The following is a 71,093-nucleotide window of genomic DNA, read 5'->3' as shown; positions in this document are numbered from 1 at the left end:
GTCCAAGGGCCCTCTAGCAGACAAGGGCCAGAGGCAGAACTGGAGACAGGACTCAAAAGTGGGCCTGTCTGGAAGCAAGGTCAGAGATACATATGCCCACAGCATAGTTTAGAGCTGAAACGGAGCTCTTGGGCCCATGGACAGAGCATTTAGGAGAAGCTGGTCAGGGCCAATAAGACATCCTAGTATCCACAGGACCCTGACAGCCAGAGCCTTTAGAGGAAAGCTCAGGCAGGGTCCTGATCTTATGAAAATCAAATAAAATGATGTCACTGACTTCTTTGAGGTCAAGATCCACTGCACATCTTTCTTTCCCATATCCTGTAGCAAGCACCTCAAACACCTTTGGTTGCATATCAAATAAATAAAGTGATGAAAGTTAACCTAAGTCATGCAACAGTCAAAGCACTACAGATAATCACAGCTGTTAAGAATATTAGCACTGTATCAGCTGCAAACAAAATAAAAACTGCTATTGTGTTTCTGGCCAGTACTAAAAGGTCTTGAAGCTTTTTTCTTAGGCTAGCTGCCAACAGTACCTTGGGAGCGCTAACACTCCACCATTTCATTTCAAGGCTAATACTGAAATATAGTAAAAAATCTGCATTTTTACAGACCTATAAAGGCCAAAGCAAGGATTCCTCTTGCTTTCAGCAAGTATTGGATCAAGTAGTGTATGCATCATTTTTATGTGTGAGAGTGTTGTTGCCCTCTGGTGGGTAACCCACAGCCAGAGCAAAGCACTTGCTCTTGAAAGTCTCAGCAGATGCAAGAAGAAGCTATTTTTCAATACTGGAATATTTGCAAATGCCAGGTGATTTAGCTTTGCTGCACCCCGAGGAGGCAGGAGTGCCTCTTTTTACAAGTGAAGAGAGGGGAAGTACAGGAAGGATGCAGTTTCAGTCCGCTTCTATTTGAAGAATGCAGCCCATTGACTTCCAGGGCAGAATAATCCCCATTCAAGGTCACACAGAATATCTGCAGGAAAATAAAATAAAATAAGATAAAAAAATAAAAGCTCAGTGTTTTCATGACTCTCAATTTTAACAAGATGGAAAGAAAAAACAATCCTTCAAATACTTACATTAGTCCTTAAAAAACTCTAGACACTTCTTATATTCTCCATACGTTTACATTAATTCTCACCTATATTCATTTATTTGGTTGGCCTTCTTTCATGGAATCTGATTTAATTTTTCTTAAGTAACAGATAAATTACCAGTGTCTATATTATCAGCACCCTATTAAGAACAGGAATCCAGCTCGATGCCACTGGGACGTTGTAACATTCCTATCTCATCAGCGATCAGACTGAGGTCTAGGGAGTGAAATTTATCAAATCCTATAGTACAGTGTATCTGGAAGGATGATAAACATGATTAAAATTCATTTCACCAGCACAGTTCCTCATATGTATTTGATGTCCTTTTTCCTTGGAATGGTTAGACAAATTGCACAGTTTCCTGAAATGAAATTCAGTCTTGGATTTTATACAACATGCCCTGATAATACAAATCAATATTTTGACAAAACACATTTTTGCCTGAAGATGAAGTATAATGTGTAATGAAATACATTTAAGTACTTTATAATTTATCCTGAGAACACAATGCTATGACCAAATGTCATACATCATTTCATAGAAAACAAGGTGAAATATATAATCTATACTTCTTCTATGATTCTAAGAAGCAACTGTAGTGAGGGTGCTTACTTGAGCACAATTAAGCACTCAAGAAAACATTTCAAATTAAGGATCTGTGCGTAACCTCTGAAAGATATGCATTGTTCTACACGATTTAACTTCAAGATCTTTTTTCTTTCTCAAATGCAGTATTGTGTTCTGTAATTACTCTCATTTTCAAGATAGTATGTCATCTTCTGTGTGTCAGCTTGCTTTTGCCATAGACTTCACAATGCTTGCTTACATTTGTAGCATGAGGAGCAAAAGAAAAGTTTCTCTGGACCATTCACTCTCTGTGTGACTGTTGCCTGATATCTTTAACAAATGAGATTGTTTCCTCTGAAATTTCCATGGCTATTCATCCTCCAAGAGCTCTCTCCCCGTGAAACACATGGCAAAAATTTCACAGGCGGCAGTGATGTAGAGGGAAATTTAAAATTTGCTAACTTAACTTATGCCAGTTCCAAAATTCAGTGAGGCCCAGATGAAGCAGCAAGAACATTCAGGAGCCTGAATCTTCTTCGCTTCACAAGGAGGTAAGACAACTTATGTATCTTAATGGGTCTCAGCATCATGTATGATCTGCAAGTTGAGGTAAATACATGAGCAGGAATTTAACCTTTGACTGAAACATGAGCGAGAAGAGGTAGTGTTCAAAGGGAAGCTTCAGCAACTCACCGGACAAGACTCTGATACACACAATAGAGCAGGACATGTATTTTGCTTATTAAAGTTTGTTCCACATAATAACATGTCTTATTGAAGTCTCACTTACTGCTCTCTCTTGAACAAAACAGCCTACCCTGAAGTCTGTCCAAGGAGCTTATCAAAATTCAAGACCTAAGTGCCTGGACTACAACCATTATATGTGAATTGTTTTCACTCAGGCCAAGACATAAGCATGTTCAGGTGGTACACAGAGATCTGTTACTAAAACATTTCCCACTTGAAATGTAATTGTTCTCCAGTTAGGAAGTAATCATTGAAAAGTAAAACCCTACAGATGACACACCGAGTTTATGTTCACAGAAGGTTAATAATTTTTCCATCCACAGTGGAACTGTTTGTAATTTACAGGCAAAAATTCAGCCCTGGTGTAAGCAAGTGCAATTCTTATTGATCTCAATAGGAGATGCACTCATTTATAGCAGGGCTGTTTTTGGCTTCATGTCTGTTTAACACTAGAATGAATACTATTACAAGACAGGGCATAGGTTCAGTACATGTTGAAAGCTTTTGAATGTGAATATTAAAATAGGCTGTCTCCACAATAGCAACTATTTTGGGCTGAAGAACACAACGTGCCAATCTGAGTTGCATAATGCTTTACATATCTCGGGGTTCGGTACTCTGAATAGTTCTCTACTGAATGGCTTCTTAATCTCTCCAGTACAGTTACTGTATAGATCCTCTATCTAACAGAGCAATGCAGCGCTTTGCTCAATAGATGTGCCCTGTATTCACTCTCAAAAGCACAAGCCAGCCTGTGGGAGAGACTGAGGCAGATCTTCACTTCAAGAACCCTATGGCTTACGCTATTTTGGTATGAGAGTTTAAAAAAAAAAAAAAAAAAAAAAAAAAAAACGCATTTTTTTACACATTTGGTTCTCATTTGTTTGAAACAGTTTTGTAGCCTAATAAAAAGACCTACAGTTTCATAAAAGGAAGTTAACTGGTTGTCTTTGGGCAGTAGGAGACTTTTTCATTTATTACTGGGTTATTTTAAGGGCATTAACTGCAGTCATCCTGTGAGCTCTGTTACAGAACTGATTTGATTTAGAGTCTTTTTTAATTACACTGTGCTTTATTAAAAAAACAAATGTCAGCGTGGAAGTGCTGGATTCGTGGCCTTTCTTATTATGCTGCTCTAGCCTGGAAGGCAGAGCTCTACTTGTAGCCCATTACACTGTCCACTGTCCATCTACCTGCTGGCTGGCAGCAAGCATGCCCAACAGAAACACAGGATCGGGGTGCTGGTGTTCCCATTCAAGCACTCCTTCCAGCAGCAGGAATGTATCTAATTTACCAATATAGTTTCACCTTCCAACAGAAAGTAATCTGACAGCCTGATCTCACCTTCCAGCACTTACACCCAAGGGGAAGGCAATTTGCCTGTCTAACCTTGTGTTTTGGCAGGAGGACAAGAAAAGTAACTTTTCCACTACTGCCTTCCCACGAATAACATACAGACCTCAGGATGGCCATAACTTACCCAATTAGCCACAGTGCCTGCCATCCTCAAAATATACTCAAAAGACTTTTCCAAAACGGATGATCGCAGCACACAGCTCTGAAATAAAACACATGCATATTTCTAGCTCAAGGAAACACACATCCTGTGCTTTAAGCATGCTTACCTTAGCGTCTTCTTCAATACAGTACGAACAAGTACTGTGTAAGCACAAAACACTGGCAGCTAGCATTCACCACATGGAGATTAGACAGGGTAACAATTTCACTGAAAGCTTAATTTCCAAGAACCCAGATGATTCCTTAATTTTAATTAGATTTTTCCATATAACGTATACCATATTAATAAATTTCACTTTATAGCTATGACTAGAACGGCTATCCAGTGCTGGGTGGTATTAATTCAAATGTACAACAAGGGACAAATTAGAGTGAGGACATAGTCCAGATAGCTAGGGTAACAACTCTGGGAAGGTATATGAAAAGCTGCATGCTTTGCTCAAACTCATGCTGGGAAAAATAAAAAAAAAAAAAAAAAGGAAGAGAAAAAGGAGGAAGAACAAAGTTGTTCAGGGCCTCTGTAAAATAGAGTTTAGCCACTGAATCCACAGTCATGGTTCCTCTTGTTCCTGCCTAATCACCTCCTAGTGCTGTTTCCTCCAATCCTGTCCTATTGGGCAGTATCACCATCACATCTTCTCTCAGGAGCATTCAAGAGAAAGCTAAAGGGATTTACTCCTAAGCAAAATTCGTGCCTTAGAGTCACACTGGAATCAAGTCTGCAGGAGCACTGCAGTAACATGAGAGAATTACACAAACCCTGGAGCTACTCTCAGCTATACCTAGATGTTTACAAAATAAGCCCCAAAGGGATTTTGACATCTAGAATTTACCTTGGACTATGGGAGGCACTGGAAAAGGACAGAAGGGACTGAAAACATATTTGAGATGAGAAAGCGAGGGCCTGTTTGCCTTAGCTTTTGTCTGAGGATTATTTTTTTTATTATTATTAGAAGATACTTTAGCTAAGTGAAAGGGCAGGAAGCATATGAACCTCATACCCCAAATACGAGACTCTCATCAAGTGGGAAAATAAATAAAAAAGCAACAACAGTAACCACAAAACTAGAAACAACCGGTGACAGAGGACTCTTTATTGGTTACCAGATGGATGGACCCAAAACATTCTCTAACTTTTCCAGTACACCCAGGGTGACAGTACAAGCAGTAAACCCTACAGTTATCCAAATGAGTATCAGTCCAGTGCCAAAATTTCATCAGCTGGAAATTGATGCAACTAAGGTAATAAGCACTTCTGGACTTTTGGGGCTGCATGGGTAGGTTAAATAAGCACAGAACACTTTACAAATAGCACACACTATCCAAAAAGGTCATTTGGCTGCACAATTTTATAGATTGGTCTTGCTCAGAGCTAATACTTGCGCTGTGGATCTGAAGGAGATTCCTGCAATAAACACAGTGTGTTATCCTAAAGGGCCCGCTCCTTCCATCAAACTTCCCTGGCTTCAGCCAAGCAGGAATAAGGCTGATGACTGCAGGCTTCCTTAAAGCAAAGGAAAGCTTTGCACTGAGTCAAAGTCAGGGCTTGGTTTACAATAAACAGAGCATGGGACAAAAAGATGTTTTGCCTCGCAGGATAATGGAAGCCCTTCTTTTATAGGGACCAAGTTCCAGATCTGATATGTCCAGCCAGAGCTTTAAAAAATCTCACACATGCATGTCAGCTATTGAATGATATTGTTTAAAGCTAGGAACTGTGAGCTGTTAGTCTTTAAATAATAGGCAGACAGGCTAGAAATTCCATTGAGTGATTTATAAGCAGGTGGAAGAGAAAGTGGAAACTTCTGTGAATCTTGGTCATGATCCAGATCAGAGCCTTATTTTGATGGAGGGCTCCCTCTTCTGGATTTTGATTGAAGCGTATTTCCCGAAGTCTAAACTGTTTTGTTTTTTTCCAGTGCAGTTGGAAGGTGTTTTCAGATAGAAAGACTGAGCAGAGAGGAAGCCTCTACGTGCTCTCACAGTCCAGCGGTCCTGCTACCACATACACTGTGGGGACCTGGGCTTTGGGCAGCATGACCCAACAGCATCTGCCCCTCAGACCTGCTACAGCTAATGGGAGCTGAACTGTGTCCTCACTTTTTAATTTGCATATTTAAGTTAATGGATGTGCCAAGCACAGGGGTAAGTGAGGGTTTACTCTAGCTTATGATTGTTCATTCTTCTTGCTTTCTATATGCAAGTTTGGGAAAGTTACACCATTAAGAAATAGCCTTAGTGGTGACAATTCCTGGGAACTCTACTTCGGGACAAGAATGCCTTCAAGTTAAGCAGCCCCAAAAGAAAAATATCTGTTCAGCTGGAAGTTCTCCAGTGACATGAAAAATATCCTGTTAGTCCCTTATACAAATCAAAATAGTCTTATACAAAAAAAAATCCTCCCTAATCTGTGGGGAATTTCCTCCCCCCTAGGAATTCCTTCTGAAAACAGACACTTCCTGAATGGCAGGTGGGACTGCTAGAAACTGAAACTGCATCTTTGAATAATTCACATTTCTTAAGGAGAATAATCTTTTCAGGCAGAAACCTGTTTCAACGAAGATTTCCCATTAATATAGACAATTTAATACCCCAGTGCAAATGCATCTGTAAGACTATGGCTACAGATTGTTGTCATGGCCAGAGAGAAATTCATTAGTTCACAATAGGACAGGAATGCAAGAAAAACTCAGTTTTGCTGAAAATAAAATAATAGTAATAATAATCCATACTGCTTTGTGGCCTGAAAAGGAGTCAGATTTTTGAGGGTTTGGCTTTGGAGAATGAAAGCAATTGTGCCTTTTGTTTAAATGGAAAAATAATCCAATTTAAAGTAAACAGTTTAAATTTAGCAACTACAGACACTATAATGAAGGATCTGACAAAAGCTGTACATGCCAGATCAGAAAATCATACACTGTTCTTTCAGATGTAATAGTCCAAGTCTTTGCCTTCTAATGCTGTTACTGCTCACAGGACAGCATTCACCTAGACCAGCTTTCTCTGGCTTTTTTCCTGCCATTTAGCAAATAGCAATCAGCCCTGTCAACATTTGAGGATTTTGACATGGGGCCAAGGAGATCTGCAGACTGTCTACAGTGAGCTCCCAGACTCACTTGCAGGCCCTCATACCTCAGTTTGGGAATCAGTGACCCAAAAAGCCCCAGCTGAAACCAGATGCCTCCTTGCCCTTGGCGCTCTGCAGTCACATCGAAAGAAACAGGGCTGGTCCCAGCAGAATCGGCATATGAAGAGACAGATGCATAAAGGGTATGAGGAGAAACAGAAGGTAAGTGAGCTGCTTAATGCCGAGCAGCAGAACAGACAGAAAGCTAGGAAGAGGGGGCAGACTTCCTGGGAACAAGATCAGTGCTCTCTGCAGACAACCACAGCCCTTCAGTTGTGACCATAGTCACGGAAGGGGGCATAAAAAGGCATCCACTGGAACAGTTCCTCCAGGCTTATGCAGAAATCATTGTTTGGGGTAAGACGTCCCCACAGTTTCCAGCACTAGAAAAAATACAGAAAAGGAACTACAAGACAAGTTCCTAACTAATGTTTTTACTGTAAATAGTAATTCTGCTGGCTCATTTCTCCCCCTCTCTGCTGGACTACATGGCTATAGCTCTGGAAGGAATTGCCCTGTAAACTTTTTTTATTTTTTTTTAATTATTATTTTTTTTATTGCTTGTTTGTTTTTAATTGTTAATTGCTTATAATCTGGTAGAAGTAGTTAGATTTGCCAGTAAAAAGATCATGGTAAATTTGACCAGTGTTTATATGCAACATGGTTCTTGATTCAGAATGGTTTGGGTTGGAAGTGAGCCTTAAAGACCATCCTGTTCCACCCCCCCACCATGGGGGAGGACACCTTCCACCAGACCAGGTTGCCCAAAGCAAACCTGGCCCTGAATGCTTCCAGGGATGGGGCACCCACAGCTCCTTTGTGCAACCAGTGCCAGTGCCTCACCAACCTCTGAGTGAAGAATTTATTTCTTATATCTAATCTAAATCTCCCCCCTTTTAGTTTAAAACCATTCCCCCTTGTCTTATCACTGCACTCCCTGACAGAGTCCCTCCCAGCATTCCTGTAGACCCCCTTTAGGAACTGGCAGACTGCTCTAAGGCCTCCCTGGGGCCTTCTCTTTGACAGGCTGAACAACCCCAACTCCCTCAGCCTGTCTTCATCAGAGGGGTGCTCCAGCCCTCTGATCATCTTTGTGGCCCTCCTCTGGACTCACTACACCAGGTCCATGCTCTTCTTGTGCTGGGGGCCCCAGAGCTGAATGCAGTGCTCCAGATGGGGTCTCACAAGGCTGGGGTAGAGAGGAGGAATCACCTCCCTTGAACTGCTGGCCCACACTTCTTTTGATGTGGCCCAGCATACAGAGGGTTTTCTGGGCTGCAAGCACATATTGCCAGCTCAAGTTGAGTTTCTCATTAACCAGTATCCCCAAGTCCTTCTCCTCAGAGCTGCTCTCAATCCATTCTTGACCCAGCCTGTATTCATGGGGTTCACATGGGCCCACCTCTCCAACCTGCCAAGATCCCTCTGGGTGGCATCCTTGCCCTTCAGCTTGTCAACCTCACCACTGAACTTGATTATTATTCTGAGGGATTAATCAAACAAATAAAAAGCCCTGCTGTTTCTCTTATTGCAAAGTTTGTAATATACTAGGAAAAAAAAATAGTTCATTTTCAGACTCATATAACTTGGTGGCATTACAATAGTCAGTGTTTTTGAGCAACCAAAAAAGTTTTTAGTTCCTTCCTAATTTTTTTCCCAACACTGATTTATCTTTACTAAGCCTCTGTGTTCATGTTTTCTTGGAACAGAATTGCACAACTCTCCCACCCTTCACCAGGGCTTTGGGCTAAAATCCTCAAGCATTGTGCATGCCTGCCTGTGATGCAGACCCAAATGCAGTTGGCTCCCTACAAAGCAATGACATCTTTAACCATTTGACAACCGCCATGACACAGTGTTTTAAAAGAAAATTCCTATTCAAAACAATAGAACAAAGTAAATGAGCATGAGTCAACTGTCCCACAGAGAAAATTTGAAAGGACTATTTGCAGTAGCTCTCTCTCAGGACATCTGCTGTTATCTGTGTCCCAGGTCCACCCATTTGCTGTTAGTGCTTGAAATTCACATCTTATGATAGGAATCACAGCAATACTTACTGTTCAGGCATCCTTTCTGCTGGTAACTCCTACCTCTGACTAAACCAGGTTTGTGATAAGAAACAAGGAAACAAGGTTTTCAAAAGTAATAGCCATCCCACATCACCTCTCTGGGAAGCTAATGTGCTACATTCCTTCATGGCCCTTCCCCACAAATGGCATGGCACTGACACAGGAAAATCCCATACCATATTCATTAAATTGTTTTCACTCAGGAGTTTATTATCATTGCTCCTGAGAGATACAAATGCATTCCATTCTGTCACATCCAGAAATACCCAATTCAATACAGCAAGAGGTTTTTGCTGGAGAGAAAAAAAAAAAAAAAAAAAAAAAAAAGGAAAAATGTTTGCTTTCCCTTTCAGAGTCCCTGTTAGCTGTAAGAAGAGCTCTTAAGCTGTACCTTATTCCTTGCATGGTTCCCACTAGCTGTGAAAACACATGTCAGGGGATAGGTTTTTAGTCCTTCCTAATCTCTTCATATCCTCCTATTTCCATATGGCTAATGGTGATGTCCATTCCCACATCTGCCCTGGGTGGGCTCTCACTTACTCCCCTGTTGTCCTCATCACACTCACTTTATTAATTCCTGCTGTTGTACTTCCAAAATCATTACCAACACATCTCTTGGTACCCACTGGTCTGTTGCTATAATGTCCTCTTCATTGGTTAGACTCCTCATTCCTTGTTGACTTTAGCTGGGTAGAGCAGGACACTGGGACAACAGAAAGCTGGATATCTGCTGATGGATACAAAAGACATATCAGTGCATCTCTGACTTGATAATAAAATTCATCTGGTTCACATTACTTAGTTTTTCCAAAATATCCATGAGATGGTCTTTCAAAAAGAGTCTAACATCAAGAGTAAAGAGTGGGATTTGGGCACCTTCAGGAGATCAAAACAGGGAGTGAACTGGAGACTCAGAAAAAAAAAGAGACAAAACAGTTTCACATCAACCTGAAAGGGAAAGGGCTGAAAGTCCCCAATACTTTGGATAAATCCTTAGCTTATAACATCAGATAATAACTACAAATGTCCCAGCATATCACCAGAGCATTTTTCCTTTATATTTCCCTTTACATTAATTACAGAATTTGCTTCCAGAATGCCACTAAAAACCGTGTTTTTCTAGATGCAAGGCCTCTGATCCACAAGGATCTAGAGCAGTGGTTTTTAATGGGCAACTTTATATGAACAACACATCTATGGTGTTGAAAGCAAATCAACAAGAGCAAGAAAACCATCTTATCCTGAAACCTACCCGTTGGTTATATTTGCTTGATGGAGCATGCAATTTGACTGCAGCTACAGCAACTTCATGGCTGGCAGCTGCCCTGTCCGGCAGTTACTGTCTCCACGTCTGACCCATGTGCTCTCTGCTGGCACTGGCAGTCTTACCTGTTCAGTTCCCTGAATTATCTAGACAGAAGATCAGATGGCTTTGTTCTAAGGAAGGTTTAGAAAATGCCTTTGATGGTGGGAAATGGGAAGCAGGACTGCTCCTTTTGGGAGCACTTGCATCTGCTTACAAATGTACTATCAGACCAAACCCTGAGTTTCATGACAGTGTCTGTGTTCAGGACACACTTCATGAAACCAATAATGTGGGATTATTTCAAAGTACACTTTATGGAGATTTAAATCAGACTTTTAGAGCTCTAAAACCACCCCAAAAGGACTGTATCTAAACCTTCAGTTCCAATTCCAGAATGGTTTCCATGGTTGGCATCTCTAGAGGTCAGCACAGTATCAGAAATCAGAAGAAAAATCTTCATTGGACTGTTACAGGTATATGGCAGACTTCACTCTGGAATGCTGAAAAAACCTTATTGTAGGTATATTGTCACAGAAAAAAAATCATTAAAAAAAAAATAATAATAATAATAAAAAATACTGAAGGAATGGTGTCATAAGTCCCACCACACGATATTGTAGAAAATGTGACATTTATAAAGCACTTGTTGTTAGATAAGAAATAATACTGCCTAATCTGTCCTGTTTGCCCAAGACAAATGTCTATTTCTGTTCAAATATTGGTGCCATTAACACATACCTGTGACTTGTCAAGGAGTCAGATCCTGAAGTCCTTATGACCCTTTGTTTTTTTCTTGTTTTGGGATATTTCCCAATGAATGTCTCAAGTTTCAAGAATTTTCTTTGATCATAATTTTGGAAAATTATGTGACAAATTTCCCTCTAGCCATGCTAAGAACAGATTCAGTAAAACTAGAATGGTATCCATGCTTTTGGCCCAAAAAGCACAGGTTCACATATAGACAAGAAAGTCTTTCTAGGGAGCTGCAAGAAAATATATATATATATATATCTAAGAGTTAAACCAATTTGTATGACAAACCTAACTTCATGGGGGATTCCAGTACTCTCACCAACGTCCATGAACTAGGTGAAGCAGCTACGTTGGGGCCCTCTACAAGTCAATGCTGCAAGCAGCTTTTGCTTCAGTACTCTCTTGCTCTATAAAATTGCTGAAAACTGTCTGGGATGTTGTGTATCCTCTGGTAATTCTGGGGAAGAAAAAATGGATTCATAACTTTTCAACGTGGACAGGATTCATAGGATTTTAAGTATGTTAAGCTACTGATACTTTCCAAAAAAAAAATATGCAGAAATAGGGAAAATCTACAGAACTACATTCCACGTCTGAGAATGTTATAGCTATCTATAGTGCTTAATGCCTGATGGAGAGCTTGCTAAGAAGTCCTAACAGACGTAGCCAGGACTGCCCAGTTTGAACCCAAATGTCAGGGCTGAGCCGTGACACATTGACTCAACGCGTTACCTAAAGAATCATCCTTGTAAAAGGCTTTAGACCATCTTTTATGTATGTGACCAAGTGGAACACAGTGTCAGTACGGCAAATGCAAACAACACAGTATTCCATTAAAGCAATTGAATACCCAGACACAAAACCTAGGACTCAGAGACCTCATGTGAATCTGAAAGTCCCTGGGGAATTTGAGTTTGATGAGAAATACATATAAATATTATAATTTTTGACAGATATAATCTTGCTCCAATATTTTCCACTTTATTTAAGAGAAAAGCTACCTATTTTGTTCAGCCCCACCGTCTGGAAGTTCCAAAGATAAAAGGACCTCTCAGCATGAGCAAACTGCAAAACGTATTTGAAAATAAATTCGTAATGACAATTGGCATTAAAGAATTTATTTTCAAATACATTTCACAGCCTGTTCACGCTGAGGGGTGCTTTTATCTTTTGAACTAGGTGCTGCTAGGCTGAGCAGAGATGAAGACAGTTTCCTCTTAACTCTTTCAGCACCACACACACAGCAGTATCCATATGGATTTTCTTATAAAGAACTTATACCTACATTAGACAAATGCCTCATTACTGGGACGCAATTTCTAGACCCAAGAAAAGGAGCAGGTAACCACAGCTTTCCTATTCAATCATCTGACACCTACTTTTAAGTCAAAGAATATTTCTTCTGTAATGCTTAATGGCCTTTAATGCTTTTTCTCAACAGAAATCCCGATTCTGGGGCTAACAATGCCTCTCTGGTTAGCCACAGATCACAACAGCTGTAAAGTAGCAGGCGCACTGCATGGGGCTGGAGTTTCCTGTCTCCTGGTAAGAGTCAGCACCTTGAGTTACAAATAGCTCCCTTGCTGACAAGGGAAAGGTGAACCCTTCCTCCATTTCTGTCATCCCTTCTGCTTTGCCTGCCTCGATCTTCATCGCAGCTCAGTCGCTTTTAAGGTCATGAGACAAACCCAGATTGCTGCTAACAGCATAGCCCAGCCTTCTCCACACCTCTGCCTTCCTACAGTCATTCCTATCCTTTCCCTTTGGGCATTCACACAGCTGCACAACAAGCCAGGATGGAAAACATCCAGCAGAAAACAACCTTTATGGTTTGAGTTGCTTTTCAGCAAGCTAGTTCCCTGGCTGGTCTGACTGCATAGCCACACAAATGTCACAAAGGCAAAAGTTACAGGGTGGGAACAAGCAGTCAGGCAAGGATCGTGCAGGAGACCTCTTTGCAGCACTGTGGATTTATGTTGGATTTAAAAAGTACATGCTTAACCACGGCCTAAAATACGTGTATAAGAGAAGCTTCCGTAGAGCCTAAAGAAAGCTGGGATCTGGAGGAATATACATTACCTAGGAGTATTAACCACCTAGAGAGAGGTTATGCTGCACATTATTTCTATTCCTGGCCTTGCATTGTTAAGTACAAAAACTAGATGCAACCAATGGAGAACAAGAAGAGCCTGAGAGAGACAAACCCTTTCCTGGTGTCACTGGAGTTTAAATCAGGCTGTAAAATGTTATCCTGCCTCCGTGAAAACTCCATTTCTCTTCCTCTGTGGGCAGAATGAGGACAAAGGGAAATCATCTGAACGCAGGACATAAGTAGTAAAAATTGCAAGAAGCAGTAGTTCTGAAATATTCATTTTTCCCCAACCCACTATGTCTCCGGAGTGAAATAAAAAATAATCCCAAGAGATATACCTAGAAGAGATTTTTCTGGATGATTGCATCCAGCCCCCGGTTATCCCAATCAGACCACATAATCCCCTTCATACACCTATCACATTCCATCTTAAAAACCATTTGTTCTCTTGGATCACTACTCCCCCTTGAAAGCTCTTGCTAATTCTCCTCCTTTTCTCTTTTCCATGTCTAAATGTACTCAAAGCTTTTTGTCCTTGTGTCAACACCTAAAGTAGCTCTTCTCCAAGTGTGGCAATTATACCCACCCTGATGTGTTCATGAGTGGCAAACAGGTCATCTCCTGGTCTTTACCTGCTAGGTTGAACAAGCCAGCCTCTCCTAGGCCTCACAAACAGGGCTGTTTCTTTAGCCCCAGGATTTGTCAGGACAATCAGGAACTCGGGGAGTTGGTCCAGGGAGGCTGTAAGTCAGCAGCGGGTTATCTGTTTGTTTAGGCAGGGAGGCCTTTCCAGGGAGCCCAAGGCCTGCAGGCTGGTAGGAAACCACGTGGGCTGCACAGCCTCCCTCCCTGGTTTCTGTCAAATGTTTTGCCAGAGTAACACAACGTTTGAATATTTCAGTGCTGGCAAATTAATATTTGCCAGTGGGAAAGTGTTCCACCTGAAAACTCAACTGGCTCCACAAAAAATAAAAATAATAAAAATTAAAAAAAAATCTCTTAATCCCGAAAGAAAGCCAGATAAAAGGGAGTGGAATTTATGACCACTACAATCCACCTCGTTAGTGACTGTGGGCAAGCAGTAACAAAAGGCATTTACAGAATCAAGACTGACATAACCAATACTTACTTTTAAAACACGAACAAGCAACAGCAATCCCATTGAAAGCCTTATGATAACCTAGACCAAATACAGGATTAAATAGGTAGAGCTCAGCACTGTTGCTACCTTAGCATGGCCACTTTGGTAAACTTCCCAAAATAGATACCATTGACTTCTTTATTGAAATGTCCTCCATCCCCTTGCTTGATCTGACAGCTGCTGTGCTCAGTGGCTGTTGTCTTGGAAAACTTACCAACAGCGATACCAACAACGAAGCTGGAACAAAGGCACGTGCCAAAACAATATCCACAGGGAACCAAAAATGCTGAAAGAACCCATACCCAGTGTGATACGTACCTCAACAGGAATGTTCCAGAAAGGGAGGAAGGTGACCTCTTTGCTCTTTAAGATTAAAAAGTGCAGGAAATATGAGCTCTGGCATTTCTCACAGCTCCTCTTATTGAAGTTGATATGGCTTCTATGAACTACAGTAATATTGAATCCTAAAGGAAACGGGAAAGCAATACCTAATAAAGTACAACTTCTCTTGTACAAGATTTGTGAATATATGAACATGTATATGAAATCTGTGACTTTATTATCCTACTCACAAGCCATTTTAAAATCATACAGAGGATTTTGAGCAACATTTCTGTTTGTTCTCCTTGTAAACAAAAGTGATATATTCACAGGCAATGTTGCTGTGCTGTATTTATATTGTCACTTATTTTCTCAGACAAAATGATGAATAGTTAGAGAAACTTGAAGCATTTTGAAAAAGCAAGAGAAGATAATTAGAAAACCATTTTGCATCTTCCACGTTTGCTGGAGTGAGAGATGTGTTCTCCATGACTCTGCTGAAGATCTGAGGTGCCTCTGCAGCGTGTTTTCCCATTTTCTCAGAACCCGCTGAAATTAAGATACTGTACTGAAATATCTTTTACAGAGTAGGCAAGCTCTGGTACCTGTGCTACAATGGCACCTGCTTCTCTGTATATACATCCCTACAGCATACACTCTGTTTCAGAAAGGCTCCCAGAGGCCATGGGAAGCCATGACATTACAGGGTCAAATATGCTGCTTGGTAAGCAGAAGATCTAAAAGGTTGAGTAGGGGCACTTTATCTCTGAGTAGGCATCTTTGCCCTCTGGCAGAAAGCTGACAGCCTGAAGTTTTATAGATAAAATATTTCTATCCACTCTATCCTGGCAAAGTTCAGGTCAGCACCCTCGCTCCTGACTTCTTTTAGACAAGTCTCAGTGGAAAGGAGACTAAAGCTGTCCTTTGTCACTAAAGTGACAAATGCACATTTATTAAACAGTAATGGGGGGAAATACACACACATGGGAAAAGCAGAAAGGACGTGATGGTGTTGGAACAAGAACACAGAGATAAGCATGGAAATTATCACATTGATAAATGCAGGAAAGATACCCTGCTACTAAACGCGCTGCCAAATCGATGGTAATCCTATTTGTCTGTCTTTCCCAAGCAGGATACCACTGCAAACTTCATGTCTGTTTGCTGGCTTATACCTTCCTGCCAGCTCTTGCTGGTTTGGCATGACAGTTTCCACTAAAACTATGAGGCTTAGGGGGAAAGCTCAAAGTGCACCTCTGAGCTGTAAACCTGCAATCCACAACTGTCTGGTGCTGCCAAACCCACTACTGCCAAACCCCACACAGGGGCTCTTCTGAGACAGCATTATTCTGTCTGGCCTAAAACTGCCACTATGACTGCCATTTGGACTAACTACTGCCAATTTGTCCTTATGCAGCCAAAAAAAAAGAGAATTGTATTTTGGGGTGACATCAAGCAGTTTGAGCAATTTTTCTGTTTTCTTAGGTAAGCTAACTGAATGATGTTTTATTATTTTTACACAGGCTTATTCCAAGGAACTCTCAATTTAATCTAATTTAACCTTTATCAAACAACACTTCTCACAATGAAACAGGAGCATCAGTAAAGACTTTTATATCAGTTCTGCTATAAGAATTCAAATTGATATTCTAAATACAATGTATATAAAAATTAATTTGCTTAAATAGTCAAAACTGGAGTACCCCCAATAAAAAGTATCACAAGCGAAGAATCAGGTGCTTGGTCTTCTGTTTTTTGTTCACTCTTTCAGCTTGTGTTATAATAAACACGAAATCCAAAGTGTAGTGATTAAGAAAAAGGTGGAAGCCTTCTACAGAGCAATCAAAGGCTACACAGCTTCATACTGCTTCCACTTTACCACATTTTTATTTATCTCTACTTGTTATTTTTTTCGTATTATTGAACCATGCAGTTTTGCTTCCATGTTTTCTATGATTTCCCCTCCCCCCCCTTTTTTTAAAGGTCTTTTAAGTATCTCATTGCTCCTTATTAGGGTAGCTGTTTGCTGTACTTTTATTATGCTCCCTTTTAATAACTGCAGTTCTTCTGAATATCTTTATCCCTGAGGCTATCTTTCCATGAAGTTTCTAACACTTTGCTACAGCATTTTTAATGAGGTTTGTTTCCCTTACTTTGTATTTATTTTATAGGTAAAATTATTATATTTAAATTATATATTATATATATTAAATTTGTATTTATATTTGTATTATATAAATTATATATTAAACTTCTTGTATTTATAGGTAAATCCTATAACATCTGTTCAGGCTTTCTTTTAGGATGATATTCGGTTTCTAGCTTTCCAGATCTTTTCCCTGTTGGACAATGCATTAAAGACAGGACGAAGTGGCTTTTGACTGACTGCATGAGCCAGCAGCATGCCCTTGCCACAAAGAGGGCTACTGGTATCTTGGGTGCATCGGGAGGATGGCTGACATCAGGTTAAGGGAGACCCTTCCCCTCTGTTCAGCACTGATGAGGTTACACCTGGAGTGCCCAGTAGCCCTGGGCAACCTGCTTTAGGTGGCCGTACTTGAGAAGGGGGGTTGGAACTGATGACCTCCAGAGGTGCCTTCCAACCTCAGCCTTTCTGTGATTCTGTGAGAGGCTAAGCAGAAAAGGCAAGGTATAAACCCTTTTCTCTATTCTCACAGGTTTATTGAAGCTGCCCCTTATTTAAATATAGTATATTTTTGTACATTCACCTTGTAACACTACATTACATGAGGGTATGTTACCTAATGACAAGGTGTTACAGTACCTCGTTATTAAATAGATAGCATACAATTCTCTTTGGAAGTTGCAAAAACCACCCTTCGGAGATGATCACTGAAATACATCAGAATCAGATTAGTCTCTTCTACACAATGAAGTGGCTTAAAGCTGCCTTGTTTGAACAGCTGGATATTCTCCTTACACAGTGGACTTCTGGCTTTATATGTCTGGTATTGCTCATTTCCTCTCATAACACAATGCTTGCTTTAAGTGGAATATGACCGCATCTGTATTGGAGGAAAAAAAAAAAAAAAAGGAAAAAAAAAGAAAAGAAAACTTGTCTCAAAACATTTATATCTAACTCCTACAGAGAAAGGGTCACCAGTCCTCAAGAAGCATGATCTGCAAACAAAGCTAAAGCTCCCATTTTTGCTTTGCATAAACAACAATCCTTGGGCCCTACGCCAAGGGCAACTTAAATACACTCAAGGATACAGCTGCTAATTCCACTGGGTGCTGACATCAAAGTCAGCCCTAAGTATCTTTGGAAGTGAAGACACATAAGATGGGTGGCTTCTGACAGCTCTTCTGCAAAGATCAACTCTCAGCCTTGCTGCTGGCCATGCATCGTGGGTTAATGTCTCAATCACTTCATTCATTTTTCCGTTATGAGCTCATGCCAATCCCTGTCATCAGGTCTCACCAGGGCTGAAAATGTAAACAGATTCCCAAAGCAGTTAACAATATTGGAGAGAATGAGACAACCCAAATAATGCCTATAATAACCAGAAACAAACATGGGACTTGGGCCTTCTCAAATGAGGGCTGGAAGAAAGAGTTGTCAGTGAATAAATTATACAATAATAGAATTTCTTTACCCTCCCTGTCATAAAAGAGAGCCTCAAATTTGCTTAGGGCTCAAGTGAGGACAGCAGAACCTGTTTCAACTTTGCCATTCCTGAGTGATTCTACATTGAAACGTACATGTGGCCTACAAAGAGAACACACCCAAAAGACTAATTCCTTCTGACCTACCACAGGTATCTTAACTTTCCATAACATCTCATCTTTCTCTCTCATGACCTCCTTCACCTTCTCTTTTTGGCTTTTTTTTTTTCTAAATATTTATTGGAAAAAATTACTTTCTGTAGAGACACTTATTTAGAGAAATGAGAAGCAGCAAGATATCATTCATTCAGTCTTGCCTATGCCTCAGCATCCCCATCTGTGAAGTGCGATAAACTTACCTTCATAAATTGTACTGGCCTTCTGGAGAAAAGCAGTTGAGACCCAAATAGTGCTGAAACTCTGGCGTGAAGCACAGCATATACAACATTATTCCAAACAGTTGTATTTAGAGCTTCAGATTTGTAGCTCAGCCTATCCTTACCTAAATGCAAAAAACCCGACTTTATTTTTTTCCTAGATTCTCCAGAAAAGGCCAAAATCTGCCTTATTGACAAACCAAAGCAAAAACAAATTAGTTTACAAAATACATTTTCCTTCTTGGGGAATTAAAGTAAAGAAATTGAATCTTTGATTTCCTTTTCTCCCAAGTTAAACTCCATGAAAAAGAAAACCTATTTGCAAAATGCAAATAAAGTACCTGAAGGGCCACTACCACATATCATTTTCCCAGATCATAAATAGCAATATCTGACACAAGATGCCCTAGGGCCCTTACAACTCTCAGCTCACCAGAAAAGAATGAAATACTCCTAGCATCTTTCACCTTTCCAGAAAATCTGGTCCTTGCTGCTAACAAAACAGCTTGTTTTTAAAAGAGCAGTTTCTATCTTGCATTGTGCAACCTCACAGGTCTTTAGCATTGAGTCTACTGCTGTAAATTAGTCAGCTTCCCAGATGGTCTCCTTTAGTAAGATCCCAAAATACTAAAAAGTAGGTTTTACGCCTAAAATATATTCTGCAACACCTTAAAAATAATAATAATCAGAGTTTGCCTATTATTCACATAGTAATGAAAATACCATGTACATTTGGTTTTAAATGCTATGCAGCAGTTTCAGATACCCAAATTAGGACCAACATTTTCCCCTTCTATGTTAGTTCAGCAACAGATACCAGTAAATATATGGTGATCCACCCAGCCTAGCGTCCCATTTGCTAAGGTGGCCCATAAACTGCTGTCCATGGAAAGTACGAGGAAGTCTTCATGTTATATGCCCATAAACACACATAAGTCACCAGCCTCCAACCAAGACAATGTAGCCAGGCTTGACAGTGGTAACCGGTGGGAAGAAAAGAGACAACAGGCACAAACTAAAATGTGGCAGACTCAGACCAAATATAGGGAAGTTTTCACCACTTTTTTTCAACATGAGGTCAGTCTCGCATTGGAACAGGATGCCCAGAAAGTCTGTGCAGACTCTGTCCTTGCAGGCTTTCAAGACCAGACTGAATAAAGCCATGAGTAAACTGGTGTGAGCTAGGTGACCCTGCTTTGAGCAGGAGATTGGACTAGAGACCTCCTGAGGTCCCTTGCAATCTTAACTATCCTATGATAATATTTTTTCAACTGAAGATCTCTTCCATCTGCTCCACACAAGCGGGCTGAATATAGCGTCTGAACTGTTTGTGCAAATGGGCCTGGTATGCTCTGATCTTCAGCATTTTAAGACTGAGACCAAACATCTCCCATCATCCCACAGAGGAAGGTGGTGATCCATCTTCAAAGTATTAAATCATGTTTGCTTCTTTCTAGGAGGCCAATAGCAATGCATAACCTGGACAGCTGAGACTCAAAAGACTGCAAGGCACCACTGGATAATCAAACCTGTGGTGTTTTTTTTTTTTTTAAAAAAAAAAATTCATCAGGCTGTTAAGTATCACCTGTTTGCTCCTTATTAAGTCCAGCAACCGTTGCCTAAATCCTTAAGATTTGGTTTGGCATCAAGCCTCAGTCTCTGGCTATGCTTTTATCCATGGCATTAGTGACTGCTTTAGGACTTAGCACTTCTCTCGCATGGAACTCCAAACCATAAATCACTCCTCTATCTTTCTTTTTGGTAAACAGATAGGGTTTGTGGAAGGTTTCTCCCTTCATAGGGAAGGATTTTTTCCAGCAATAAACTAACATTTAGAGTTTAGTTCTTTACCCTAACTTGATCATACTCTATAACATGTATTAATAATTGGACTAAGGGCTGCACTCTGATATTTGGGGAAGGAAAAAGTTGGAGAAAGACTTCTAGGATGCATCCTTCACTCTAAGCATGGCTTTCATTCCTTTACCCTAACGGATATGGGCATTTGGAAGAAAAACAGCTAAATGCAATATGCCTCTAAGTTGTGTCCTCAACATTATTTGTTCTTAAGAGATCTCATCTCATTTGTAGATTCTTTCAGTAACATTAACTGCATTTACTTTCACACAGTTGAAGATGTTGAATGGTGACAAGCCCCATATTAGTCCTCAGAGAAAAAAAAAAAAAAAAAAAAAAAACAGCAAGAAATCCTACTCAAAATTTACCCTTTGATTACTACTTTTTGTAATTCCTGCTAAATGAGTTGTAACAACATGACTGGCAGTAGCGAGCAACCAGTGAATTGAACTCTGTCTACAGACAAACGACTAACTGCAACCCTGTCTAAAAATGCTTAAAATCACCTCCTTCAATTTTTTAGAAGCTGTAATAATTAAGCAGTAAAGATCTGAGAAGAGCAAAATGGGAACCTTTGCTAAATGAACCTTGGGAAAGTAGCCTGCCTTTTTCCTTAAGCATTTGATTTCACTCACCATAAGAAAAATAGTTTTAAAACTATTTTGAAGTCTGCTGTGGCAATAACATGACAATTCCTCTTTCCTTGCACAGTGATAATTCAGTAGGAATAAAAGAATGTGTGTCACATTTGCTTTTCCTCCACAAATAGCATGTCCACCAGCTCTTCAAGACAACTCTGTTAGAAAAGCATTTGGTGGGGTGGGTGGGGGAAAGGTTCATAGTCTATACTGACTAATCCTGCTAATTACAGACAATTATCAGTAGATTTCTGACCTGTGCGTCATTCTATTACCTCTTACAGATGAGTCTTTGACAAATTTTTCCATTCACATTTAATAAAAAATGTTACACATCAACCTTTAATTAAAACTAGCAACACAAGAGAAACTTGCAGCAGCCATGTATCTGTAGGTGTTCATGGGCATTAGCTTTTCTTTTTCACGTCAAGAAAAGGAAAAAAAAAAAATCTTTCTGTTGCACCATAAGAAGCCTGATTAGAAGAATAATGCCTCAGGCAAACCCTAGAGGTGGAAGCAACTTGAAAGAAACACAGTGCTGAAAAACTAAGTTGATGCAATATTAAACAAGTGAAATCATGGAAGTAGAAAAAAAAAAGAATCTTGAAGAGCCAGATTCTGAATTCCTTTACATTGATTTGACACTAACCTAATTCTGCTAATTACTACAGAATTGCTAGTTTTAATTGTACCACTCACTCATATGAATGTACAATACAGAACCAGGCCCGCAATTCTTTATCTATCACAGAAGGGCGACCACATGGGCCTGAGGTCTGCTGCTGCCCTAGCAGACACCGAAGCATTACTGACCTTCTAACATCCCCCGATACCTTGAAGCATCTTGCCATGACTCACTTCCCCTCGTTACTGGTGAGGAAGGATAGGGAAGGCCATGAGGATCTGAATACACACAAACAGAGGGACTTCTCAGCATCAGAAATGGACTTTCAGTATCATTGGAGCAACGACCGTGCTCCACTGATTAAACCACACAAAAGAGCTGGCTCCTCCCTGGGGATTTGTCTCATTCTGCCCAAACCTTTCAAATGCATTCCTTTTGAGCTGAGATACTCCCGGAGATATCATAGGCTGGATACACACATGCACAAACACACAAGCTGAAACACACAATGAAAAAGGAAGGCTTTCCAATGACACGCTCATCCAGCCTTAATCTAAGAATGCTGCTGTTACTTCCTTAGTCACAGAAGCCAGCTGCACGTTTTTCAGTCACCCTCCACCTTTCACCTGTTACCATGAGGCACGTTCAATTTGTCAAGCGTCATATCAAAGGATTTTTGAAGGTCTTCATTGAAAACCAGCCGGACCAACTGCCTGGAGAAACCAGCCTGGCCAGCAGCACGCAGTGACACCACTCTTGGTGTGACTGCGGTCTGGGGCCTCGGCCACCCACGCCCCACCTCTCAGCCCGCAGTGTCCATCGCTGCTTGCAATAAAGGTTATCTCTCCTTGCAGCAAGGGGCAGGAATTGACTGATTACGCTCCCTGACAGGTCCTAAATTCATTTTAAGAATGCAATTTGGACTTTTTTTTTTTTTTGAAACTTGCTATTTTCAGGAAGACACCACAGAACTGCACAGAGGTGTGGGCTTGCCTTTAAATACCCAGGGCTTTCTGTCGGCCAGGTACTTCAAGCCTCGCTCCAAACGTTCGTGCTCAACACATGCTTTAGGAAACCACACTGAAGATGACAATCCTTTCAGCATTGCTGGCTCTGATTCTGGTTGACCTGCTAACGGCACAAGGTGAGTCGAACATTGGCAGATCAATCTTTGCAAATTTGAAATGAGATTCAAATTCTGGAGTGGATTTATTCCCAGATTTATTTACCTCCCCAGCTCCTGCTTGGCATCTCTGATCCACAAGAGCAACTATGTACGTTTAAATAACCCTACAAGTAATTTGGCTTTTCACAGGTCTCCTCACCCATGTACATTCACTTTATTTGTAGGTACTCCTGTTACCCCTGTGCTTGGGGAAACGACTGTGGAGCAGAGCAGAGATCCCAGTATGCAACCAAGCACCGAGCTCCCCCTGGACTACAGCAGAGACCCACACAAGGAGGAAGGCATGGAGCAAACCGGGAACACTGGAGTGCAAGAAGGTGAACAGGACACTTGGGAGATAAGCGGAGAGCCCAGTACTGAATCTACCCCTAACCCAAGTGTGGAGCCAAGCAAAGAACCAACCCAGGAGTCAACCACTGAAATATCCAGTAAGACCATTTCATCTTTGCTTGTTCTCATGTTATTGTTATCTCATTAATTTTTGTTACTCTAGCGCTCCTACCTTTCCTTCACTAACAGGAGTACAAAAAAAAATAATAATGCTTTTCCTTGTAGTCTATTTCTGAAAGGGTCTCTACCATGTCAGAGATCTAGCAACTTCTGCTTTTCTTCTTCCAAAACATGAATAAATTGCTAGTAATAAGGGAGAAAGGTCAAAATCCTTAAGACAAATCCTTAAGACAATTTTTGTTATTAGGTATGACTGCATTTAACAGGTGTATGTAAAGTAAGGAGGTCTCACCTTCCCTCTTCATGAAAGAGGTTGCTCTTGTGGATTAGGTCAATACTGGCTTTAAAAATGCATTTTTAACATGGAAAAAATATATGGTTGAGTTTCATTGTTATAAAGGCCTGTGATCTGATTAAGATCTTATTCTGGTGAAACTGAGCTCTATAAAGATAGTCCAAACTATCCCCTATAGAAGAAAAACCGGAAGAAAAGTCAGAAGTTTGGTGACTACAAACCAGCACAAGTTCTGTCATATCATCCATCCATACAGAGCTCTTGCCTACAAGGAGGGTGTGCAATACATCACCCAAAGATCTTATCTCAAAGAGCATTATATCTGAAGGCTCTGCAATTTGTCCCTACCGACAGCTTCTCCAGAGCTCACGGCAGGGCACAGAACATGGAAGCTGGCACTCCAAAGAATTACTTTTTCCCCCACTCTTCCTAATTTCTATGTTTTTACTTTGGCTACCAATGATCTGACATTGACTTAACCTTCCATACTCCTTTACTGTTGTCCACATCAGCTGCTTCATCTTTTGAATGCCTTTTCCCTTGAGAACATTCCCTTTGAAATGCTTTTGCTATAGTTCTCCCACTTAAACAGCATTTTGGATGACGCCTATGTTAAGAAAACTTGAAGGTATAGAAATCACAACCAGTGTGGTTTCAGAAAACGGAGCAACCAATGAAATTAGTCAGCTCTACTGCCACAAACAGAACAAGGAAGCACTAGGTTAGAACTTCCTGAGCTCTCTGTAAACCATCACCATCGCTACCATTACCAACAGTACAGTGTTGAGATCTCACACACTTCATTAAATGATTGTGAGGAACCTCATGTGAAAAACACTATCATGCACTCGTGCTCGGTAGTACCTTGAAATACTACTTATTACTTGCTCCTCTAGATCCTAGATTTCGTTACCTACACTGCAATGTAAACTGCCGTGCCCTGTACCTCCATATTTTCTCACTACCATAGGGAGTTGCTTTATCATGTAGTCAGCCTCATTAACAAATAAATGGACACAGCTTCATTACCAGATGTTAATCCTTTTTTTTTTTTTTTTTAATAGAAATGTCTTATGTAAGACATAAGGGTTTTTTAAATAGACAGAAGACTCTTCTTAACAACAAATTCCTGAGAAAGGCTTTGTTTGTTCTTTAGTAAACACAGCAGTTTATGTAGGCACAATACTAACTTCCATGGTGTTCAAAATGAAAAATTGGAAAAGCCCCTAAGTCACTGTTCCAAGCTGTTCTGTCACACAGTGGAGTAGTTTTATATTGACCATTCTTGTTTTTACTCTAGAATAATCTGCAACATTAAATTCTGATGGAAAAGCAACAGGCACACGTACTTGCAGAGTTGACCTCACCACTGAAGAACACACAGTGCCTGCAGCAAGCTGGACGACAGGGCAGAACTCACCGCAGTTCGTAAAACCACAGCTTGTTGGTAAATAGCATCCATAGCCTTCAGTCCAAGAATTCTTGCTTACTTCAACAGTTTAATTAGATCACAGTTGACCTGTGCTGTTTTGCTTGCATAATAATATGAAATAAAAATGTCAGTGCAAATGCAAGCTTTGTTATTATTGTATGTCCTTTCCTTGTTCCTTCCAAGGAATGGGCTTGTGAAAGTTTTTTTCAGACAGGCTCCAGAAGGTTTCAGGAGACTGTTTTAAGTCTGCTGAAGGCATCATCTGTGGAAGGAGACAGTTTAAAAACAAGACTTTCTTTAGCCCGTTATCATACCTTAGAATACTACTTTTACACAACACGCAAAACTATCTTCAAGGGATTTAATGGCTTGCAGGTACAACGACAAACAAGTCATTTATCTGCAAATTTTAAACACACACATATGCATCCAAAAGTTTACTTTTGATAAAACTGTGGATTACAACATAAATGGGAAACATTAACATATTATTACCTTACCAATTCATTTCTCGTGCAATACCCATGCACATTCTACTGCCTGATATCAATTGCAGCGTTTCTTGTTTGGTGTTCTTACTGTTGAGCCAAGAGAGCAGGCTGAGTGCTGCACAGAACAGAGATGCTGTCTCTCCTCAGATACTTCAGAAACATACAGATAATGAAAATTGCAATGGAGGAAGAAAATAATAATAATAATTTAAAAAAAGTGCCAGAAGAATAAGTTTCTCCAAAACTATTTAGGGATCTCTTTGCTAAGGAGCTTAGTGCTGAAAAATTTCATGGAAAAACAAACAAAAAAAGCACTGCAACAAGTGAGAAGCCTGCACACCCTCAAGTGCCTGGTGTGCAGACAGCACAGTGGTGCGATATTGGAAGAAACAATAGGCAGTCCTGGATTTCCTTTTTTTTTTTTTTTCAGCTCATTTTCAAATATAATTTGGTGTCTTCTAATCACTTATTTGTAAAGTTGTAACTAAGGAGAGTCCAACATCTAATGCCTTGTTTGTAAAATTAAACAGAAGCTCTTTAAATGCCACAAACTGGAACACAGTTAACCTTTAACATATGCCAATCGTCAGTACCTTAGAAAGCGGTAAATTATACAGCAAACATTACAGTCAAAACACATTTTGGTACCAAAACAGCATTCGGTTTCAGGGTTTACCTTGTAAAACAATTCATACAGCCTGCTGGCATTGCAACTTTCTTTGACCAATAGGCCAGAACACTTCTGAAGGCAGAAATATAAAAAATGTAAAGCCCACATTCTGAACTTGGCACCATGCATCATGGAGACACAAAGTAACAATTAAAATACCTCAGGTCACTTAGCGTTACACATATAATTTCTAGATTCTTAAAATACTGATCAGATGGCAGGCAGAAATTGGTAGGAGAAAGAAAACTGATTCTAAAATAAATACAGAATTGATGAGCAGGGAAAAACGACTGGTAATGAAGAAAACCACCACACGATGGCTCCACATACAGCAACTTTTAAAGAGTTGCACTTAATGCTGGCACAAAATGAGTCAGCCACCAGCAAAAAACGACAGCAAACAATGCTACTCACTTCTCATCTAGGCAATGCAGAGGTTACTTGCTTTGCAATACCTCATCCAGCTCACCTGCCTGGTACAAATACAAGTCTCTGTTCTCCTTCTCCACCAGTACATAAATCTGTGGTTTGGAAAAAAACTCTTTAGAGAGTGCCCAAGAGGATACTCGTGAGTGTTGAACTGGATATGGAAAAAAAAGAAGTGGAAACCCAGTTCTTAGAGCCACGACAGGGAGAAGAACAATGCAGCTTTCTCACATTTACTTGTCCGAAACCCTCATCACCATGGGTAGGAAAGCTGCAAGCAATTTATGAATGATTTAAACACCACAAAGGATTAGTTCTTTAAAAACATAATGAATTATCGTGCAGGAGTGCACTGATGCCATGTAGTTAGCTTTAAGCATATCCTGTAAGACTGTAAAACAGGTTAATCCATGATAAATAGTAAACTGTTGGGACCTTAGCTCTGAAAGCTCTAAGCTGCAAACAAAAAGAAATTTACTGTTCATAAATTACTCATCAAGTTTCTTGTACCTTCTTTCCGGACTTCTAATATCAAACAGAACACTTTTGAAACACATGAGCCTTTGATATGCTCTAGATGGCCTCTCCCACTTCTACTCTCACACCTCCTTCAGTAGAACGGTGTCCAGAGAAAGAGTACATATGGCAGAAAAATGCACCTTTCTTGCCATTTGTATCACTGTAATAAATGCATTGTACCACGACAAAGTACTATCTCCCTAACTTCCTGCACAATGGAACGTGCTGTTAGCTACAGAGGTAGCCTTGCATTTCCCTTGCACAGGCAAAATACTGTACTATTTATGTTGTTTCACTGTATTGGTCCTCCATTCCTTCCAAAACAACTTTTAGGAAAATTAAAAGATGCATTTGGTCACGTATCCTGACATGAGGTTTTGTCACGCAACATCAGAGTAGAGGAAAAAACTAGATACTTCGTTAGAACTCACCAAGGGATACCTGTGAAACTGGCAGGCAGAAAACTAGGTACTGAAAGAGCAAAAAATAAAATCCATTTTCACCCATCTTAACTAAAACCCTGAATTACCTCAGTGACTGGCTGAAATGAGGGGCAGGTGAAGCTGAACACCTGTAAAAGGACAGACTGCCCTCTGCGTTATGAAAAGTTCCAAGTAAAGATGCGCAGTATGCAGATACAGGTGACAACTCCTACATTCATTGTGAAAACAGACCACCGCAAGAGTCATATCCACAAAAAGTGTACTTTTGGTCCTTAACAATCAACCTAGCTTGACTGGAAGAAGCAGACAGAGGTTTTGCTGGTGTGCCACTAGTATATGCCAGTGCTGAAGCACACCAGAATACTGGAGATGGCAAGGGACAGGCAGAGACTATGGCTATGGGCCGCCCTGCAGCCATTTCTTGTTGCTGAAAGAAGTTTAGACTGAACGGGTCAGAGAATGTTCTTTGTCTGAACTGTATGCTGCGCAATAAAGCTATCTTGTTGGACAACAGTCTATAAAATATTCAGTAGGTCTCTTTCACTGACCTGATAAAATGTATAGCTCAGGGCCAAGAGGTTCACTCTGACATCTCAGTATTTTTCCACTGGGAACGTGAGGCGAACTATTAACAAAGATGATGCTGCCATTACAGCACATGGAAAAATATTAGAAAGACAACATTAGAAGAACAACTCTCTCCTAGGAAAAAAAAAAAAAAAAAAAAAAAAGGACATGGTTATGTATTCTACACTTCAAGTAAAACCAGTAATCATAACAGCAGTTAAAAAGCTTCTCTCTTCTATAGGGCTCAATCTCTACATGAGATACCTCTGAGTCAACAACGTTGAATAGGACCAGTGAAATAAATGACACATGTTCCACAGACAAAGTGAGAAGTCCATTTAAGGTGCTGACTTTATTCTCTCTGAAGAGGACAAAAACAACAAAGGCAACTGTGCTTAAATTGATATTTTTTTTTTTAATAGGGATGGATACAATGAATATACTGTAAGACAACCAATGATTTTTACTGAAATCTCATTACATTAGCAAATAAATTAACAGCCAGCTGAACAAAACAAACAAACAAGGATTGAGTAAAGATATTGCAAGTCCCTTGGGGAACCCTTCCACTGCTACAGTTACTGTTTTCACTGATATATGGGTGGACTCCTCTGTTTCTCCAAATGCCTTCACTGCAGCATCTGCAATATTCAGTGACCAACTCCCTTAATGACTTCTGTCAATTATCAGGTGGGCAGCTCTTTGGTAAAGGTGTGGCAAAGGCTTCTTTGCTTTCTGTCAATGCTCTGGGCTGATGCACAAAAACACTGAACTTGACACCTTGGTTAGCTGCTGCCCTCACAAAACCACTATTTGCAGTCATGGTGATGGCTTTTAAAGTGTCTCCTGTCCCAAAAATGGTTAGAGAACGGCTGTTGATTTTTGAACTAGCCACTAGTCCTAAGGCACGGTCAGATGGCTGATCTGGCACCACATTAATTCTTTTAACAAGCAATGCAGCTCGCTCTTTCTCCCCAGGTCCTCCCAGCGTTTCCAAGATAGACTGAAAATCTCTGACAGCAGATTCACACGCAAAGAGCTCTTTCCCCTGCATGAACTCCTCCAGCTGAGGCAGGACTCTCTCCCTCCTTTCTTGAGCCGCTTGCTCTGTTAGCACTTTTTCTTTGAAGATAAAGTAGCAGCCACCGTAACTCAGAGCAGAGACGTAGGTTATCAAGGTAGTGATGTCCAAGTTAATTCTATTGCACACATTTACTTTGATCTGAGTAGGAAAAGCGATGCTGGCCACTAAATTCTCCCGGTCTACTCTGGTCACCTGCAGGAGTTCAAGGTCTTCTTCATCTGATTCACTGGCACTTGGGTGCTGGTTTTCTGTAGAGGGCTCTGCCAGCGAGTTCACAGCAACAATGTCTCCTCGCACAGATATTCCCATCTCCTTGAGTCTCTCTGCCATTGGACTGGAGACGCTGTTGTAGAAGGCAAATATTATGTGTGGATTGCTGTACTCCACTGGCTGTTGACGACTTGCCTGCAGGAAGTCCTCTGCTTGCTCAATGACACTTTTGTCACCATACTGGCCCCTCCCCAGCCAGATGTTATGCAGGGCTTCGGCCTTCCGACCGATGGCCTTCACCCACGTGTGACCTCCATTTGCAACAACATCTACAACCAGTGTCTGTTTGTCTCCAAACCTATCCTCATAAGCAAAGACATGGAGGACACTGACAACATCCTCCAGGTTCTCTGCTGACTGGATAATGGCTTCAAGATGGGTAAGGTTTGTACTCTGCAGATGGGATTCTTTAACGGCCACCTTCCCTGCCTCCACCTTGTGTAAGAAGTTTAACTCAGCCTTCAGTTTGCCACATAGTTTTGCCCCACCTTCTATTCTCCTTTTCTGGGACTTGGAGAGGGCTTCTGCTCTCTTGATCAGTTCTTTGGCAACAGCAATTCTTTCACAAAGCAGAGTCTGCACAGACATATTGGAAACATTATTCCTATCAGATAAAAGCAAAAGAGAAGACTGTTATGGCATGGTTAAGGATAAAGATAATCAAGAGGTCTTTGCAACAGGAAACATTGGAACTTAGCAGTAGGTGTAGTGCAACAGCTACACGTACCCTGAAGCACAAGCATCAGGAACCTCCACCCACGTCCCACCAAAGTATTCAGTTCCTCGCCTTCACCTCTGGGGATCCAAACTAAAAGATCTTAGTTCTCAGCAAGGAAGAACAGCAGCACTCAAGTCTCCACAGACACCTTGCAAGATCATCTTTCTCCTCACATCTGAGCCCATCACAGAGCCACTCAAAGGGATCTCAGCGCTCAAAGTTCATTTGCAGAAGTTGCCACTCAGAGCAAAATTAGAAATCCTGTTAATGGCATAAGCAGATCTTTTTCTCCCTCATGCAACAGTTACCATTATAATAGGAGCCACCTACCATGCTTGCAGACTTACTAAGACGGCTGCCCTGCTAGTATTTTTACGTAGCATAGAAGATGCCCACTGTATTTTACAATTCCGAGTTGCATACTTCTATCCTTCCCAACTTCCAGCTTACACTATGCAATTCCCTGAATGAGCCAGTAACAATCCCCTGGCAAAACTTCAATGTTACATGGCATAATGACAAACTATAATTTATAATTCTAAAGCCAGGAGGATCTGGAAATTTCTGTTCTCTAGCTCTAACAAAGATTTATTGTGTAGTATCAGATAAATTCATTCCTGTCCCATCAACGCTACTCAGTACGTCTTCCTAAGTATAATTATAGGAATTGCTTAATTATTTGAAAAATGTAAGATTAAACACCACAGCAAAAAATCATTTTTTTAAAAGACACACAGTAATTGCCACTATGAAGAGTAAAATTAATCCTTTTTCACTCCCAACTACAAGTATTAACACATGTGCCAGTAATTTTTACCTAAACTGCACTTTGAAGTAAATTGGTATTAAAAGACATGGCAAAGACTTCAGATGAAAATGAGCAAAAGGATGCAGCCTGGGTCCTATAAAAGACTCTGCCATTACTGCTTTGGGAGCTGGCTTTATTATGAAGCGTAGATCACATTTGTATTATGCACAATTAAAATACAGTTACTATGAACTCCTACTGGCTCATTCAATAATTAGTATCACCAAAGTCTTCCCTTTCTTGTCAACCAAAGTGTCAGAGGTCTTTCTACATAACCTTATGACTCTCTTCAGGGTCAGAAAACACCAATTACCTCAGTCCTTCCCCCCAAAATCCCAACCAGACAGGTTCAGTCTTTAATCCTTTCACTGCCTAAAGGGAATCTTTTCCCTATTCCTGCCAGGACAGCACTCTGACTCACTTATGTGGAAATTAAATATAGCTCATGCCTTCTGAAACTTTTGCTTTGATCACCTCTTGCCCTCTGCAGCCATTCTGTACAGCCAGAACTTGTGGGCACTAAAAGGCAGAGTTTTTCCTTTGGCACTTTCCTGAAGCACCTCTCATGTGTCAGTGCAATACATTTTCTTCCCAGTCTCCCAGAATTGCACCTTCAGGGCTACCAAGTAAGAGCAAGAAAGCCACAATTCTGTCAGTAATGCTTCGGCACCATTGTGAAGGTACTTCCACTGCTAACCACCTCCAGTCCTCACCTGCTCTTGCACGACCAGCTGGCACAACACCACGTGGTTTTGCAAAGAGTTCGCTATCTGTTGCATCTGGTATCCTCACCTGATTCTTAAGAAACAGGACAAGCTCTGGGACTCAAACAGCCATGCTGTCGGGGTGAAGGTCTGGCCTGCATGAAGCGCCTTCCCCATGCCCGGCTCCCACAGATTGCCTCTGAGGGCAGGCAGGGGCACTGGGAGCTCCCTGCTCAACCTGTCCTGCACTGGCAGCAATAGGTCACATCCCTGGGTATTTTATATTTTGTATTTGTTACAGTAATAGCAGTTCACTGTATGTTTGCCTGCAACGGTAAGCCATTGCCACTAGTTTGTTCTTAGGAACGAGTAAAACCCATAGATGCTACCTCAGAACCTCTCACCACGGCAGCTACTAGATTTGTAGAAGCTGCAAGTACTCACTACAGCACCTGCAATTTCTGCAGATTTTTAAGTGCTCAAAACGAAGCTGACAAGTTTTTAAACGCAAAAAAAAAATCGACGAAAAGAGACCACGGCTGCCGCCGCTGGCGATCAGCCGCCCCTTCAGGCAGCCTCCATTTGAGGGCGCCCCCCCGCAGCCCCCGCCGCCATCACGTGAGAGCGGCGCCGGGGCGGTCGTGCCGCCATCTTGAGTGTGGGCAGCGCTATCCCCCGGCCCCTCACGGCAGGGCCGAGCCGGGCAGCACCGGGGGCCGGCCCGGAGGCGCCCCCGGGGGGGGGCGGCCGGGCCGGGCCGGGCGGGGCGGGGGGGCCGGGGGGGGGCCCCCCGGCCCCCCCCCCCCCCCGGCAGCGGCCGTATCGACCGCGGAGGGCCCGGGCCCCGTGTCCCCCCCTCCCCGCCAGCACCATGGCGCTCCCTGCTCTCCGCCCCGCGCTTCCCCGCGCCCTCCCGGCGGCCCGCAGCCCGTACTCACGGCCCGGCGGCCACAGCCTTCCCCCAAGCGGCGGCAGGAGGCGGCCCAGCACAGCCCGGCCCGGCCCGGCGTGGCACAGCTCGGCTCGGCCCGGCCCCAGCGCGCCTCCCCCGGGGCGGCCGGGCGGGGACAGCCGCGGCACCCGCCTCGCCGTGTCCCCGGCCCCAGCCGGCCAGCAGGCGGAGGGGATGCGATCCTCGGCCGCGGTGGGGTTTCGTTTTTTACCCCTAAAGGTTTTGTTTAAGGTGCTCCATGAGCACGAGGCGGGGATGTGTTCCTTCGGGATTTCAGCCCCTGCAGCTCCTTGCTCTGGTGCGTGCCGCAGCCTCCCGCTCCCCTCGCAAGTCAGCTTTGGGCAGTGATTTCAGAGGGGAGGGAGTGACCACGTTTCAGTCCATGAAGCTCCAATAACAAATGTATTTGGCGTGCAGTGCGAGCAACGCTCCTTCCACACTCAGGCATTTGGTGCCGAGCAGCGCTCCTTCCTTGCCCTGAGTCACTGCCTACCTGCATGGTTCTTCAGCCACTGAGCAAACCTGACACGGCCTCCAGCCCTTCTCTGTGCTACGGCACCAGTGGCACTGCCTTCGGCCCACCTGCTGCTGTTGATTTAATTCATGGAAGACGCCTACAGCGAGCAGCCCTTTCTAAGAGGTCATTTCACCAGATTCTGCCACACAACAGCAAGCCAAAAGCACAGTTTGAAGGGCTTACCGCACCTGTAACTTCTGTCTACTCAAAGTAACAGACTCACTGAAATGGTGATAGCATCGTGAATGGTCTTAGATCCTGATCAGACTACCAAAATAAAGCCCAAGGAAATTGTGTTCACATCAGTGTCATGCTATCTTGATTCCCTCAGAGCAGATCATCTTCCAAGGCAAATCCAAATCCAAGAACATTAACTGACTGGCATCTCTTCAGATGACTGCATTAGGAACAAGACAAATAAATAAACAGACCACGAAATGTGAGTCAAAGCCTTAAAATAACGTTTTGTCATCTTATTAATGAATTTTGTCCACTCTACTCCCCCTTGACCTCTCTTTATGCAGTAAAATAGGTTTTACAAAAACTAAAAGCTAATATCACATAAGTGCACGTTTTGAAAATAACCATAGCCACACTATATAATTTGCTACTCTGTTGCACCTCTCACAACTAATTTGATTTTATTATTTGAGAAGTACATCTCCAAATTAAAATTACTGTTTCTAAAATTACAGGGATTTTAGAGTGGAAGAAGATGGAAATTAGTTTCCTGTATTTTAAAGGTTCTCTTTAAATAACAGATAAAATTTAGTCACAATTCTGTAAGTGTAATCATCTGAGTATAAAGAAGTTATACCTAACTTCATTTTTTCACATACAAAACTCCTTTAAATATTCATATAGCACTAAATTGACTGAAGGCATATAAATATTCAAGTGGCATTCTGCTTTACTGAATTATTACGGAAACCTAAATTAAGAGTCTAGCAATATAAAATCTCCATTTCCAGTTCTGACTAGCTGCTCACTGACTCTAAGAAGAATAACCAGAGCATGGATTGGTTTTCAGTTAAAAAAAAAAAATGAACCATTTGTACATAGTTTTTATTTCTAACATTATGAAATAAAACTTAATTCATGGCATGCTTCAGAAATTCTTATTTGCCTAATAACATAACATCAACATGGAACAGATCAATTAGCTTATACGTCACGTTCTGCAGACTAACTCATACTTTTTATTTTCTTCATTGGTTAATGGCTGGCTAACATTTAACCTGTCAGGCTGCTCCTGTATGTGATTATCCTGGCATAGAAGCAGACTGATCCAGCTATCCCAGCTTCCATTTCATTACCAGTTACTGTTGAATGGCTCCAGACCAGATTTCTGCTTTAAAAAGAATATATATTTATCCTCTTAGGGTTTTTCATTTCTACATAACCTTACAGACATTGAGCATGTAAAAACTGTATCTGTATGTACACCCACAAATAATGTTCAAGCATCTAGTTCTGTACTTTTAAAAGTAGCCGTGCATAAATTAAGTGCTCTTTTCATTGCTGCACCTTTAGTTATCTTGCAAGCTGAAATATACTTCAGCACAATTCGGGGGATAAATTATTACATATTCTCATTTTGCTTTGTACATCCTACTGATTTTTTACTGATGTTGGTAACTGCATTTAGTATTCAGCCAGTAGCATTTGCTTCCATTATTTCTAACAGTACTTCAGGATTGAAAAATTCCTATGTCTAGGGACATGGAAATTACCCAGGTTAAAAAAAAATAATAATCTTGAGACATAAAGACCGAGACAATTCTAGAAGGTCAAGAGCAGAGCTGTTCAAGTAGATCACATTTTATACCCCACATGGAAGACTGTTCTGCATCTTTGTAAAAGTACACAATCTTTTACATTGGAAAACCCATTTTCAGAAGTTACTTAGAATTCAAAACACAATTCCACACAGTAAAAAAAAAATATTTTGTCCACTCAGAATTTAAACGTTCTTTAAGAGAAGGTCTAATATCAGTTCATGATGGCTAGTGTGTGGAAAATTAATTTTCCTCAGTGATACAGATACCCAAACCTCAGCTTTACGTTCAGAAGCTATAATTAAAAAGACACACAGACACCTTCCCCCAGAACAGTGGCCTTCAAGTTTTATTCTTTAGTCTTTTTGAGTGTTCATTTACATTTTGTACAGTATTTTGTGTACAAATATTCCATATGTCAAGGGAAAGAATTACCTGTAATAAGATTCCGTGTATTACAATATTAGGATCCTTGCATCTGCACCCATGATATTTAAAAAAATCTGTCCAGACAAACCATGTAGAAATAAGTATGCAAAAACTGCAAACAAAAACGTTTAAGGAGCCAAAATTAAAAATTCACTGTGTGAATTCACACAGTCTTGCTTGGTTTCTACTAGGCTATTGCAGCCAAGTAGTCCTTAACCTCAGTTGGAGTTAGCCTCCTAAAACCAGCTTCATTACAGATGCCAACTTCAATGTTGTCTTCTGTCATTTGCCCTTCAAAGCTCTCCTGTTAAAGGAAATACAGTTCAGTGAATCATGGCAATGATGTCGTATCAGTGAGAAACACATTTCTTAAATATTTTGCTAACCTTTAGTGTTAAGATAGCTGTATGAATGGCATCTTCAAGCTCCAAATCTTCATTGTATCTGTAAAAAGATCATCATATATTTCAACGAGACAGTGCACCCAGAGCCTCCAAAAACCCAAAGACTGGTAAATTTTTCATACAAATAGTATTTGTAAGTACTGTTATTTTAAAAAATACAAATAATGATTTTGAAGATTAATCTATTTCACTACTTGTTCTGCAAATATGCTAATGTTCTGTTATTTGCAATGGATTATTTTGTCATACACACTAAAGTTCAAGAAAATTTCACGTGCATATTTAAATAAGGAAATTAGAAGCATCATATTTTAAATATTTTAAAACTTCATTCTGGTACTTCAAAATATTTTTTGCCTCATCTGTTTTACCTGAATCTGAACAAAACAGATAGTATCCTTTTAGACACGTATCAAATATATTACCTTTTCTCAAGGAACGTTTTCCCATTGACGTAATTTTTTCCCATTGCTGTTGCTTTCCAAGCAAAGTAAGCTCCCTGTAAAAGCAACAATACATTGAATTTTTCTCTGTAACTTAGTCAAAAACTTATTTGACTTCTTGGTAAAAGAAACAGAAGCAATTATGAAAATATTGGATGTTATGACAATATATGACATTATTTTAGGTCACACTCAGATGAATTTGATATGGAAACATATACCATGAAAACATATTTGTATAGAGTCCCACCTATTTTCATCCTCCCACTGCTTTGAAAGATAGATTTAGTAAGGTCTTAGCATAGTTTGATTTGGGATTCCTTGAACAGAAATATATGCTCATACTTGAGTATGAACAGTCAGTTCTTTCTTTAGGCTCACCCTGGTCCCCCCCCCTTTTTCTTTTTTAAGACTAAGTAATGTGAACAACTTGTTTACATCTGGTTTATCTTACCTACTAGTACGTTATTTAGCCATCACTCCTATTCGCTCTTATTGCACAAAGACCATCAAGAGCATCAAGAGTTCTACGCCTCAATCAGGCTGATTACACAAGGTAACTGCATTTTGCTTTTTACATTTAACATCAGGTAGCAGCTCAAATTTCTGAGAGTTATCAAGTATCAGTAGAGCAACCAATTTTTTATTCTGATGTAAAGTGCTATAACTCAGAGTGCTCAGTTTGAGCAGCGTAAGTGGTCAAAACACAGGTACCTGCTGCAGGATGCCAGACTCTCACTGTTACTTCCAAGTAGGTGGGAAAGGATGAAAAGGGATGGTGATCTCTTTCAGAAACTGCTGCTATTCCTCATGCACTTCAGAACATGGAGACACAGAACGAGCAGATGCTACCCACTTCCTACATTCCTACATTTCCTTTGGCACAGAGGCCAGAATTCCAGGCTTGATCCCAACACCTAGTGAAGTAGAATTATTCTGACTTCTGAAGTTGGGATAAGAGATCTTTTCTTCTGGTTCCACATTCTTCTCATCACAGAAACTATTTCATAATCACATACAAAGTTTTAGATGTCATATAAAAATAGTTGGAATTTACAAATATAAGATACTTACAGATGGATCCGACTGAAACAAATAGGGCCGCCCCTCATTCCAGCCACATATTAGCAGTGATACACCAAATGGGCGAACACCTCTACAGGCAAAAAAAAAAAAAAAAAAAAAAGCCTCACAATTGGCAAAAAAAATTTATAATTTTTCTCAGTGAACACCAATTGGATCTGTTAACCTTCCCCCACAGGCCTCCCAACAACCCAGAGCTGTGATCATGACTGACTAGTCAGTATGTCTGCATTCAAGATACGATGACTATCTCACCCAGTCTGTTACTGCTCCTCTCACTCGCCCACTTTCTGTGAGTATTCTCCAGCAAAACACTACCCATGTTTTTAACAGGTAAAAAATTAATCATCAGGTAGTTGTCATACCTGACATTTAAACAACTCAATCTTTCTAAACAGCTTCAAACTTCAGAAAACTGCATACCCAGACTGTGTATATTCCTGCATCACAGAAGCAATTCTTTGTACTAGCTGAGCTGTTGGAATGGGCTCGTGATAAACCAAGTAATATTGCTGGGCCAGCTTCCGAGCTCTGTGCACAAGTACTCTAAAAACAAAGACAGAATTATTATATCAAAAAATCCAACTATTTGTTACAACTAGAACTGAAAAATCATAACAAATATTAGGCTAAGGAATTACACATCTGACATAAAACCAATGTACAAAAACACAGATCATATTGGGTTATCTTTATCAACTGGGTAATCTCTGAAGTACCTCAATTGAAACTAAGGTTGAATTACATTGCTGTTCATTCCACGTTCTTTTTTTAGATATAAATGCATTTGCCAAGGAAATTCGTATATTAAGTTAACCTTAAACAGAACGTAAATTTCATATACAGTGTAACACAACATAATATTATGCTATATACTTAGAAAAATGTATCTAAATGATGACCAAGCATATTTTTTTTTATTTACCTGTAATCTGGACCCATACCGCTATACACTAAACCTATATGTTTGGTAATTGGTTCTACTTTGTGAACACTCCTTTCATCATAAAGGATGGATTTCTGCTTCTTCTCAGTTGCCAACACCACTCCATTTGCAGCTAGAAAGGAACAAGATTTTTTCCGTATTAAACAAAAATTATAAAAAACAGTTGAAGCACAGAACAGGTTTGTTGGAACAAATAATTTTGCACCTCCCTTTAAAAAAATCTTTCAAGTTTACAGTTGTGTTAAACAGAGATTATTTAAGGAGCCCACCCAACATACTGTTTCCCATTTTGAATAATCAGCACAGCTCCCATCATCCCATTTCAAAGATTCTAAAGCACGTAGTAATAATTGAGCAGTTGAAGTAACTTTACGTGTAGTATCTATGTATGAACACAGCTAGAGTTATTTACTTAAGGAACACTTCAAATCAAAGATATTTATTTCTGCCAGTTGTGCCTGCCCAGTATCACCCTAGCAATCCTCTTCTAGAATGAAGCTCTACGTTTCCCTTCTTTATAATAGAACCATCCACTAATGTAGTTATGTTCCCAACATACCTTTGATCCCAACCGATGGAGCTCCTGCAGCCACTGCAGCCAAAGCATATTCAATCTGGACAAGTTTCCCAGAAGGACTGAAAAGCAAAATGCAATAAATACCATCATTCTGATAGGCTCAAATATTTCCTGCAGTGATCTGATGTTAATTTTCTTCTTTAACCTCTTTACACCTAGCATCTCCATACTCTAATCATACTTTAATAAATAAATAAATAAAACTGAAGATTCATTTAAAAGAACCAGGCAGGTTCTTTTAAAAGTTTGCTGCGTGGTGCTACCATGATACTCACACAGCACCTGCTTATAACCCAAATGAAAAACAACGCTCTTGTATAGGAAGTACTGATTGCAATGCAGTTCTCCAACTTTGTACCATTTAAACTAAGTTTCTCACTTGGAGGAGGGATCTTCACAACATGTCACAAATTTCCACTGAAATGGCGTTATACATGTGGTTTGCAAGAATTTTCAGAACAGTGACGTTCACTGCTGAAAGGTACAAGCAAACCACGGCTATTCGTTTTCTCTGATGAGCACACAACAGGTCAATGACACAAGATGGAAACAGTTCCTCCAGGGATTCCTGCATCTTGCTTTAACGATCCACACTGCTCTGCTAACAGATGCAGAACCATCCAAACAGAGCAGCAGGTGTCAGACTGTTTAAGTAACTCATCCAAAACAAGGTGCAAGCTCTATCTCCATGGAAGAGGACAGCACAGCACCAGTCACTCATTGGACAAACAATTCTGACAACACTTCTGACGCTGCTCTTTTAGTAAATGCACAATCAAAATAAAAGATGCTGCGCTTCTGTGCTTAGAAGAGATAAACAAAGCATGCAGTAATCAGCGCAGTTATTTGTACGCTATGTAAATGTGGGTGACAGCAATAATTCTAGCTCCTCCCTCACAAAATACCAATGAACTAGAACAAGTTTCCCATACCAGAATCAAAATATCCACAACATTAGAATATTTTAAATCCTAGCATAAGCTAAATTAAATTATTCTCAGCACATGAAATATGCAAATGAGGAATAGCATACGCAGTTGATATCTCTTCCACACGGATACAAAACCAAATGGTTTCACAGCACTAGTGGCTCTACAAAGGAAAACAAGTTTGGAATTGATTTCCTAAGGGAGGTACAAGAGCTAATAACGGATTCAGCCCACTTTGGTACGATGGGCTGAATCCATCCATTAGGAAGATTCTTTTACCTTCTTTTTCACTTTCAGACTGAACTGCACTGTTTGCTTAACCGCAACGACACCTCAGTGAGCTGCTTTGCAGTTACAGAGCACTGTCCTCTGAGATTACGGCGGCACTTTAGCAAAACCCAAAGGCCTACTTTCAATTTCTCTTTTTGCGCGTTCATAATACAGTTCTCGATAACAGCCTCATCGAAACGGAGAACAGCCGTCTTTTCCTTCAGCTCACCCGAAGTGCGTGCGTTAGGATAACGCCTAGCAGGCAGCAGCCCGGTAGCACCGCCCGCCCGCCCCCACACGACCGGGATCCCCGGGCCCCCCGCCATGACTCTGCAAAGCCCCACTGCGGCCTTCCCCCGCCCGCTGCGGCCTGCTGCCCCTCACCGCCGCCCCCCCGTGCTCCTGCCCCCCGCCCGCCCCCGCCTGTCCCGTCCCGTCCCGTCCCGTCCCGGCGGGTCCCGGCGGGCACCTGAAGGTGGTGAGGGAGAAGCTGTAGCCGCGCTCCGCCATTTTGGGGCCAGCCCCTCAGCTCCCCCTCCGCCCGCTCCTTCTGCGCAAGCGCGTTCTGCCCGCCCGCCCCGCCGGCGGCAGCGCTGATTGGCGGAGGGGAGGGGGGACAAGGGAGCGATGAGCGACGAGGCTCGCCGCGAGGCACGTCGGGGGTTGAAGTCTTCCAACCTCACCTCCTCAGCATGCTGGTGGCCGCAGGGCACGCTGGGTCTTGAAGTCCCGGCCCCTGCCGTTGTTACGCCGAGACGCGCTCGCCGCACTCGCTTTCCCAGGAGGCTCAGCGGCGGGAGCGGCCTCCCCCCTCCTCCTGCGGCAGGCATGGCGGCGCTGCACGGCGCTCCGCTGCTGGGGCTGCGCGGCCTCCTGCGGCACTGCTGGGGCCGGCTGCTGCGCGGCGTGGGGGCACGCGCGCCGCAGTGGGGTGCGCGCACCGCCCCTGCTCCGCGGCGGCTGGGGGGAGGCGGGAGGATAGCAGTGGTAGGGCCAGCGGGAATGGCCGCACCTTGTGCCGGGGGGGGTCAGGGTGGAAATGAGGAGACATTTCTCCTCAGAAAGAGCGGTCAGGCGTTGGGACGGGTTGCCCAGGGAGGTGGTGGGGTCACCGTCCCTGGGGGCGTTCAAGGAAAGGTTGGACGTGGTGCTTGGGGACGTGGTGTAGCGCGTGACATTGGTGGTAGGGGGGTGGTTGGACCAGATGACCTTGGAGGTCTCTTCCAACCTTATTGATTCCATGATTTTTGTCCTTCAGGGCCAGCACTAGCTGTCCAAGGTCCTGCTTGTCTCCCAGAGCCAGCAGAAGACCCCAGAGAAGGCAGTGAGGTGCCAGGCCTCTTGGGCAGCATCTTGTGGATGGCAGCGCCCAAGAAAAGGCGTACCATTGAAGTGAACCGCTGCCGGCGGAGAAATCCTACAAATCTCATAAAAATAAAGGTAATCAGCAACTCTGTGTGTGCTTTCCATCATATTCAGTGCAAGTAATTTGATTAACAGTGAACAAACATGCTGGAGTAAGATTTGTGACAGTGATTTTTAATCTCATTTACAGAATCCTTTGTACATCTCCTCATGATCATATATATCATATATAATCTCACTTGAGAGAATCATAATGGCCAGTACAGACTGAAGAAAGTTTTCTGGAAGTTGTTTATAAATGTGGATTCTAGCTATATGGCTACTATAGGTAGAAATACCTATATTTTCTGTGCATCTAAATGGCTTGATAGGTCTTCATCCTTCCAAATGTCAATAGGCATAAGGATTTACATATTGATTTCATGGGCTATTTTTAGTAGTAAGCATCTGATACAGCAATACATAGCTGAAAAAAAGGACTGGATAAAATAATAAATTCTGAAAAGGCAATTGAATTTTCCTGGTATTTCATATTTATTAATCGCTTGTGATTGCTCCCTGTTTCTTTTTTGTTGTTCATATTGTAAAATTTTCTATTTTTCACTTTTATTTATTTATTTATTTATTTTTTTGTAGAGAAACATAGATGTTTGTCCTGAGTGTGGAAACTTGAAAGAGAAGCATGTCCTGTGTGGCTATTGTTATGCACAGGTCAAAGCAGAAACTCGGCAGATACGGAAGGAAATGGGTAAAAAGGAAGGAGGACCATTTAATGCTCCTACTGTAGAGACTGTAGTCTTATACGAGGGAGAAAACCCCACAGAAAAAGACGAAGGCAAGCGGATCGTTGAAAGAGCCAGGAAGCGTCCGTTGTGGTTTACTCAAAATTAACAGTGAGAAAGCTCGAGTTTTTCAAGAATGTTTTCCTTGTTTAATCAATGCCGATACAAAAAAATGTATGAACTTTTGGCAAGTCTGCTCAAATCACGTTTTATGTCGCACGGTGTTGCTTCTATAGCATGCAGTGGGAAATACTTCTCAGTGATACACCATAACAGTCAACAACTAAAGAGAAGCCAGGACCTATCTTGGATTTGGATATCTGCATACAGTACAGTGACTATTTTGTATGTTAATATACGCTGGTTTTGTAAGTAACTTTTTTTTTTTCTAACAAAGGAAAAACATTCATGGATGTAAAATAAAGTATATAAAGTTTCCTAGAGAAATCTGCTTTCTGGTTTTGGCTCCTGGTCTTAAAAAATCAACAACAACAAAAAACACTTTTAAACCAATGCTGGTTACAGACAAAAGATATTTCTGAGGAAAAGGGCAGTTACCCGGTAATTTCCATGTCTTGTAATAGAGTCTGCGTAGATCTCTCCACAATGCTGCTGTTTGAGATTCTCATTGTTATTTCTGTTTTTGAGTAAAACAACGGTTTACAAGTGTTCTTTGCTCTTTTGGTACCACACTGAACGTTATTTATTCTCTCTGTTGTCAGGATACCAAGTAATCTATTTTAAAGAAAGACAGCCATGCTCTCCCCACCTCCCCCACTGTGATTCTTTGAGTGAAGTAGCAAACTGAGATCTAATGACTGGCAATCTGTAAGTTTTATGAAGGTCAAAGCTGATCATTTGCGGCCGTTCCCAGTAACGTGTGTGGAAAACTGCAAAGAACAGCATGACTTCCTGTCCTGTGTCCTCTGCAGAGTGGGGATACCTCTGCTGTCCGTGGGTACTCACTCCAGTGCTGCAGCTACAGCAGCTAGCTGTGTGTTTCCGCTTCAGCTTTAGCCATCCAGTTGTAAACCATTAGCATTAGAGGTTAAGATTAGTTTTAATTAGTCACCTATTTGACCCTGTACTCTTCCACTTCCCTGTTTTGGGAATCCATGCTGATAAAAAAAAATATTCAAGGGTTTTACACGGTTTGTTTTTTTATTGGCTCCCTGTAGCTTGTGCCAGGGTCTGAAAACTGTCAATGTGGGGAGTAGGAATGCAGGCGGAGAGGCAGGACCACGCTTTCCTGAATAGCCTTCACTTGAGCATGGCTGAGCCTATTTAAAATTACGCCAGGGCTAGTGTGTGCTGACAGGCTTCGCTTCTTTCCTCACTTTGTATTCCATGTTTTGGCAGGAAAGTAGGAACAGATGTTAGCAGCAATGTTATATGTCCTCCATAGTCTATCAAAATAATGAATGTTGATAAGTATAAATTGAGGCAATTCAGGTGACAGTATCCAAGCAAAATACCTAAGTCCTTTTCTATTTGTCCAAACAGGATTTGTCCCAGTCCTGTCTGTTTCTCACTTCTTAGAACTTAAGTCAATAAAAAGTGGCAAGCAGGATGCAGAATGGAAGGCTTGATTTTTCCAGAGCTGGAAAGGATAAGACTGACATATTGGAGGTAAGGTTAGCCAAGCTGATACACTGCTGTTCCAAGGGAAAGGTGTGTATGTATTTCAGGGAGAATGTTTTTTGTTTTGTTTACCTACATATCATAGGACCAATTACAGAGTGCTGTTTTAGTCCCTTTTTACATATATATAGTTTTTACAATGAATGTGGAGAAATAAGCAAAAATATCTTGTAATGTTGAGTCATGGGTTAATTTCTCAGACACACAGGGATATTATTTACGTATATATCCAAACAGGAGAGAGGACATGGTTTCCACTAATGCAGTAATAATTATAATTGGCAGTACAGAGCATACGTTTATTGACTTAGAGTATCTGTGAAGCAGTGAAGATGTTCTTATGAAACATGAGTGAAGTTAGGCTGTGCCAGCACTTAAACGTATTAAGGTACTTGCAGGGTCACAGTTGGGTAATGATTCATTTCCCAGCCATACTGCTTATGGTAGTATTGCATTTGTGCAATCCACACAGCGTGAGTTGCTTGATAATGTTTCATAGTGGTTTCTGAGTAATGTGGGAAAAAAGTCATTTAAATGTCTGGTATTCATGGTCTCTAAATGAAAAAATAGACAAATATTGGAGATTCATACATATATAATTGATGTAGTACCAATAAATTTTCCCAGAAAGAAATTATCTTCAGTGAGAGTCAGAAGAATCTAGTTTAGTTTCAATATTTTTTTCTTCAAAACAGGAGGACTAAAGGAAAGACCACTTTGATAGCGTAGCTTTACAAACACTGACATACAAACCTCTATTTCTCTTTTTAAAAATCCAAAATTCATGTAAAATGTGGCATAATATTTTGCTTGAAATAAACTCTGCTTATATGCAATAGAATCTTTTGCCAGAATATTTTTATCAAAATTAAGATATGCTAATCTTGCTGGTATTTTCTCAGGGTGTGTGACTCATGTTAAACTTGTGATCTAAAATTTATAGTGCTTACATTTGCAGATGAAAGCTGCTGTAAGGTATTTTGAAAAATATAAATTGCAATTGTGCTAGTATATATGCAGATATTTTCAAAACAATGTAAACTAGAACTTAAGAAAAGCAAGCTGGATGTTACAAATGGTTATTCTGGAATCAATTTACACTCAGATTAAAAATTGTCTCATTTAGGAATATCACTGAAAAAAGACATTATTTTTTTTCTGAAAATTTAATATGATTAAATACATGTTATATGTAATTATGGTGTTGTTTTTTTTTCTCAGCATTTTATGTGACATAACTTTTTTAAATTATAGAAAGAATGAGGAAGATAATGTAATGTCCAAAAATACAAGGATGCAAATTGCTAAACGATTTTGCATCATACTAAGATCTATAGAGGTAACAGTGATCACTGGCTGGGTTGAATTACATTATCTGTACTGGTTGATAAACCAAGTTTCTCTTCAATTTCCTATTTAAATAGCAAATTTTCGATTTAGTGTAGAACATACTATGCCAGCAAGAGCTGGAGGTAGATACACCGTATACTTTAAACACTAGGTGGCAGAGGAGTGTAGATTTCTGGTAGGTGGAAAACAAAAGCCAATGATTCACTAGAGAGATATGAAAGTCAAAATCAGATTGAAGAAATTTGCGATTGTGTAAGTAAAAGATCTGCAAGTAGACTAGGTTTGCTAGGTAAAAAGGAAAATATGAAATTCTTTATGGGACACAGGCTAATTTATTGTGGTTCATTGTTCTGACTGAATTAAATGAGATTTATACTGAGAAATAAGGCACTGGCTTTTGTGTATATTTATGTACTTCTGCTCTTTGCTTTGGGTGATTTATTTGAAATTGCAGCTTTACCTATTGGGTTCCCCTAGCAAGATGGTGGAGCTCTTTTTTCCACTTCTTAATTACAGATGGCTTTCTGAATTCTGTTCCTTTGTATGCCTGGTGTATTCAGTTAGTTGGCATTTTATTTATGCAGCTAGAAAGTCACACAAATAATAGTTATTCCAATGAATTTCAAGGTATTGAATTTGCAGAGTCATAAGGATTGACTTCAAACAGCAGACACAGTGGAAAGAGAATGTGGTCTTTAAGTGAATGATAGTTGCTCAGAATGGAATCTCTTAGAGGATTGTGTTCTCCATCAAAGTTTCAAAATGTTTTGGAAGCACATGAGTGTCTAATGATACAGGTGCCTGTAACTTTAGAACTTACTTGTTAATTAGCGAGTAAGTTCTTAACCAGCAATACCAATGTGCAAAGAATTGGTTTAGATCACTACTCTACAATGTTTTTCCTCTGGAACGTTTGGTGCTGAAAAATATGCAGGAAGAGAATTTGCCATCATTTTTACCCTTTTTGATGAAAGAGATGCATGTTGCTTTTGGCTCACTGGAGTGTATCTGCCTCATCCGGCTGATGTGGCAGGTGCTGGGATCCCTGAATCTGTTGCTTAGGTTATACGACTGTTTATCTGATTCAACAGGCAACCGATTGAGAATAGGTAGTCTTGATCAAAAGTAATTTAATTATTTCCAGTTAATTGATGTTGTAATGACCCCGGTTTAATGACTGTATCTTCCCAAGAGCATAGACATGAGCTTTGTTCACAAGATTTTCAAAAAATGTATCTGTTTCAGGAACATAGCACATGAAGGAGGGAAAAGGGACTCCGTATCCATCTTTGACAGATCTTATAGCCACATTAGGATTTGAGAAATACAAAGGAGGATCTGAGGCTTTAAGCAAGATTCTTTTCTTTCCATAGGTAAACCTGAATTGGAAGAGTGATGACAAGTGATAAATGTATTTTGCTGGGTGTTCCTGAAAGGTCCAGCCTGTAGAGTTGAAAAATAAAAAGATAAAAGCTCCTTGCTGAGTTCAAAGATGCAGAGAGCATTACCAGGGAGGCTACTTTTTTTGTGTTTTCTGTATCTATGTCCCAACAAAATTCCTCTTCACGTATGCAGACAGTGTTAATCATGACCACAAGTAATTCTTAGTAGTAGTGCAAAGCGCAAGCAGCAGAAAAAGCTGTAAGACGAATATGAGTTACAAGGCTCCTACTTCAACAGTAAAATCCCTAGTTTCAAGTCACAGACATTAACATTTCACCACTGATTTTCTTCCCTGAAGAAGTTCCCATGAGACATGGTCCTTAGTGGGTATGTTGCCAATAACTGGAGAAAAATTGCCTCCATCTATCTGTCTCTTTTCCATCTACAGAATGGGGATAACATAATTTTTTCCCCATGGAGCAATTTTTCAGAAATATTTTTTTTACACCACCTATGTTCTTAAGGCCACCAGAATGCAGACACGGGCGTCATGAAGAGAAAAGCCAGCTGCACCCAGAAGTCCACCTTACACAAACCGCTGCACTGCTTGCAATGCTTGTTTTCAACATGCTGACCGCTTGGCACTGGTACCTACTCCTGCTTCTGAGAAAGGCTGGAAGGGTCCCCTAAATAGGAATAGCCATGCTTCTTAGCTTGTTGCTGAGGCTCTACACGCTCGTGCCACAGATGTGGTGTGCCCATTGCAGGACAGCATCTCTTCCATCTCTCGGCACTGCACAGACAGGAGCACTAACAGCAGCTCTGCACTGACAGTCTCAGAAGAATCATGGTGGAAACCAGTCGTTCCCCCTGACTGCTGGGAAACAGCAAGTCCGAAGCCTCATGGCAATGGCACAAACCACGTCTTGGTTGGGCTGTTTGCAGTCAGCTGCAGCAGTTTGGTGACGGTGCGTGGCCTGTGTGTTTTCCTGACTGTGCCACTCACTGTGGCTACTCAGTGCTAAGGGACAGATTCTGCCATACCCAGTGGTCAGAGGAAGCATGGGCTATCTGACCTTCCCAGGACCTGAGGAGGCAGAAGGGAGCAGGGGCAGCCCCTAGCTGAGAGCAGTTGAATCTTGCAGAACCTTCTTTCTTTCCACAAACCACCACCATCCACAGCTAGCAAGAATTACACATGCCATAAAGATTCATGGATCTGTGCCAAGTTTGGATGGCATGCAGCAGGAAGCAATTCTCCCTTACACACTTTTGCTGCCCTTGCTGGAGTGGATGTGGAGCTGAGATTTTCACATTTAGGCTATTTGAAGTGTACTGTTGTTCTTGAAACAATGAAATGTGACAGAAGCGTGGGGAATGTTTGAGGGGTAAGGCAGCAATTTTTGGTCTTCTATCTGCTGCAGGAAATGCCACCTACTATGTTCACTGGACTCCTTGGTACTCTGCTTTCCCAGATTCCAACCATGAAGTAATTCTTTTTGCAGAGCCTGAATATTTAGAAATTTGCATAATAATTTGGTCATGTTGACTTCCCTGTGCTGCTTACCCCACTGCCAAAATACGCATAGCTTTGGCATTCCTCATGATTTCCCAACCTAATCACTTATTTTCCCCATCTGAAAGTTTATGGAAATGCAAACTGTTGGACACCTCTCTTAAAAGAATATCTTTGATTTTATATAGCCCAGCTTTCTTGGTACCCTCCTCTAATTTTCTGTGTAAGGCCCTACGGCTAATTTCACCTTTGGTAAACTCATTGGTCTAAGCAACATACATGAGGGTAAGCTTGATTACATGTTTCCAGCTGACCTGCTGCTGGGTTGAAATACCAAGATTATTGCCCCTCCAGATTTAGCAATAAAAGAATTCACTCAGGGCAGAGGTTAAGCTGTATTCTCAGATTTCTTCCATTTTAGGTTTGAAGTCCTGGACTGACAAAATTCCTGATCTCTTCCTCAGTCTTCTTCCAGTAAAGCAACATACCGAGCCAAAGCTCAAGAACTGGTGAACAGCTTGGTGCAAATTACTTTCAGTGTCGGTCCCCAGGATAGTCAATAAAAGTGGAGGACTCTTTGTACCTTTCCAGCACAGTTGTGCTGCCATAATGTATATGAAGCCTTCTATTTGCAGTTGTCTATGAATTAATAATATCTGCCACCCTCTCACTCAGCTTCCTCACCAGAAATCTTCATAGTCCAAAACCATTTTGATTCTTCCAGGTTGCCGACGTTGTGGGAGTCATTTAAGCAGAGCCTTTTGTCAGATGCTTTCGGGGGCCCTTTTGATTTCTTCTCTCCAGTTTGTATTTTCCTTTAAAGAAGAGGACATTGCGCTTTTGTGAAATTCAGCTCCTACAAAGGAATGCTTTGTGTCTGCACAGCTCCAGTGGGAACAATACACAATGCTAGTAACAACTGCAGCACTCCTGCTAAGGGAGATCCTCCCTCCATTTACTCGCCAAAAGACACGTGTATCCAAATTTTGCAGTTTCTGATCAGCTGGAAAAGGCAGCGGCAGCATACAGAAGTGCAGGTCTGACACATCGCTCATTATGCAGAGACTAATATGGCTTTATATCTTATTTTAGCTACAGAGGAAGTCCCGAGGCCATAGGGGATTATCAGAAAAGCAGCAGTATGGAAATGTGTACAGGGGGAAGGGAAGTGAACAGCTGGAGAGTGCTGAGTGCTGGTACTCTACAGGGAAGGCACAGATCTCATCGTAATTGCTGAGATCTCATGGGCTCGTTGATCTCACAGGGTCGTGCAAGGAGAACACGGACTGTTTGTTGTGGACCACCACCAGCTGTGGACTTTGTATCCCACACTGACCAGCACGATTTCGATTTGCTTGCCATGCAGTGTATCTGGCTGCGATACTTTGCAACTAGTTTGCAGTTAGTTTATGCACTAGTTTTCTAAAGCCAGCAGAAAGCCATATTTTATAATTAATTAGTTTTTTAATATTGTATCAGTATATGAGAAGTTCTTTAATTAGCCCACCACTTTCCTTTAGGGGTAAGATATTTTTTTTCTATTACTTATTCACACATATTCCATGTCTTCTTCTAAGCAGGGGAAAATAGCTTTAAAATATTAAGAACAGTTATGGGCTAAACAAGTTCTCTAACAGAGAAACTAATTACTTCATTGCCTCATTCAGAAATTCCTTTATAGTGGCTGACCTTGTCACTAGCTAATAACCAGAACTGTGGATGAATATGGGACGCATATATGCAAAATTTAGCAGCTGAAAGAAAGCTTCAATAAGGATGGCTAATTATATCATTAAAAAGTGCCATTTTACTTTCTTTCTGCTGTTTCATTTATAATCCCAAAGCCATGCTCCCTCTCGCTTTCCACATTCCTTTGTCTCAGTGAGGCTACGAGCTTTGTTTCACTATTCCCACATCTCAGAGCCGTTTGTTCGATGTTCCTTCTTCCCATACTTTCTTCTAAGGATTTTTCTTTTTCATCTTTTGCTGTTGTATGAAAACCTTACCTTTACTTCCACTGAAGCTTGAGGTACTTGCTCTCTTCCCTAGCTCCTAACATAGCTTTCTTTGCTCTTCTGAGGTCTTGCCTGGAGGTGTGTTTGGGACCTGACATTTCCATTCAGCACACAAAACGACATGGAGTTAACCAGGCAAGCCACAAGGCCACCCAAATTTTTATTGAGAAAGATGACAGAAATTGTAAATAAGAGGTAAAAAGACAAGGGCGGGGAGGACGGGAGGGAAGCCCTGTGTGTGTGGAGATGTGAGAGTAGGCTCAGCTCGAGAATTGCCCCAGGACTCGCTCTCCCCGATGCTGTGTGCCCAGCCCTTGGTGCATTCCTAGAGCGCTCCTCCTCATGTGCTCACGTGTGCATTTCTTTCACTCTTCCACTTAATAATTTAACTAGGAAGATTAAGCAACTGCTGACTGAATTATTAAAGGTGTAATTAAACTGGCAAGAGTTGAGGGGAGCCTGTGAGCATTTTCTTAGGAAAAAAAAAGATCTGCTTTGCTCTGAAACAAATGTCAGAGCTAAATGAGGTTGCTACCAAGAACCTGCTCCAGCCCCTCTGTTAAATGGCTGATGCACCATCACTAGCTGTGAGTACAGGTAGGAAGTCTTCAGCAAAACTTACCCAGCTCTTGGAAAGCTGAGCAGCCTGTGGCACTGCAGAGAAGAAAAGCTCCCATCTTCCATTTCTTTGCCTTCTGCAATAGCAGGGGTGAGTTCCCATTCGAAGGCAAGGTCGTCGTCACCCTAGGCACAGCTCTGGGTAAATATTGACCTATTGTAGGAGAAATTTCAGCAGGCTCTGTACTGCAAAGATTAATACAGGCGGTGAAACTGCTTCCTGGTTGCCTGTAGCTCATCTGAGGTGGAGATAAGGAGCTAACATTTTGGTCCTATGTGTAGAACAGTTCTAGGCTGGGACTTCAGTTTCAACAAAGACACAATTCAGCTCTGTAATATTAGGCCTGAAAATGAAGCAAAGGTTATTTTAGGTGGACTTTCTCTTTGAAAGACTTTGGCTAATCTTGACTGTCTTGCTGTATGCTAAAAAGATGTAATCCAGCTGTGGAAATCAGGTTTGACAGGATTTTATTTAGTCTAGTAAATGCTTGCTTTAATTCTGGGATTTCATCATTCCAAAGCTGGGAGCTATGTAGTAATGAAGTTGTGATGGCTATCTCTAGCCTTCAAATTATTTCAGCTCCAATAGGAGAAAAACTTAAAGTGCATGTTTTTCTGCTTTGCCTCCTCAAATTTGAGTTTATTACTACAATTAATAGGAGCTGGCATTTCCCAGGGAATTTCATTTTGCTCCTGCATCATTTTTACTACTTATCTGGTTTGGCTTGACTGTTTTTCATTTTGACATCTTTTTTTCTTTGGAGAGAAAGATTGTGTTAATAAGGCACTGTCGGTACAGCCTTCCTTTTGCAAAACAGTGGCTCAGGGAAGCAGAATAAGGAGCACCCACTCTGTCTCTGCTTGCCCTGGTGCAGACACATAGCCTTGTCTATGCCAGCATGATTGAAGCACAGAGTCCGGGTAGCATTTGGTCCTATATCCTACCATGGTCTAAGTCACAGTCTAGCTCCTAGTCTTATTTAATAGAAAAAAAAAAAAAAAAAAAAAAGCTGTGTCTGGGAGAACCCCTTGGGTTCTAATGTCTATAGTCATGGGAGGAAGGCAGAAGTTGAGAAGTTAATGAGATAAAATAGTTCAGAATTTAAAACAAACAAACAAAACAGTCTTAAGTGCATTAAAATAATCAGGAAAGTGTCTTCACAGATATAGGCTGCATTGCAAATTTCACTTATATTCTCCAGTTGCCTATTTCATTTCTTTTGTTTTAAATTACTTCTTCTGACTTAACTTTTTTTGAACATTTTATGACAACTGAAGCGTCCAGCAGATTATTTATGTTCATTCCAGACCCTCTTAGGAAAATGTCAAAGTTAACTTTTTGAACATTTATTCTATGGTCTTACATATGCCTGTAGTACAGCTTGATAAAAAATATCTAGTGTTGCCAGAGACAAGTCAAAGGAACGTGAAATAACAGCTTATTATGTTGGTGAGGAACAGGACAGGTGACGTAGTGAGAAGCTAAGTGTTGTTTTTTTTTTTTTTCTTTCTTTCTTTCTTTCTTCTAAAGGATACAAAGACAAACATCATATTGTCAATGCTAGCAACATTTCTGGGAACTTCTTTAAGTGGAGAATAAGGTGGAAGAGGTAAACTCATATGAGATTCACAGGTTATTTCTGACCAATCAGCAGAGCTAGAATTGCTTCTGCAGAGGTAATCTGACTCACAGGTCTTAAAAGGAAATGTGGTTGGTGCTTCAGACAAGTATACAGGTCTCCCGACACGGAGACATACATGAAGAACTCTGTCTATCACAGTCTGCCAGCAGGCCTCCAGCTGCTCCTCTTCTTGCAGACACTTATGCTTGCTAATGAGGAAAGAAAACACACACCATTTTATTGTAAATATCCAGGGTGGTCTTTCTACTGTGTCCATTTTGTGGGTGCTTTCAAAATCCTTCATTTTCCTAGAGGAAAACATCCAAAAAGAAAGATTTGCCTCTTAGCCCTTTCCTCTTACCCTGCTCAAAGAAGATGTATGATTGAGAGCGCTGAGCGTATCCTTTCGTCTCTGCTCCCCTCATTCTTGCAGTAATGTATTCAAGTCTTAGGTCTCCACTGAGGTTTTGTTCTATACTTAAAAAATAGAAAAAACAAAATGTAGCTTCCAGTCAGTGCTCTTTCAATACACCAAGGTAGATCCCTTCTCTCTTATCCAGATTCAGTGAACTTTTCCCACAGGTGCCAGCATCATGAAAATTCAGAAATGCAAAATGAAAACAACTGAGCCAGTTGTATAGCGTGCATGAAAAATTGACCTTCTTCAGAAGGATGAAAGGAGGGGTAGGAACTGGGGGACAGAAAATCAAAAAGACATCTTTGCTCTTAGAGAATTTTGTTGTCAGATTTTTAGATGTGCAAAGACATGGAAATAATGTGGCACTCTGAATCTCTGGTTTAATAATTTATTGTGGTATGTTTTGTGTCGGAAAAGCAAAAATGTATTTTTCAAGGAAGAAAACCGAAATAACGCATGTGTATGTGCTAATTATTGTGTTTCTATGAGGCTTTCTATATCGATGTTTCCTGTGTTATCCCAGTAAAATACACAGCAGGGGTGCAGGGTTCTCATGGTCTTGTAGCAATCCTCAATATGGGTTCGAGGCAGCACCTCACGAGGTGAGGAGCACGTACATCATCAGTAATGGCCTCTGCACTGAAGCAGCCCATACTCCTGCTAGCTCCCTCTCCCTGCTCATGATTTAATGCCTTGGTATGGGGGCACTGTGTTTAGTGTAGCTTGTTTTTCACGCATTGTGTTTGTTTGTGGAACTACCAAAACATTAAGATTCACCCAAAAAGTGACCTGCTTGCACAGGAAGTGTCCTGGGATAAGACAAAATGGTGAAATCCTAGATTTGAATTTCTAGAGAATTTATACAAAAGTTGCTCCAAAATTGGATGTTGCCATCTAGATGGAAAAGCCACAATGCTTAGAAGTTTTTTGTTTTTTTTTTTTCAACAGGAGAAATTTGAAGTGAGACTTCACACTCAAAACACCCCAAATTATTTATATCTGTACCCGTATAGAGAGTGGAAGATAGGAAAGTTTTCAATACGTGACACTTACTTGTGTTGAGGCTAATTAAAAAAGATTCCCAGTACATCTCTAATTTCAGATTCATCTAACACCGTTGATTGAAATAAAAGAGTGTGTGGTTCCTGAGACCATCTATTGCTTCCTGAGAAGCATCCACTGTTGCCTTGTAAAAGGGTGTAGTAGCAGGGCATTATTGAGAGTGGCTGTCCTAAAAAGCTACAAACTGACATGTTACCTGCTTCTGGATTTGCATATTTTTGCAGGGAGCTCTTGGTCTTGCATTTTTTAGAGGACTTGCCTACAATGCCAGAGAAGCTAAGCCAACTGGTGAGTCTTCAGTCAACTGGCAGAGACAGAGGGAGCTTCCAACACAGGACTTTAGGTTTTGCTCCCTCTCCCATGGGAACCTGGGGGCATTACTGTGTGCAGATGAGTAACAGAACTTGTGAAAATAGTTATGGGAAATAATAGGATGCTATCTTTGGAAGGGCCTGTTTTCAGCTCCCCAGACACTATTTTGCACAGACATCTTGATGCTAAAGGAAATGTAAGTTCAGTGGGTTGCAGCTGCCTAAGGACCTCTCCAGCCGAGAGGAATCCTTGCCTTGTGTATGTTACAGCAGCTACAGCAACTCCCGTGCCAGTGCAGTGTCGAGTAGCGGGTAGACTTTTGTTCCGGATAACCAGAAGAAAAACTCAGAAGAAAATCAGCAGTGGGATAGAGAGAGACACTGCTGCGTTCTCTGGGTTTGTTGTGGGGACCTTGGGCTGGTGCAATGCACCTGAATGAAGCTGGGTTGGAAGTGATGCTCCCTGGGAGTCCCCAGCCTCCTGAGAGCTGGCAGTGCCGGCCAGGAGACGGCCAGCACATCAGCTGGCCTTTCTGGAGAAGGTTACAACTCCTGTAGCACCCAGCAGAGGACGAGTTCCCCTGGGTCCTAGCTGGAGCTTGGGGCTGCTGTGCTGCAGGGCGGCCAGCCCCATGGGGACTGTGTCACATCAGGCTCTGGTTTCCCCAGCGTGCAAAACAAATAGAAATCATGGCTGTTTGGAAAACTGTCCTGCTGAAAACAATTTACCCAATTGTTCTTAACATCACCATCTCAGGAACCAATCTTTGCTGGAATGAAGAAAGAGGCATTAATTTAATAAATTATGAGGAGCAGCCTGACTCAGTGCACAGCTTCTTAATAGTACTTGGCAGCACTACTGCTTGTGATGATCTCCTTAATGCATTTGCTACTAAATAAGTAATAGATTTTCTCGATGCGAATGCACGTTCTGCTCCACTCATTTTTCTTGAATATTCAGGCATTCACTTTCAGACAGTAGGGTTATTTTGTTGAAATGACCAGTCTTGTACCCTATATTTCTTTTTGGTTTATATTAATTGCCATGGTGTTTGTTTGCAAGAGGAAGATTTAGTCCCTGATCTAGAGAAGCATTTGCTTAATGTTAAGCACAGGCAAAGTCACAGTGATTCCTACATATTTGTGTATGTCTGAGGGCTATGCTGGATTTTAGGCACACTGATTTATGAGGCAAATTTTTATGTTCTTGGAATTGTTTTTTTTTTTGTTTGTTTGTTTTTTTAATGTGGAGCCTGTTCTGCTTAACTGCATGTTGTAGAGAATATTTAGGTCCTTGTACAAATTAGGACTGCAGCATCTATTTTCTTTTTGTTCTCTGTAGACAACTAGCTCCACCTGAGTGAAAGTCAGGAGTCTCTGAGCAAGCTCCATCCCAGCAGTTGACCAGAGGAGAAACCAGCATTGCATCTTCTCCACGTACCTAGCAGGCTGTTAGCTAGCGCATTCACCTATATAGGAGACCTTGGATCAAAACCTTCCTCTGTCTAAAAAATTTGGGCTACATCTCTTGAAGCCCAGGACTCTCTGGGTGAATGTCCTAAGTTAGGGAGGACAAGGTGCTGTCCTCTGCATGCACCCTTGGTAGTGCAGGGAGACCAGTGCGTGGAGAGCACACCCCTGGCCTCAGCCTGGCAGATGAAAGAGGCAGATTCACGGTATTTTGTGGATCTTTATGAGGCCCAGGTGTGTACCAGATACCCAGTGACCAAGTGCCGTGGGCATTCAGACAGTGGTGCGAACACTTGGGAAGTGGTACTGTGTAAAGACATCTGAGCTGCTGCTGAATAAACTGACTTGTTCTTGGAGGTAGCCAGGCCATGTTACTGCCATCATTCACCCTCCTGCTTTTTGGTCTTCTTGATCAACATCACGTGCTGGGCTGGGAGTCCCCACACTTCACTCTGCTTCTTCCCTTAGCAAAAGTACCTTATTTACAGGAAGCTTTTACAGATAGGATATGGCAGGGCTGTAACGTACCCCCAGGCACCCGCAGGGTTAGCTGTCACTTGAGGGGCGGTTTGTGAATGTCAGTGACATCTCAGCAGTGTATGTAAGCATCCAAAGCCCCAGGAAAAGCCATTTTCCCACTTTAAATACCTTTCATTCTTTCAATATGCAGGCAGGATATTCAAGTGAGGAATACAGTTATCTGCATTGTGCAAACAAGAAGTTTAGTGATTGCCAAAGACAGTCTTAAGAATCAGGAAAGTTCTGATCCCTTGTGTAAAAGCCCAGACAAAACTACTCCCTTTGATTTTGTGCTCTTGTATTTCTCTTTTATGTTGGAGCTGACTGATGCCTACAAGGAAATGCATTCAGCTAGCTTGGGCTCTAAAAGCTAGCAAGGGAGATGCTCAAATTCTCTATAAATGTGCATCCCGTTTGCCTGCTGATGAATTATTTAAATCTCTGCTATTTATGGAAGCTGTCAGCATGCTTTGCTCTGCTGTTTTGACAGGAGAAGCGAAGGAATCTGGGTGAAGTGACCAACTAAGAGTTAAAATTTCTTATTAACAGTCATGCTGCACTGAGTTGTTTTCTGCTCAGTATTTGGCAGTCCTCAGAGATGTTACCTGTTACTATAAATAAAGAACATGCTTCCAGGATAATTGTTCTTCTTCATTTGTCTGGCAAAATGAGCCATTTTTTATTTTACTTTTTGAATCTGTATTATTAAGGCTTGTGTATGTATTTGGGCTCTCAGCACAGACAGCTTTTACACTTGTCTCATGTTGCCATTCCTCCATGTGGTATTTGTACTCAGAGATGGATTTCACATCGTAATGCTGAAAGCTCCCACGCGCTGTAGGGAAATGGGGACTGGGCTGCCTCAGAGCTGGCAGGCAGAGCTGGTACTGCTCAGAAGCTGGTGAGCAGAGGAGGGCTGCAAAATGGTTGGTGTATCATTTTGGAGACTCCAGATCCCCTGTGCTATGGGTCACAACCTCTCTCCTAGACCCAAAGCCACCATAAGAGATGGAGGTTGGCATAGGGTTGACGTGGAGCTCTACCTTTCATGGCATGTTGCTGTCCTGGGAAAGGCTCCTGATGCCACCCCAGCCACACATTTCTGACACTCTTTTGTGCCAGCCCCAGCACTGCTGCCACCACGTAGCCACAGAAACAGGCAGAGGAGCAGATCTGGCTGCAAAACATCCCAGGAAGGGGAAAAAGAAAGAGGGAGATTTCAAGGTGCATAGGCATTACTGCCAGCAGAAGGGTGCATGCAGGAGAACATGCATCCTAGGGAAGAGGATAAAACTACCTTTTTTGCTGGAGGCAGTTTAGAGTGGTTATAGAACTGACCCACTGAGAGATGACATAGTTGTCTTTTATGTTGTCTTTTATGTTGTCCCCATGTAGCTTTAGAGTGGCCCTGTAGATAAAAGTTTGCTTAAATGCTTGCTTTTTTATTAATAAAAGCATATAAGCTTTTAAAATGCAACATAAATTATTTACCTGGATATATTTCAGGGAGAAGAATGCCTTTATATATAGATATCAATATCTGTATTTCCATATATATAACTTAATATATACAATAATCAGCAAACAGTCTTGCCAAAGGATTAGAAAGTGCTTTGCGAAGATTAAACAATTGATTTCTGTGAGTATTTAGCATCTTAGTTTTACAGAAGGGTGAGATGAACATGCATAAGGGGTGTTTAAAAACCCTATCTAAAGAAAATAAAGCCAAAGAAAATTCTTCAACTAACTTCCCTGGACTTGCCTGAGGCCAAATAATAAGCCAATAGCAGAAAAAAGGGCTGACTGAATTGTCCAGTTTCCCTATTTCTGTGTTCTAGTCACCAGGCTTCTCCCTTCTGTGTGTGCTGTTGGCAGAATGACGGTGTTAGAGTGACTAGTGCTTCTGATGAAGGTCATCTTAGCTTTTTAAAATTAGCCTGTTTTTTGTTGTTGTTGTTGTTGTTGTTTTCAAACGGCACATAACAATAATAACTTTTCCCTGGGATGAAATTCAGTCTGAAGATGGTTACAACAACCTTAAATTAGTTTAGCCATTTCTTCCTAAATTAAAGAATGCCAAAAAGCACTTCTGTGGTTTTGCATTACGTGCTCAGCACTTCTCTCAAATAACACAGAGTGGCTTTGAAAATGCAGTTGATAACAATGAACTCAGCTTTTCTTGAAGTACTATGGAAGTAATATAGTCTGCAAGTGAATCAAGATGGAGTATTTCATGCTGGGACAACAGCCTCACACACAAGGCGAGGGTGCCCATGCACTGCAGCATAGCTGGCACTTCCCTAGCAGCTGTAAGCAACTGCTGCAGCCTGTTGCAACAGCCTCTGCTACAATTTCCAGCCCTAGTTGTGTTTGCTGTGATGGGAAGGGTGTTTGTGAGCAGTGCTCAGTTCAACTGTTTACAGAATTTAGTGACTTACATACTTAAGATACGCTTACACAGAGCATCTCTGCAGTTTGGGAAGTATTTTTGCAGCCAGTTCTTACCTAGGTGGTATGTTGTCTCTTTTATGGGATTCCCATTCCTAGCCTAGGGAAGAGGATTTGCTTGCAGAATAAATGAATAACTTAAAACCAAAGAGCAGAACAACGTAAACGAGAGCTTTTACACCCTTACACGCACCATGATGCTGCTCTGTGATGCTGAGACAAAGAGCTGGCAGACCAGGCTGTTGAGCTTTCCTCCTGACTCTCCCAGTGACAATCCCTGTGAATTTCAGGAATCCCTTATTATTTCCAAATCTGCCACCTGATGTTAGGTGCAACAGAAGCTGAGTCAGGGCTTACTGCCAGGAACGAAAAAGTTGCTGTGTGTTTCAGCGGGTGGTAGAGCAGATCCTGGGTGAACAGACAGATTTTATTATTGTTTCTAAAATTGCAAGCTGAAGTCAGAGAGCAGGGCACTCATTTTCATGCCTACTTGCAGATGCAGACACTTAACTTCCATGATCTGAATTTGAAAATAAAAATAAATTTATATTTTATCTACTTTTTGGTAAAATGTAGAGAAAATGTATCTAAAGTACTGGGGGAGATGTGGAATTTAATCATGTGAATGCAGAATGCCATTTGCATCTACGTTTGATCTCATGGAAACTGGTATTGTCTCACATCCTCAGGGGAGTTGCTTCTGATTTGTACTGGTAGAATAGCAAGAGTAGAACTGTCAAAGCATAGGAAAGGTCCCAATTTGGGGGTTTGGCTCACTCACTGTGAATAAGGGTGAAATAAAGTGACATCTGGTAGCTGATAACTTCATTTACACCATACAATTTTCAGTGCTATGCATGCAATTTTAAAATGTGTACATCTTATATTTGCAGCTACCCTCAATTTCAAGTTTTAATGTACCAAGACTGACCCTCCCAGCTGCTTTTGAAAAGCAGTTAAGAGGTCCTTAGATAGAAATATTAGGAAAGCTGTGTTTGAAAATTCTGAAAATACTGTTGTTTTGCATATCCAGCACAGAGTGGTCACCTAACATTTGGGCTTAATTTGTAAGCAAGCTGCACATGCAGAGAAATGAAACAAGGCTTCCTCCTCCTACCTGTCAGCACAGCCTGGGGGTACAGCTGTAGTAACGAATGAGAAAGATGAAACCTGTAATAATAAAGTGACGGGGGGGGGTGGGGGGGGGGGATGTATAAACAGAACAAAAGATATGACAGACCTATAATAAAATAAGCTCATGTTCTGGGAGGAGCAAGTGATTTTACTTGGAGCAGAGGATGGAGTGGTAAGTGGAGAGAGGTAGTGGGGCAGGGATGGTTGAAGGGGGACTGATGCTCTGGTCCCAGTCCTTCTTTCCTCCCTGCCACCCAATCAGCCTGAATGGAGAGAAGTGAAAATGAAGCTTTCCAGCCCCTTTCACAAACACGGGATCTGCTTTTTTCTTTTGTGCAGCGCTCGGGATAATAGGTGCTGAAGAGTCTGTTAACAACAGGGATTTGTGCACCCAATTACTTCTGCACTGCACTAAGTGTTTGCCCACAGTGTCAGTGCCCCCGACCCGTTTTCTAATTAAAACTCATGCTCTTTGTGTGCATGAGTTTTTGTGAGCCTCTCCCCTCCCACCACCCCTCTCGTACCCAAATTCTCTTTCATTGGTACGAAACAAGAGCTCAGGAAGTGCAATGACACCAAGCACATTAAGTACGAATATGTCATAGCTCTCTGGGGAGCACAGATGGGGGCTTCAGCTGCAGCAGGTGCTGAGAAGACAGATCCCAACTCAACCAGGCAATGATTGTGAATCATCTGTATGGGCCTATTGTTTAGATGCATCCAGCTCGGTCACACGCTATGCGGGGCAGCGGTGATGCCGAGTGGGGGCTGATTCAATTGCTGCTTTTAATTTAGGAAATGAAAAGGATGTTCTCCCATCACTCCCTTCCCAAAGTGCAGCACATGAGGATTTCACGATGGACTTCACAGTCGGGCTGTGTTTGCAGGAGTCGATGGAGGAGGGGGAAAACGAGCCAATTATTACGCTTACAAATATATTTGCTATCCTCTTTCTAAGGCAGCTCTGTTCATTTTGCTGTGGCTAAAGAAAAGGGTCAGACACTAAGGTCAAAACTACAGCTCCACCAGTTTAATCCAAGCAGCATTTTTGACTGTGTTAATTAAGCTCTGCGTTGCATGCAGTGCTGGCTAGCCGTTGTGGCACAGCGAATAGTAGAGATGGGATTTTTCAGCTGTAACTGACATAGCTCCTTGGACAAATTGCAAAAAAATTGTCTGCATTGTGTGTGTCCTGCAGTCCTCAGGGAATGTAGGCATGTCACAGTTATGCACCTGGACCTAAACAAATTGGCCTGATTTAAACCAGAGGCTCTGTTTAGCTTTTGTACCGTATGTGATGTAGCATGGTCATGGCAAATTTATGTGCAAAATACGAAGAGAAGAATCAAGTCATCTGGCTGCACCTCTGGAGATGCACGTGAGCTCTACACTTCTGAAGAGCCTTACACAGCAGCTTTTTCAGTTCATTCAGTGGCCAATCAGTGAATGTTAAAAAACATGCTTTCTAGACCAAGCTTCAGTTTCCAGGGCTCTTACTACTACCAAATGGAAAAGAAATCCAAATAGCTTATAGTGCCCCGTTGCTATTCTTTCCGTGTGAGATGAGGAAAAGAGAGTTAAAAAATTCACATCTGAGAGAGTGGTGCTACCGTCATGGGCAGAAAAGAGAGGGGGTAACAGGGCAGATGAGCTACTTGTCTGCTAAGATAGGATGTCATAGGATGTCCAGGATGAAACAACACAAGGGGAAAAATCAGGTGAAGACATAGATATGAGAAGTCAGTACAGAGGTTCTATTTCACAGGCTATAATATTAACATTAGTATGCACATAGCTACTTTATATTTTACTTGTATTTTATACTATATACCTTAATATATACTTTAATATAAGTAGCTACATTTATCACAAGCTGCAGAAGAAAACAGTGACATTAAACACTTTTTTTTTTTTTTAATTTTCTTTTCACAAACCAAATTACTGTGAATCTGCTGTTTGTGAATGTCTGTCTTCACTTTTCATTCAGGATCCTCAGTGATCAAAGTGGTAATTTAAATAGGTGCAACACAAGCCTTGGTGCATTAGAGGAGAGCACCAGAACAGTGGTGATACCAGTAAATCCGTGCTTCTCAAACAATTTCTTTAGTTTATCTGGCCCATACTCTAATAAGACTGAGACATGAAGTTAGTTATATGGCAGGGCTGTGCCAGAGGAGAAAGAATAACTCCCCAAGTATACTGTTTTAGAACACTGTTTTAGAACAGTGTTTTAGAGTGTACTTTATCTTGTGTCTCTTTTTTAACCCTGAGTTGCTATTCTTTTGCGGGTTTTTGGCATCAAAGTAACAGCACTTGGCCCATGTCAAGATGGTGTTAAGATGTTAAGCTTTCCACTTCCCACTGACGCTGTCCTAATTATAGTTGTTAAAGCATTTGGGAAAGAAAGGGGAGAGGGATGAAAGGGGAAGGAATTAAGTGATTTGTCCAAATTCATGCAACAAACACTTGTGGCCTTGTACTTGTCTCCTCAGCACCGTCTCCAGGCAGTGCAGGAGGGAGATGTGTTAGCCTTGGATGGGGAGGAGCGCTCAGTTCTATGACCTGTTTGAACAGCAGGAGCCAAAAGAAGGTGGCCTTATGTTACATGTGCTTCTAGGATCGTAATAAGGCTAGCCAAGAGCCACCATCCTGCTCTGTGCCCAGGACAGCCACAGCAATCACAGAGTGGGGATTTGGGCATTTCCTCAGATGCCAGAACAAGGCCAACAACACAAAGCAGCAGACAATTTGCAGGCACACAGCTGCCATTAGGGACATTTTGCATCTACCGGGGTTCTCTTTATTTATTCTCTTTATTAATACCAAAGTGCAGTGACAGTCTGGCATTTGGGCATGAGCTCACACACTTGGGTATATCCTACTTTACCATTCATGGTCTGTTCCCAGAAAGAGTGCCTGCTGCTTGTTGGCTGTGGCAAGGACCTCTGCTCCTGGCAGGGGTGTACCTTGGTTGCACTACTTTTACAAGTGAAGTGATCTAGAGTATTATTATAGAATCATAGATATCCCAAGTTGGAAGGGATCCACAAGGATCATTGGGTGCAACTCCTGGCTCCACACAGAAACACCTAAAAATCAAACCCTATGTCTAAGAGCATTGTCCAAATGCTCCTTGATCTTCAGCAGGCAGTGCTGTGACCACTGCCCTGGGGAGCCTGTCCCAGTGCCCAACCACCCTCTGGGTACAGAACCTTTCCCTAACCCCCAGCCTGACCCTCCCCTGTCCCAGCTCCATGCCGTCCCCTCGGGTCCTGTCGCTGTCCCCAGAGAGCAGAGCTCAGCGCCTGCCCCTCCGCTCCCCTCGTGAGGGAGCTGCAGGCCGCCATGAGGCCTCCCCTTGGCCTCCTCTGCTCTGGGCTGAGCAAACCAAGGGAGCTCAGCTGCTCCTCCTATGTTTTGCCCTCTAGGCTCCTCACCATCTTCATAGCTCTCCTTTGGGCACTCTCTAATAGTTTTATGCCTTTCATATATTGTGGTGCCCCAAACTGCATACAGTACTTGAGGTGAGGCCACACAGCAGAGAGAAGACTGGGACAATCCCTTCCCTCAACTGGCTAGCAATGCCGTGCCTGATGCACCCCAGGACATGGCCCCTAAGAGAAGAGAACTGGTCCCAAAATTCAGCCCTGGGGAACCCCACTTGTGACTGGCTGCCAGCCTAATGTAACACCATTTGCTAAAAGACTTTGAGCCCAATCTGTCAGCTGATTGTTCACCTGACTTCCAGCACCATACGGTGTGATCTATGTATTTACAGTCCAAATATAGTATTTCAATGTTCTCCCATTTAAACACAGGATATCCATAAACAGTCAAGTTAGGAACGTTTCAAAATCTTCTAATCCAGGACTGTAATTTCCAATATGCATTTGCACTGGTTACCACTGTAGATTTTCCTCTGCAATTGAACCATCACTGACATTAATACTCTGTATCACCATGTTGTATGATCATGTCTGGAGTAGGTGCAGATCAATGTTAATAAATCTGTGTCCCTCGGAATACTTCTAAAGAACTGGCAGAAGATAATTCACTGATTTTTAAGCCTACTAGCTCAGTCAGCTTAAATTCATCACAGAGAGTCATTCTTTCCATTGGAAATTTTTAAGGAGACATTGATGGTAAAGAACCTGGATACAGTTTTACTGTTTTACACTGATGGGTTCTAGATTTGCTAATGTCACTAGGTCTGCATTGCAGGTAGACAAAGAGTTGGTCAGAGATATTTCAGAAAGTTGTATCTGGATAAGATGTTCTAAAGAACTATAGGCATTGAAAACTGATTCACTTCCTTCACTGCTGTGCCACAAGTCATGCACTAATTACAATGCAAGTGGAACTAAGCTATATGTCAAATATTGCAGGAAGTGGATGGTCTTTGCAGAGGAGGAGCTTCTTTTTCTGAATTGATGACTTGAATTTGTCGCACCATAGGAGCAACCAGATCTGTGTAAGAGTTGATAAACTTCAATGTCAGCCAAAAAAAATTAAAATAATAATAATAAAAAATAGGTGGTTTGAGGGAATCGGTTGATGAACTTACTGGGTTAGTGCCAATTGCAATGTCATGGAGACTTTGGTGAATGATCAGAAAATTATAAAAAGGGAGTAGCATTATTTGCTTTTTTCTAAAGTGAAGAAAAAAAAACATTGTAATGGTTATCTTCTGGTTTTTGTCCCCTATAAATTCTATGCGGTAAGGGTAAGGAGGATATAACAAACATTACCAGACACACACACACACACACACACTTCTTTATTTTGAACAGACTATGTAAGTGGGTAACTGTATGCACTTGATTTTTGGGAGTTCTGAGTATTTTCTGACAGATGGACTAGAACAATGTTATGAGAAGTGAAACTTATTCTGCTCAACAGTTTTTATGTAGAAATTAATGACAACTACTAGTTGGAGGAAGGTGATCAGTGGGATCAAACTCTCATACTTTTGCAGAAGTAACTCATCCTCTGCTTAATCCCATATGGATAAAGGAATGAGGATGTTTTGACTGTGAAGAAAAGCAGAGAGCATTGAGAGTAAGAGAGACAAAGACAGACATCTCCTGTGTTGTTACCCTTCCTGACACATTACTCAGCAGCAGGGAAGGTTGTAAGGCAGAAGGCTGGTTGTTTCAAGTAGCCCATTTAGCCATGTGTAATAAAAATACTGTATGTGTCCCTAACTTGAATGTACTATTATACAGCACTGCAGTACCACAAAATATTTGGGACTTGTGTAGCAGTTCTTAATAATATCCCTCTTGAAAGCCTTATACCAGGTGACTGTAGCACTGCAATAAAAAAGCTAATGCATGATCTAATTCATGGGTCTGGCAAAGTGTCACTCTGATCTGCTAGTACAGCTTTATGACTGAAACCTCCAAACAGTTTAAGAAAATCCTAACAAAATCTTGGTACTGAGAAGTCTGTTTCACCAGAGACTATGGATTGTGATTACGCAGACACTTGGCCAGGAAGAGGTAGAGCTTAGTTAAGAAAATATTATGGGATTGAGAGTGACTGTCTGGTACACCTTTTCTTACAGAGTAAAAATTACTGAAGCAGAGCCTTGCACCTGGCTGGGGATTTTGTTTAGTCTCCCCTAGCTGGTGACTGGAATTCATCATTACCTTATTTTAGAAATGACCTAAGAAGATCCAAAGATGCGGTCACATTTGATGGGGCAGGGGTGGAGAAAGAGATTTTTTTTTTTCTTTCTGTTATCACACTGAAACAGCTGCTTTTAAAAATAAGTGAAAGGCAAAAATAAATGTGGAGATCAGTCCATAAATAATCTGCTTCTTTTATCCCTGAAAAATAGCTTGTCTACAAGAGAGACAAGCCAGGACAATATTAATGAAGCTGATGAAAGACAAGAGTTCCTAAAGCAGGCACCAGGGTAATCTTATTTAATGACTTTGGCTATCTTGTATAGCATCCCTCCTCAGGACCTGAATTCTTGGTTATGAATGGAATCAGGAGGATTTGAGAGGATTGAATTTTCTTAGTTCAGATTAGTTTGAGATCTTTAGGAGCAGGATTTAGACAAAATACTGTTTCTTTTAGCCCAATGTTGCTAATGAGAGACAAGTACCAAAACCAGAGCAAATACTTTCTGATCCTCAGAGAGATTTCTAGCATGCTCTGCCTCTGTAAGTTGCACATTCATGTACGGTGCACATCCTTCCATGGCTACCTCATTCCAGGCTAGGCATTTTTTACACTTGGAAGACATGGAGAAGAGTTTCATTGGCCTGTATTGAAACATAAGCAATTCTGTCAGCTGTGTAGTTCATGCAACCCAAATTCCCGTGGGTTTCACTTTAGTTTACTCTTTAAATTCTTTCCTCATCTCCCATGCCAATAACACCACCTTATCCCTGGTGTCCCCACCAAGGAGTAAAAGGAGTGAAGAACAGCCACACACTGCACCTTCCCCTCAGTGGGTCACTAATTTCAGTCTCAGAGCTTTATCCTGATGTTAATCCTTTTCATATATTTTTTTAAGATTTTAATGGCCTTGGAAATACATATTCCTCTGGGCCAATTGTTTAGAAGGTGTTAATGAGGGATGAATACTGACAGCACAATGTGGGTGCCTGCTGGCTGCTGACTGTCACCTAGTAGATAATCTTTGTCCCATGTGGATGTGGAAGGTGTTAAATTTAGCAGAGCATTGTAACACATGGCACTAAGAGCCAAAGGGATGTAATTCTATGTTGTTCTATGCTTCTTTCTTCAGACTGGGGGCACATTTATTCTACAGGAACCCTTGTAGAAAAATAAACCAATGGCTTATTTTATTTTAACTTCCTGGAAGTCTGTGGCTGGGGAGCAACTTCTTCAGGTTGAGAAATTGCCCAGAGGTACCAGGGAACTGTGCTATCAAGCTCTGTTTTCTGAAAATTTGGAATACTACTCCTTTTTTTTTCTATATCTGCTCATCCTGGAGATCTGGCTTTTCATTTTAATCTGTTCTGTCCTTAAACATTTGTACCCTCAAGCCTCTATCTGATGCATTTTGTTGAAGTATATCTTTATTAAAACCTGAAATGGTCTGAAGGGAACAAACAGTGACAGGAAGGTCGTTTTATGTAAAGTTGTTTGAAGAGAGTACAAAATAGTGTCAAAAACTCATTGGATGAATGGACTTGAGACGGAAGAAGCTGCTAGTTAGGTAGCCTCAGGGTTTCTAAAGTGATGATATCATGTCTAAAAGTAACATAAGATTTTTATTTTATTTTATTTTTTTCCATGAAAATAGCAGAGTTTTTAGGGATGAAGAAAACAAAGGCATTTAAAACCAACCTACAGAAACACCACACTGCACTCCTGGTAGAAATCATCATATGTTGGCCATATGACTTCAGATTCTGTGCTTGACCACATGTTTTGCCTATTAAAACTAAGTTGTCTGTCTCTTTTTTTCAGTAATCATCAAAACTTGAAAGGAGATTCTCTTGCACTGAATAAAATATAGGCCTTCTAAAGGTGGGATGAAACTATTAGATATAAATTTAACAGGAAAGTGTCCTTTTCCTCAAAGATGGAGGAACAAAAGTTTTAATGAGCTGGGCTCATTGGTGCAATAAATCATTTGATGAGATTTCAGGAAAACTTTGTACCGTGGCTTGAAGGCATTCCCAGAAATCAATCTACATTTCTCCAGCATGAGATCAAAAGCGTTCTGTTGACCTCATGCTATTATGTATTGGTGAAGAGCGAGCCATTTGTCTGCTTAAGAAGTTTAAAACTTTTAAAAGGTTTTGTGGAGTGAAAAGTGTAGTTACAGAACAATTTGTATGGGGTATGAAAAGCACTTCACTGATTTCCCCAGTGCAACTTAAATGGTTGGTTGTGCTGTTAAAGAGCAGGGTGGAAAAACTTCTTAAAAAGGTCAAAGCAAACTAAAATATGAGTGGTGTATGAAATCCGTCAGTGGGCAAATGATGCCTGAAAGTGGTGCTGGAAGATGGAAAATAGTAGTTACAATTCATGGTGCAATAAATTTTCATGGTGATCAGTGGTCAGAAGGGGTTAGCATCTGGCCCTGTTGGCAGGCCCTTAACCTTAAAATGAGCAGAAAGACAAGAAACACGAGTACATTACAAAGAGACTTTATTACAGTAGCACCTAGAAAGCCAGAGATGGGACTTTTCATACGTGACTCTCAGCACATGACCAAAACCAGCCATTGCCTTTAATAACTTATGTTAGGAATATAAAACAGCAAATGGTTGGTACACCTTGCAAATGGACAGAGGAACATAGCTGGTGAGTCTTAACATGCTGTCCTTCAGGGTCGCAATAAACCTGCTGACAACATAGTAAAAACAGACCCAAACTATACTCAGTGAAGATGCTGCAGGCATTTTGGCTGGCTGCTGTAAGCTTGCTTTCTGGAGCAGAGAAGTGAGATTTGTCAGGAGGTAGCACATCTGTCACAGTTCCTGAGAAAATTCATCCAAACTCAGTTAAATTATGAGCAACAGAAAACTAATGACTTGTTTGAGTCCTAATCTCTCATTCCCTTTGCCATTAGCCTCAGTCTCAGTGCAGTTTCATGTCCAATCTCCTTCCACTCCCTCTGCCAGAAATCTGCCACCACACAGACTTGCTGTGCCTCCTAGCCCTCCTGTCTCGCTTTCCACCTTGCTTTAAATGGTGGTTTGTCTTTCCTAGTCCTCATTTCACTCCTTATTTTAGTACCCTCCTCCACTTCCCACCTGATTGGGTTTGTTATCTGCGTTTGAACCAGATGGCTCCCTCCTCCCAGCTCCTGGGACCCTGGCCACCAGCTCCCAGCGCGCCTGGGCTCCGCTCCACTGCTTGCCTCCACGCCAGCTTGGGTTTACGGGAAAGGCCGGTTTTGCCTGGGCAATCCTCCGGCAGGATGACACTTGGGCAGCTTGGCTGTATGCGGGGGCACTGCATGTTCAGTCAGGAGTGTAATTTTTAGCAATTTGAACTTCTGAAATGTTATTTTCTCCGTCTGAAACCTGGCCAGATTTTCTTCTTTGCCTGACTCAAAAGCTCTCTCTGCCAAACTTCAATTTTCTGTTTCAAAATAGCAAGTCACCTTAACATTTCAAAGAAAAAAATATACCCAAGTTGTATTCCTCTGAAGTCCAAACCAGTATTTCTTTCAGTATTTTCTTTAGAAACAGATGAACCATTTTGACTGATTTTTTTTTATTATTATTATTATTTTTATTTTTTATTAACGATAACCTGAGGCAAACGTTCAACAGAGGCGGTATCACTCCAAATGGATAATGTTTGGCAAAGCCAGAAGCAACTGTGTCCTATAACACAAAGTGTCAGTCAACCTTAACTGGGCAATGCTAGAAGCTTTGTATAAAAGAGCAGGCCTGAAGAGACATAAATTTCCATGTCATGCAGTTCAGGATTTTAGGGGATTGTACAAAGAAGGAGAGCTAAACATTGCTCTAGTTGAACTGAAAAAAAAAAAAAAAAAAGAAAAGAAAGAAATTAAAAGGTGCAAAAGTGTGTTGCTTTACATCTGCTTTGTTCTTATTTTATAGGGGCAGCTTGAAATTTCAAAGCTATCCTGCCTGTGTTTTTTTTAAGCTTTTTATGTCCTAAGGCAATTTAGCTACTGAAACTGAGTATGAGGTGCTGTGAGTGCTCATGACTTTCAAAAAAGTAAAAAGTTGTCTAGTTTCAGGTTTTAATTAGGTAAATTACTTTGCTCCCTTTGCTTAGATGCTTATGTGAGAGCCTGTATGTTTGGTTAACAGGTTAATAACATTTCCAGTGTTTGCATCATGGTCCTTAATGCTGTGTGTGGGTTGTATTATTTCAGTCCCACCTCCCTTCATTTTATATGAAACCTTGCACGAGGGGCAGGCAATTGAAATCTCATCCCTTTCAATTCATTAGGAACTTTTTCAAAATACATCTGTCTTCAAGCCCACCTTCCTAGCCCCAGCTGGGAGAATTCATCTTTCCCCTACCTGAAATACTCTTCTCAACTGAATTGTCCTCTGACACATGGCCCTTAGTGATTAAAAAGATGGAGATTTTCACAGAATACATGACAGTCTGAAAATCTAATTAGATGTGATGCGTTCTATTAGATTGGTTTTATGCACAGCTACTGAACTCATTGCAAAGTCATTATTAGTTTCAACAGAGCCCCCCCGGTGCAACATTTGCTTTCACAGAGGCTGTACACCCTTGTACTCAAAGCAAAGGACTTCCACCAATTTGACCTGTGTCCTTTATTTGCAACTGCTTGTAGAGAAATGATCGTGTTGTTGGTCATGCAAATCAACAATCCTGACCGGCTGTCCTAGGTTTTGCTGCCACGGCCATAAACGTGCAGTTTGTGTCATAGCCCTGTCCTGCCGCAAGCTTTTCATAGCCCTGGGGACTCTGACGGATGACCTATGCTATGGAATTCAGCATTTGGAAGTTTGTCTGCTTTTTGCTCCACTTCCACAACTTTGTCCCGCTTGGGTAATGAAATGTATTACTTCCTTCTTCAAATCCCACCTCTTTTATACCCTTAGACCACCAGTTTTGTAATTATTGGTGCTATGACAATGTCTTTGATACAACTGCTGCCTTTCCCTGTGACACAGCTCGGTGACACAGCAGCAAAACATAACCGATGTGCAGAAAAGGTTGAAAAGTGTCTTGGCTGTGTGAGAAACAAAGTTGTGCTTTTGCAGTAGAGAATTATTTTTCTTTATTCCAGGGTGGTTGTGTAGTCATAGTAAGGAGAAATGCTAAGTAGATAAGTGGACAGTAGAAGGCCTCACTGTTCCAAAATAAGGTAGAAGCTCGAGAAAAACAGGATGAGCAGCGAGAGAACAGTAAAACAAAGATTACAAGTTCTCAAAACATAAGAAAGGAGAAATTAAAGGGTTAATAAAAAGAAAAAATGTACATATATGGTATAGAGGAGCGTTGAGTAGCTTGTGAACCTGTAGTACTCAGCCAATGAGGAAACGGGGGAGGTGATCAGGCGTTGGGTAATAGGGAATAAAAGGTTATGATTTGTTTAGTAAAATATGCTCCTGATTGACAGGATGCCCACCATTGCAATCAGGAATAAAATAGCTTCACAGAAGATCCTGTCTGAAGAAAATTATTTGAGATTTTTCTCATAAGCGTTAAAAACATCTGCAGCCT

General features: G+C 41.3%; 3 protein-coding genes and 2 long non-coding RNA genes across 10 annotated transcripts in view; 1 reads left to right on the top strand and 4 right to left on the bottom strand.

Moving 5' to 3' along the window:
* LOC118163081 overlaps nt 1-16,695 on the bottom strand; it is a 17,990-nt gene extending 1,295 nt beyond the window's left edge. The window contains exons 1-3 of one of the 4 annotated variants that reach the window (XR_004748832.1): nt 9,697-10,756; nt 3,897-3,974; nt 1-978 (exon numbers count right to left, since the gene is read on the bottom strand). The exon at nt 1-978 is cut by the window's left edge and continues 1,295 nt beyond it. This is a non-coding gene — a long non-coding RNA (uncharacterized LOC118163081). The other 3 variants (XR_004748836.1, XR_004748835.1, XR_004748834.1) reach the window with 3 other exon arrangements.
* LOC118163082 lies at nt 10,988-11,571 on the bottom strand. The gene is made up of 2 exons (XR_004748837.1): nt 11,523-11,571; nt 10,988-11,419 (listed from the first exon to the last, which is right to left on the bottom strand). It is a non-coding gene; the product is annotated as an uncharacterized LOC118163082 (long non-coding RNA).
* An 11,984-nt stretch (nt 16,696-28,679) lies between the features above and the next one.
* On the bottom strand, nt 28,680-33,014 carry C2H7orf25 (chromosome 2 C7orf25 homolog). Of its 3 annotated transcripts, none has more exons than XM_035319049.1 (2): nt 32,869-33,014; nt 28,680-30,304 (listed from the first exon to the last, which is right to left on the bottom strand). In XM_035319049.1, the coding sequence occupies exon 2, from the start codon at nt 30,286-30,288 to the stop codon at nt 29,026-29,028; it is 1,263 nt and encodes a 420-aa protein (XP_035174940.1). In that variant the 5' UTR covers nt 30,289-30,304; nt 32,869-33,014; the 3' UTR covers nt 28,680-29,025. The 3 variants fall into 3 exon arrangements, with proteins under 3 accessions (XP_035174940.1, XP_035174939.1, XP_035174941.1); XM_035319048.1 differs by lacking the exon at nt 32,869-33,014 and adding an exon at nt 32,257-32,311; XM_035319050.1 differs by lacking the exon at nt 32,869-33,014 and adding an exon at nt 31,635-32,058 and having other exon boundaries at nt 28,680-30,308.
* A 2,485-nt stretch (nt 33,015-35,499) lies between these two features.
* On the bottom strand, nt 35,500-40,853 carry PSMA2 (proteasome 20S subunit alpha 2). Its single transcript, XM_035318579.1, has 8 exons — nt 40,728-40,853; nt 39,042-39,118; nt 38,462-38,594; nt 37,960-38,082; nt 37,528-37,609; nt 36,436-36,509; nt 35,993-36,050; nt 35,500-35,910 (listed from the first exon to the last, which is right to left on the bottom strand). The coding sequence occupies exons 1-8, from the start codon at nt 40,766-40,768 to the stop codon at nt 35,794-35,796; spliced, it is 705 nt and encodes a 234-aa protein (XP_035174470.1). The 5' UTR covers nt 40,769-40,853; the 3' UTR covers nt 35,500-35,793.
* A 225-nt stretch (nt 40,854-41,078) lies between these two features.
* Nucleotides 41,079-45,242, top strand: MRPL32 (mitochondrial ribosomal protein L32). Its single transcript, XM_035319181.1, has 3 exons — nt 41,079-41,189; nt 41,517-41,698; nt 42,260-45,242. Exons 1-3 carry the CDS (start codon nt 41,087-41,089, stop codon nt 42,512-42,514), a joined length of 540 nt encoding a protein of 179 aa, XP_035175072.1. The 5' UTR covers nt 41,079-41,086; the 3' UTR covers nt 42,515-45,242.
* Nucleotides 45,243-71,093: the final 25,851 nt, after the last annotated feature.

Source organism: Oxyura jamaicensis, chromosome 2 (genome assembly GCF_011077185.1).
Source record: "Oxyura jamaicensis isolate SHBP4307 breed ruddy duck chromosome 2, BPBGC_Ojam_1.0, whole genome shotgun sequence".
NCBI lineage: Eukaryota > Metazoa > Chordata > Aves > Anseriformes > Anatidae > Oxyura > Oxyura jamaicensis.
The sequence above is the reverse complement of the archived record's forward strand: the minus strand, read 5'-3'. Positions and strand labels throughout refer to the sequence as shown.

Bases quoted from the DNA above. Each gene is read 5' to 3' on its own strand.
- PSMA2 (XM_035318579.1), bottom strand. From the start codon at position 40,768: ATGGCGGAGCGCGGCTACAGCTTCTCCCTCACCACCTTCAG. The intron at 39,119-40,727 runs GTGCCCGCCGGG...TTTGCTTTTCAG, and splicing joins TTCTCCCTCACCACCTTCAG to TCCTTCTGGGAAACTTGTCC. The intron at 36,510-37,527 runs GTAAGTATCTTA...TTGCTTTTACAG, and splicing joins TGTTTCAGTCGGATCCATCT to GGAGCTTACTTTGCTTGGAA.
- MRPL32 (XM_035319181.1), top strand. From the start codon at position 41,087: ATGGCGGCGCTGCACGGCGCTCCGCTGCTGGGGCTGCGCGGCCTCCTG. The intron at 41,190-41,516 runs GTGCGCGCACCG...TTTGTCCTTCAG, and splicing joins GGCACGCGCGCCGCAGTGGG to GGCCAGCACTAGCTGTCCAA. The intron at 41,699-42,259 runs GTAATCAGCAAC...ATTTTTTTGTAG, and splicing joins CAAATCTCATAAAAATAAAG to AGAAACATAGATGTTTGTCC.